General features: G+C 34.4%; 4 protein-coding genes across 7 annotated transcripts; all 4 read right to left on the bottom strand.

The window, feature by feature from the left end:
* Nucleotides 1–557: 557 nt before the first annotated feature.
* On the bottom strand, nt 558–4,459 carry LOC120070299 (glutamyl-tRNA (Gln) amidotransferase subunit C). 2 transcript variants are annotated; one of them, XR_016523873.1, is made up of 5 exons: nt 4,314–4,459; nt 4,073–4,149; nt 2,003–2,799; nt 879–1,103; nt 558–755 (listed from the first exon to the last, which is right to left on the bottom strand). XR_016523873.1 is itself a non-coding variant. In XM_039022216.2 (4 exons), exons 1-3 carry the CDS (start codon nt 4,370–4,372, stop codon nt 2,003–2,005), a joined length of 933 nt encoding a protein of 310 aa, XP_038878144.2. In that variant the 5' UTR covers nt 4,373–4,459; the 3' UTR covers nt 558–1,103. The 2 variants fall into 2 exon arrangements, 1 of the variants encoding a protein (XP_038878144.2); XM_039022216.2 differs by having other exon boundaries at nt 558–1,103.
* A 35,856-nt stretch (nt 4,460–40,315) lies between these two features.
* On the bottom strand, nt 40,316–41,941 carry LOC120067345 (heavy metal-associated isoprenylated plant protein 21-like). The gene is made up of 3 exons (XM_039018916.2): nt 41,784–41,941; nt 41,592–41,667; nt 40,316–40,740 (listed from the first exon to the last, which is right to left on the bottom strand). The coding sequence occupies exons 1-3, from the start codon at nt 41,853–41,855 to the stop codon at nt 40,454–40,456; spliced, it is 435 nt and encodes a 144-aa protein (XP_038874844.1). The 5' UTR covers nt 41,856–41,941; the 3' UTR covers nt 40,316–40,453.
* Nucleotides 41,942–49,567: 7,626 nt separating this feature from the next.
* On the bottom strand, nt 49,568–56,304 carry PDE194 (formyltransferase). Of its 3 annotated transcripts, XM_090305872.1 has the most exons (12): nt 56,101–56,248; nt 55,963–56,025; nt 54,930–55,254; nt 54,623–54,750; nt 53,943–54,045; nt 53,681–53,751; nt 53,481–53,585; nt 53,098–53,131; nt 52,180–52,280; nt 51,300–51,359; nt 51,041–51,244; nt 49,568–49,868 (listed from the first exon to the last, which is right to left on the bottom strand). In XM_090305872.1, the coding sequence occupies exons 3-12, from the start codon at nt 55,102–55,104 to the stop codon at nt 49,746–49,748; spliced, it is 1,104 nt and encodes a 367-aa protein (XP_090161998.1). In that variant the 5' UTR covers nt 55,105–55,254; nt 55,963–56,025; nt 56,101–56,248; the 3' UTR covers nt 49,568–49,745. The 3 variants fall into 3 exon arrangements, 2 of the variants coding, with proteins under 2 accessions (XP_090161998.1, XP_038904245.1); XR_016523871.1 differs by lacking the exon at nt 54,930–55,254 and having other exon boundaries at nt 51,041–51,228; nt 54,623–54,757; nt 56,101–56,304; XM_039048317.2 differs by lacking the exon at nt 54,930–55,254 and having other exon boundaries at nt 54,623–54,757; nt 56,101–56,303.
* Nucleotides 56,305–61,787: 5,483 nt separating this feature from the next.
* On the bottom strand, nt 61,788–64,162 carry LOC120082680 (E3 ubiquitin-protein ligase SINA-like 10). The gene is made up of 3 exons (XM_039037989.2): nt 63,878–64,162; nt 62,639–63,314; nt 61,788–62,198 (listed from the first exon to the last, which is right to left on the bottom strand). The coding sequence occupies exons 1-2, from the start codon at nt 64,034–64,036 to the stop codon at nt 62,664–62,666; spliced, it is 810 nt and encodes a 269-aa protein (XP_038893917.1). The 5' UTR covers nt 64,037–64,162; the 3' UTR covers nt 61,788–62,198; nt 62,639–62,663.
* Nucleotides 64,163–72,089: the final 7,927 nt, after the last annotated feature.

The following is a 72,089-nucleotide window of genomic DNA, read 5'->3' as shown; positions in this document are numbered from 1 at the left end:
ATGGAGTGATATCAACGATACTACTTCCACCACCTCTATTTTTCTTGTTTTATTACTTATTTTTAAACAAATTATGAAAAAAAATAGTTTCTAATTTTATTTTATTTTATTTTATTTTTGAGTAAGATGAAGATAAAGGCCAAAAACGAAATGGTTATTGAGACATGTGAATGGATACTTTCTGTTATAATATTTTCTATTTTATTTGAAGAGTGAAGAAAACCTTTTTCATTTGTTAATATTATTGCTTTTTTTTTTTTTTTTTTTTTTTTTTTTTTTTTTTTTTTAAATTTGCTTGTCCAAACATTGTTTAACAGACACATGTTCTTAAAGTACACATGAATTGTCAAGGTTGCCTGCAGAAAGTAAGAAAACTTCTCAAAAGGATCGAAGGTAAACAACAATGGCTTCCTTTTTTATTATTTCGTTGTATTTAAGAACTAATCTATAGTTTCTCTTTTCTAGATCGTATATTAAGAAGTATGGACACCTTAGTTTGAATAACATCTCAGAGTTTTTTAGATTGTATCTTCTGTTTTTAACTTAAAAAAAGTTGATAACTTCAAAAAAAATTAATTTCTTCTTATGTGGAATTTTCAGGTGTTTATAAGGTAAACATAAATTCTGAACAACAAAAGGTCACGGTCACAGGCAGTGTGGATTCAACCATTTTGATAAAGAAGCTTCTCAAATTAGGCAAGCATGCTGAACTTTGGTCTTCAACTTCCAAACAAGATGAAGCTGAAGAAGCAAACCTAAGAAAAAACATAGACAACCAAATGAAAGATGCAACAGAACCCTTCTATAGCCTCCAAAATCAGTATATGCTCCCAATATTTGATAGAGTATTCAATAATCGGTCGCTATTTGAACGTTACCTCGATCAAGAAAGTGGCATGTCAAGCAGTTTCCGATATCATCCAGTCACTACAGCTGCAGCACAGAAGGCAAGAGCTTACTGGGAGAATGAAAAGCTAGGAAACCAGATGATATCCGTGGCTCATAATGTAGGTATTCAAGGCGATCAGTTTGACGGTGTTCCAGATGGCGCATATGTTCAAGACTACCGATTTGGCATCTTTCCAGATTTCCCTTATGCTTGACTGATATACATCAGAACGAGAAGCCATTAAAGGCAATGATGAGCAGCTAACAACCAACAGACTAGTGAGACAAACAACATATGAAGAAGTGTGATGAATGAAAGGAGCTTGTTTAGGTCTATTTTCATATGCATATTGTCAGTATTTCATCCACTCAAGTATATTTAGGATTAGTAGAACTAATTTAACTGTTAGACAGATACTTTGCTTTCACTTCAACTTCATACCTTTATCAAATTTCTGCTTTCATCAGTAAGATGTTTGGTATTGAACTTTCATGAGCAGGGGCTCCCAAGAAATGGATTTGGTAGTAAATGTATGGTATATTTAGATACACTCTCAAGGTTCTAGGTTCAAGTACTAGGAAAAAGAAATTAGCAATTTAGAATCATTCTTGTCTATCAGAGCTGGCCTTGGGATGGGCAAAGCATATCCAATATCAGTGGGATGGATTATGAACATAATATAAGGAGTAGGCCCTATACTTGCATACTCCAATTTATAGAAGAAATATATGTGAGCATAGGAACTAAAAACGTGTGTGTATCAAATCAAATCCTCTGTTTTCTACTTTCATAGAGCAAAATAGAACCCAAAATTCAAAACCTATTTGCATTAAAATAGTGCAATCCTGCCACTATTTTCTAAAAGGGCTAGGATCATTCAAGAATTCTGGAGACTAGGCATGCATATCCTCCTATATATGAAATGAGAGAAATGGAGAAAGAGAGTTTACAGAAGCATAGAACATGAATCAATATATTTGTATGATACTCGTGGGATCTGCCCAGAAGAATTCTGATAAACTATATTGTAGCCATAAGATAGATATGAACACTAAGCCAAGAGTCTATAAGTAAATAAAATTCATAAATGGAGGCAAAAAGAAAAATTTATACTCATCGCTTCTGTGCTTTCCTTCGCCGAGACTGTGCTTTCTGCCACTTCTTTTGGGGAACCAGTTTGCTTTTTGGTTTCAACTTCAGTTCAGGCGAGTACTTAAAATTTGGATCTCTCATGCGTGCTTGTATATCCTTGAAAAACTGAATATTCAATTTCTTCTGCCCTTCCTGTCTGAGCTCTGCATATTCAGGTCCTGAGACTATGTTTTCAAAAGCTCCTATCAAGATATCTATATCAGTTATGACCTCCCACACATTGGTATAACGACCATCCGGCCCTTTCTTTAACTTCTTCAATGCATTCTCGACAGCAAGTTTCCTGGCTTGTTTTCCAGGGGATAACTCTTCTGGTTCCTGTTCAGATTTCAAGAGTTCCGAAATTGTTCGGTATTTAGATGTTTCCTCAAATTCGAATAGTCTATCTATGTATTTGTCACTATTTTCATTGGGGTAGGCCTCTGTAGGAATATCATCATCATCGTCACCTTCACTACCAGTCCACAAGGTCTTCTCTTCATCGCTCCCAGACCAAACACTCCATAATTCATCACTGTCATCAGCATCAATCAAGTCAGAGTGTTCTTTTGCCTGCTGCCTTACCTTTCTTATCTCATCTTCGAGATGATTTTTTTTCTCTTCTTTATTGTCTGCCTCAGCATCACTGTCAGTCCATAAAGTAGATTCTTCTTCATTCATCTGCTTTTCCCAGGCTTTCCTAAATTCCTTATCACCAGGCCGGACATTTCCAAAGAGGTCATAATGTTTGCGCTCCCCACGAGAATATGATCTTGATGCTGCAAAAAATATGAATATAGCAGGTGGTCATAAGCAGAAGCAGAAGTCCTTAACTGAAAATTACAAAGGTTTGAAGAGGGTAAAATCAAATACGTTCAAACAATTTAATGCTTAAGAAACAAGTATAATCCTTCTCTGACAAATATTCAATATCTCCTCTCCTTTTCTGCATTTTTGTTGTTTTGCACATCCAAGTCCAAACATGGTGATAATGACATGCCTTTAATCTGAAAGAGTTCTGAATGAGTTCGCCCTCTCAATTTCAGTACTTGACAAGTGTAGTACCAAAGCCAATTTCTAAATGGCATACGACTAAATTGGGGCCAAACTCTCACTTCCCATATCACATGGTTTCAGAGTAGCATATGCAATCAAACATAATATTTCCCATCCCAATATTCCATCGATTTGCGCAAATTATTGCTGGTTTTTAGCACAAGCAGCCACAAGATTTGCTATGACTTTTTAACTGTCGTGATTCATCTAACTATAACTGAGACTTTTGCTTCAGCTCAATATCTACTGACGGAAGCTAACTTTAATACCGGAGATAATTTTAGAGAGATGCTGTCATGTGTTTGGCTGGAGACAAAGAGTATTGATTAATGATGGAGAAGGTTTTGTTACACTAACTGGTTCAGGACAAGGGAGGAACTTTTTGACATGTAGGGTGGAGTTCAATAATTATCCTTTACCTATCATTCTTATTGATTAGAGTCCTAGTTTGAGTTTTTGTCTGAGCATCTCTCGTATTGGGCTTGTCTTTTCTCAATGAAAACTTGATTTCATCCCAGATATATTTTTCTCATCTCAAAAGGCAAAAGCATGGCCAACCAGCATACAGAAAAGAGACAAAGTATTATCGTCAATAAACAAGAAATCTAGTAAGCCATCCCATTTAACACAAAACCAACATTCACTGACAAGCAAAAGACATAAATTCCCAAACAAATAAAGAGCAACAGCAGATATCCATAACAACATGGATAGCCAGCCAAGACTTCAATGATGACCAAGCCAAAACTACTGAAAGCCAGAAATGAAAATTCTGCAAATGCCCAACGATAGCTTCTCTCAGGACTTTTAACAAACAGATGGTGCCCACAACAGATTAGTCTACGACCAAATGGTGCTACCACAACCAATCAACATAATTTCCAAACTTCATAATGAACACCATCACCGTTCACCAATCAACCCCATAACAAAGCCAACAAGTTCAGAAAAGTAATAAATTGCAAGGTGCAAATTTTGAGCCACCAAAACACTTGCCTTGGTAATTTGGACGAAACCCACAATCAACCCATGTTCTTGAACTTCTTGCAGCATCTTCTGGGACGGCTAGCAATCTGAAGAACGCAAAAAGGCAATTGGTTAGATTTTTATTATTTCTTTTTTCTGTAAGAAAGTGTTGGATTCGATATCGAAACAAAAACCCAATATGCAAGTAGAAGTGAGAAACATGAAAAATGAGTTAATCTGATCACAAAGTTTTGGAGAGAAGAGAGCTGGCCTTGAAGAAGATGAGTGAAGAATGTGGAGAAGGCGGGAACGGAGCCTACAAACAATCATTTTCTACATCGAATGTGGATTTTTCTCGACGGCTTTGTGAAACCATTATTATAAATTTACTCTTCTCTTCCTTTTCGTTTCCTTTGAATTTTTAACTTTTGAGATTTTTATTTGAATAAGAATTCACTTTTTTATTTGATTTTTTTTTACATTTGAAATTTGTTACGTCCGTAGTATTAAATTTCCGATATATCGATATTTCTATCAATATTTTCATATTTGTATGTACATGATATTGATATGAGGAGTGAATCAAAATTTACATTATGCTGTAGAAAAATCCACGAAACATAATAATTATCAACAAAATTTTACTAATGTAAATATAATATAAATAATAGATGTGTTAACTTGTTCACAAATGATAAAATGTTTATTTACTAATTTTTTTAATTATTTGTTTTTATATTTTTTTAGAAATATCTGTTCGCACGAGATTTCAAGAGAAATTTATGTCGTGGAACTTGAACTTTGTATTTGTATTAATTTTGTGGAAAGTGAGTACAATCTCTAATACATAGTATTTTGATGTTTTCGAAATAAATTATAATCTTTAAGCTGGTTGATCTTCTTGGACGATCGGCCTTTGGGCTTATTGATCTTCTTGGATGATCGACTTTCTTGAATGATCGATCTTTGGGTTTGTTGATCTTCTTGGATGATTAGTGTTTGCACAAGGCTTCCAAAGAAACTTGTTTTTGAACTTGAGTTGGTGTTGATGTTGATTTGATGTGATATGGTTTGATCTCTAGTACTTATCCTCTGATTCTCTCTCAGTTGGGTGGATGTGCTTGACTTGAAGAAGAAAAGCACCGTACGTTTTTTAAGTAGAAGTCTTGGAAGAGTGCTTGTATTTTCAAAGGACTTTAGTCTTCAGAATGTTGGTATCTCCAAAGGACTTCTGTCTTCAATCGTGGTCAGATTGCTTGCATCTTCAAAGGACTTCGGTCTTTAGAACTTTGATATGTCTTCTGATCTTCCTAACTTTAGTGTCTTCTGATCTTCAGAGCTTTGATATGTCTTTTGGCTTTGACATGTCTTTTGATCTTCAGAGCCTTAGAGCTTCAGATAGAGATTTTGCCTTCAATTCCTTCAACCTCCTCCCAAATGAAGAGATAATATCTCTATAGAAGTTTCTTATGGACCTTACATGGACTTGGGCCTAATTACTTTACTGTGCCAAAATTGGGTTTGGGCTAAGTTGGGCTTCAACCCATTTATTGTTGGACCAAAATACTAGAGTTGAGTTTAATCTTTAATTTGACCCAAAATTTCACTATGAGTTTGAATTGGGTTGGGCTCAAGTGACTTTAATTACTCGGCCCAATTCAACTTATAATTTTTCCAATAGGCTCGGGCTTTCATTGATAATGTGGCAACTCGTGATTCGCCGAAATTTCTCATTCAACAATATCCATTGAAATTGACATTTTATCAATATTTCTATCGAAATTTCTATAACATTAGGACTTTGATATTTTTGTTGACATCGACATTTTAAACCGTGGTTATGTTGTTGTTATTATTATTATTATATAAATACTATATTTAAATTTCAAAATTTATTGTTTACTAGTTGATGCAATTGATATATTTTAATTGAAGTTTCGATTAGGGTAATTTTTTTAAAGGGCAAAACTACTATAAATATTTTTCAAATATAGTAAAATGTTACTATCTATCAGTTATTGATAGTGGTAGATATTGATAGATGTCTATCCGTGTCTATCACAGTCTATCACTAATCCATAGTGACATTTTGTTATATTTGTAAATAAATTGGCTCATTTTCTTATATTTGAAAGAAACCCTTTAGATTATATATATATATAACAAAATTAAATTTAAAATTTTCACGTGGAATTAATAATTTAAAAACATTTTAATAGAATTTATTTAAATTAATTGATTATTTAAAAAAATGGGAGATAATTCTCTGTGAAGATTTTGATCGGTTCAAATTTCCATGGGGAATCCTTGCCCTGATCACATCAAAATTAAATGAAAATTTTTGTGGGGATGGAGATTGAAATGGGAGGGTAAGAATGGGTACGAAGAAGTTATCCCAACCATGCTCCACCTAGTGAACATCTCTACTCATGTGAGATATCACATTGGTTGAAAAATCCTAGATGCCATCGGCCTTAAGCAAGTGACTCTACATTCTTTGGACGATTAGTACTAATTGGAGTGTAGGAACTAGGAAATTCAATAGGAACGAGGTCTCAAAATTTTCGTTTATAGGACACTTCTTAAGAAACCTTTAGAACTTGAGATTGTGCTTTTATCTATCTAAGTTCTTATTAACCATAGACATATAGATTTAATGGCTTATACTCCTAAAGATACTTTATAGAAGGTCGAATAGTGTTGAATCCAATTCACCATGCTAAAGTTTGAGTAAAATTACAATTGCATGAAAGGTAATATTCTCCCATCAAAGGGTATGCACATTTTTAAGTCTAGCTTTATTTTATTATTATCATTTTTAGTTTGTTTATACACAACCAATCATCTCCCAATGATTTTTGCCAATTAAATTGCACTTCCATTCTTAAGACAAGTTTTATTCATACTTAGAGCTTTTTTAACATCGAGTCCTTTTGGTTTGATATCTGGAGTACCTCATGTATTATTCCTACTGACACTATGTGTTTGCATCGAGAACCAAAGATTGTTTACTATTGAGGGGTGTTTAAAAAACCCGACTACCTGAAAAAATAATCAATCCAACCCAAGTCGTGCGGTTTAGGTTGGGTTATTAACTCATTTAGATTGGGTTGGGTTTAAATAAATGAACAGATCATTAGCTTTCTTAGTGTTATATGTAGACGATATCCTACTCATTGGAAATTATATAGGTTTACTGACTGACGTTAAGAACTGGCTAGTGAACCAATTCCAAATGAAAGATTTGGGAAAGGCTTAGTTTGTTCTGGAAGTTCAGATCTTTAAAGATTAAAAGAATAAAATGCTAGCTTCGTCTCAAGCATCGTATATTGACAAAATGCTTGTCAAATATTCGATGCAGAACTCCAAGAGAGGTTTACAACCTTTCAGGCATGGAATGATATTGTCTAAGGAACAGTGTCCTAAGACACCTCAAGAGGTTGAAAAGATGAGATGGATCCCCTATGCGTCGGCTGTTGGAAGCCTAATATATGCGATGTTATGTACTAGACCTGACATTTGCTATGCGGTGGGGATAGTTAGTAGATATCAATCTAATCCATGATTTGATCATTGGACCTCCATTTTAAATATCCTCAAGTATCAACAGAGAACGAGGGATTACATGCTTATGAAGGAACTCATATGAGAGAACCTTGAGCTGAAGCGGATTGACAAAATTCCATAATTTATTGAATACAAAGTTTACAGTAAACAAACAACTAGATATGCATTTACAACTAAATTACCGCATGCTTTACAAGAAAAGGGTTTCAAGAAAACTTCACCTTTGAAGACCTTTTCTTTACGACTCTCCCTTTAACAAAATCCCGAACCACTTGAAGACCTTCTTCAAGATAACCTCGTACCAAAACCAGACACTACCATAATGAAACCTTAGTTTTCTTAGGGTGAGAACCCAGGAATGGTGGGCTTTGATTATTTTGGTTAAAAGGGAAAGTTTAATGTGGAGGAAGAAGATTGAGAACTTTTCACAATAACACAAAAATACACAAAACACTTCTGTAAAATCTCTTTTCTCAATCGTCTAGCAACATTCATAGAAGAAGAAAAAAAATAATTTTTCTTTTATTCTTCTTGCCATAAAGAATAACCACACCCATTAATGTGGGTGGAGAGAAAAGATGGGGAAGGGAGTTGTAACTCCCTTCCTTATTATCAAAATAGTAATAATAATATAAATATAAATATGATAACTACCTTATCATATTATAATATGATAAGTTATATCATATAATATATATATATATATATGTTATATCAAATATAACATATAACCTATAGTTTTAATATTGTATCACATACAATATAAACTATAGTTTCTTTTCTCTTTTAAATGACATTTAATATAAATCATATTTATATTAAATTTAACAACTATGAATCCAATTCATAGAAACTATATTTGAATCTCATTCAAATATTTATTTCCTCCCATTAAGCTATAATGTATCAAATACATTATGACAATTATATCAGTAATAATTAAAACAATTTAATTATATCATATATAACTAAATCCCTCTATTAATTTGAACAATTCAAATTAATCCAAAAACTGATTCTCAACTAAATCCTATTGAGCTACCAAGGGGACCTTATGGACCTATAACTTGAAGCTCCAACGGTACATGAATAATTAATTAAACTCTTTAATTACATTATTCACCATCCGTTAATACTGAGCACTTCACTAAAGACCCACATCTGCACTCTTGGCACTACAAATATATTTTTGTGCCCATTGGATGTAACCAATCAATAGTACAATGACCTTTCACAAATTGCTCGTAAGTACAGTTAGGCCAAATTACTGTTTTCCCTGTAGTTACACCTAACTCCTTAAGTACCATTGATTCCTCTAATGAACAATAGATCATAGTCCAACTATGATTAAACCCCTCTTGAGTAAGGAGAGGGTGTGGCACCACATTATTCAAGACCCGGAATCAACCCTTAAGGGAGCAATTTATCTATTTACCCTTGCTTCGGGGAAGAAGTGAATTCCATCTTTTGTAGCTATGTTCCCAGCTCCCCAATCAGACGTATCCCCAAAATATAGCCTTGTTGAGTCGGAGATCTAGCCACTCTCACCCATACAAATCAAAGGACCGCCCTTATAGGCAGGAGTTCACAGCTCACTCAGGATTCAGGTCATGTTACCTATGGTCATCCTATTGAAATGTAAGTCTATATTATGAATAACGTTATATAATGAGACTAAACATTTCGTGGTCTGGTCTTATACAAACTCCTTTGTATGGATAATATATGAATGATCAGATCAGATCATTTGTACCACTTTACAAAAATTGTAACACCTACAAAGCAAGCCATACTTGTAGTATCACCAGGATAAGGTACCTAACCTTATCCATCTACTACAAGCTATTTAGGTTATCACACTCGTATGTCTCCATATACATGTTTAAGTTACAAAGATAACCTTGGATGTTAGTTTATTGGTTTTGTGGTTAATGCAACTAAAATATCATATATTTTATAGACAATGAATAAAATATCAAATATTTTATTAAATACATAAATAGTTTGTTCAACAATGTTCACAAACTATAGAACCCTATGAGATTTAGGGCATCAAGCCCAACAATCTCCCACTTGACCTAAAGCTAGTGAGGTGCACAATATAATCAAAATACAAAGTACACAAATAATAAACTAGGGCATAACACACCCAGTACAATATCTCCCACTTGGCCTAGACCAGACATGACCTGTCCCATAGACCCATACTTTGCAGGTGACCCTCAAACACTGTAGCCGTGCGGACCTTTGTAAATATATCAGCAACGTTGTGCTCCGAAGCTATCTGTGTGACAATCACGTCCCCTCGATACACAATCTCTCGGATGAGATGATACTTCCGCTCTATATGTTTCCTGCGCTTATGACTCCTAAGCTCTCGAGAATTAGCCACAACACCACTATTATCACAATAAAGTGTGATGGGCTTTGACATGTGAGGAACAACTTCCAGATTAGTCAAGAATTTCCATAGCCAAATGGCTTCCTTAGCAGCTTCACAAGCCGTTACATACTCAGCCTTCATGATGAAGTCAGCAATGCACCCTTGCTTGGTGCTTCATTATACTACTGCCCCTCTGTTAAGAGTGAACACTGATCCTAATGTGGATTTCCTAAAATTCTTATCAGTTTGAAAATCAGAGTCTGTATATCTCGTAAGGATTAAATCCTTAGAACCATACACGAGCATGTAGTCCCTCATTCTCCATAGATACTTGAGGATGTTTTTAATGGTTGTCCAGTGATCTAATCCTGAATTAGATTGATATCTACTGACTATCCCCACCACATAGCAGATGTTAGGTCTAGTACATAACATTCAATACATCAAGCTGCCCACAGCAGATGCACAGAGGATCCGTCTCATCTCCTCAACCTCTTGAGGTGTCTTAAGACACTATTCCTTAGATAATGTAACTCCGTGCCTAAAAGGCAATAAATCCCTCTTGGAGTTCTGCATCGAATATTTGACAAGCATCTTATCACTATACGACGCCTGAGACAGTGCTTGCATTTTATTTTTTCGATTTCGAAAGATTTAAATACCCTGAAAAAATTGAGCCTCTCTCAAACATTTGGAATTAGGTCGCTAGCCAGTTCTTAATTGTAGTCAATAAACCTACATCATTCCCAATGAGTATGATATCATCTACATACAACACTAGAAAAACTACTCAATTACTGATGTTCTTCTTGTATACACAAGGCTCATCAATATTTTGATCAAAGCCATAAGATTTGATCGTAGTATCAAACCTTATATTCTAAGATTGAGAGCTTGTTTCAGTCCATAAATGGACAGATTAAACTTGCAAATATTTTGCTCTTGACCTTGGGTTATGAATCCCTTGGGTTGCACCATATAAATGGTCTCATCAAGATTGTCATTCAGAAAAGCAGTCTTGACATCCATTTGCCAAATCTCATAGTCATAATATGAGGCAATGGATAGGAGGATCCTGATAGACTTAGCATGGCAACAGGCGACTCTTCATAGTCAACTCCCTTAACCTGGGTATAACCCTTTGTCACCAATCTAGCCTTGAAGGTTTGCACCTTCCTAACAACACCCCATTTCCTCTTGTAAATCCATTTACAACCTATAGGTTTAACCCTATCAGGTTGATCTACAAGATCCTATACGGAATTGAAGTACATAGACTTCATTTCGAGATCGATGGATTTGATCAATTCATCTCTGTCAACATCCTCCATTGCCTTCTTGTAAGACAATGGATCCTCAACTTCGCCATCAGCTACTATAGCTAAAATTTTAGTTAAACCCATATTGTGAATAGGTGGGTTCACAACCCTCCTACTACGTCGAGGTTTCCTCAACATTTGAGGTGGATTTAACCTACTAGATGAACCTACTTCAACAACTCTTGTTGAGGTACTAGGTTATTCAACAACTCTTGTTGAAGATTCAATAGTTTCTTTGGAAATCTCATTCAACACAATCTTACTTCTGGGCTTATGATCCCTTATATGGTCTTCCTCAAGAAAAATAGCATTTGTCTATACGAATACTTTGTTTTCTTTAGTCACAAAGAAATAACCACCTCTCGTTCCTTGAGGTAGGCTACAAATAGGCATAACCTTGAACGTGGTTCCAATTTCTTAGGATTAGCCTTAAGCACATGTGTTGGGAAACCCTAGATTCTAAAATAACGTACACTAGCTTTATGACCATTCCATAAATCCAAATTGTTTTGGCAACGCTTTTGGAGGGAACACAGTTAGGATGTACGCTGCAATCTCTATTGCATAACCCCAAAACAAGTCAGGTAAGAAAGCATAACTCATCATAGACCGAACCATGTCCAACATGGTTTGATTTCTCCTTTCTGATATACCATTTTATTGAAGTATACCAGGTGCTAACAGTTGGGATACAATTTCATGATCTATCATATAGTTCTAAAATGTTAGATCCATAAACTCTCAACCTCGATCAGATCGAAATGTCTTAATCGTTCTATTTAATGAATTTTCAACTTCAGCCTTGAATTCTTTGAACTTTTCAAAAGATTCAGACTTATGTTACATTAAATAAACGTACACATATCTTTAATAATCATCAGTAAAAGTGATGAAATATTCATAACCTCCCCTAGCTTTTACATTCACCGTACCACAAAGGTCTAAACGTACTAGCTCTACAGGTTCTTTGGCTTTATAATATTTTCCAGTAAAAAGTCTCTTAGTCATCTTGCCTTCAAGGCATGACTCACACACCGATAAAGAATTTTTTTTTAATTCGCTTAGAAGTCCATTCTTCACCAACCTCTCAATCCTATTGAGATTGATGTGTCCTAGTCTTAGGTACCAAAGTTGGGTATTTTCCTTAGGAGAAATTCTAAATCTCTTATGTTGAGTTACAATAATTTTAAACATCTATATGTTATGGAGGGAATTTATTGCTAATGGTCTTTGCACATACAAATTATTTTCCAGTTTTGCAGAACATATATCAATACCATTTTTTATAATAAACACTTTATTAAAAGAAAAGTTAATATGATAAGATTGTTCTAACAAGCGCTTTATAGAAACTAAGTTCCTTTTTTTAAATCAGGAACTACAAATACATCTTTTAAAATAAATTTGTTATGTAAAGTCAATCGGAAACCTCCCATTGCCACAACTGAGATGACGTGCGTGGTTCCAACTCGTATCATCATCTCACCAGCATCTAGTTTCCACCAGGAATTAATTCCCTAAAATAAAAAACAAACATGGTTAGTGGCCCCAGAGTCAATAATCCAGGCAGAATCATCATTCTCCACTAAACCAGTTTCCAATACAAGCAAATTATATTTACCTTGTTTGGCCTTCTTCTTTTCTGCCAAATATCTAGGGCAGATCCTCTTTCAGTGCCCATCTTGGTTGCAATAGAAACATTTTCCTTTGTCAACCCTGACAGGTTGTCTATCCCTTGGTGCAATAACTACTGGGTTAGCAACCTTCCCCTTTCCACCCTTCTTCTTCTTCCAGTTTTTGGTGCCGAAGGAAGAAGGTACAGACTTAGTTCCAGAGGTCGAACCTTTGTGGAACTTTTTGGGAGATGAAGCAACATTTGTTTCACCCATGTTCTCCTTGTTTTTCAACAAGGATTGGAAGGTCTGTAGCTCATTGAGCAGGGTAGTCAAGTTGTAGCCAATCCTATTCAGAATAACATTTCTACAGAAGTGCAAGAAACTTTCAGGTAAAGATTCCAGTATAATTCTAACCTGGCTGGCCTCATCGATGCTTGACACGTTCATCTCCACCACGTTGAAGTGGATCATCATGTTGAAAACGTGTTCTCGAATAGATGTCTTCTCTTGCATACAGACATTGAAGATGTAGTTGAGAGCGTCAAGCCTGAACTGTTCAGACGATTGTCCAAACATTCCTCTCAGGGACTCCATGATCCCATGGGCTGTGAGCATGGGCTCATGCTTCTTGGCCAAGAATTCATTAAGGCTTGCCAAGATATACACTCAGGCTTTTTCGTTTGCCCTTGTCCAGCGCTCATATGCTTTCTTTACATTTCAAGGAGCATTGGGAGGTGGAATGTGAGGACACTTCTTCATCAAGACAAAACGAAGGTCATCGATGATTAAAATGGTATGATTGTGTTTTTCTGGCTAACGTAGTTTTCTTCTGTTAATTTATCAGTGGCTAGTAAATTAAGAGTCGCAGTAGCCATTTTAAATTTGCTGAAAAAGAACAAACTTATTTTAGTCTACTTGCATTAAACCACTTTTAGAAAACTAATCGATTTTTAGCAAAATAGTTTAGTGTACCGTAAGTGACATCTCTTTTGCAATGATGCTTCAATGAGATAGGACAAAAGTCATCATAGGGTGATCAAGTGCCACTCACTAAAATGAGACATTATTAACCATTAGACAGAAACAACTCCATGTCACTGTAACTATTAGTCACCATTGTTCGGTCTAGAAATTGTTAACATCCTTAACAATTCTGTGTAAGTATAACCTCTCATTTTAGGTTTTAGAGTCTCACCCAATGAGCCAACCGTAGGGAAAAGTCGATTGGAATATGAGTATCATTCTCATAATTAGTATTTGAATCATATTCAAATTCCTTTCAAAATACTTTATACTATAATATATCAAATACATTATATTAATTATATCATATAATTAATACCCTCAATTAATTTGAACACTTCAAATTAATAAAAAAATTAATTCTCAATTAAATCCCTGGTGAGCTACAGAGGGGACCTTATGGACTTGTAGATCGAAGCTCTAATGGTACTTGGATCATTAATTAAACTCTTTAATTAAATCACCCAAATTCCATTAACTTCGATCATTCTACTAAAGACCGAGAGTTGCGCTCTTCGCGCTACAGATATATTTCTATATCCATTGGATATAACACATCAACAGTGTGATGACCCTTAACAAATTGCTCATAAGTACAGTTGGGTCAAAATTACCATTTTGCCCCTATAGTTACATCTAACTCCTTAACTACCACTGATTTATCTAATGAACGATGAGTCATAGTTTAACTATGACAAATCCCCCTTGGGCCAGGAGAGGGTGTGGTCACATTGTTCAAGTCCCGGAATCAGCCCTTAAGAGAGCAATTTATCTACTTGCCCTGACATCAAGGAATGAGTAAATTTCGTCTTGTGTAGCCGTGTTCCCAGCTCCCCAATCAGACGAATCCCCAAAATGGCAGGCATATTGAGTTGACAATCTGGCCACTCTCACGCATGTAAATCAAAAGAACTACCTTCATGAGCAGGAGTTCACAACTCACTCAGGATTCAGGTCATGTCACCTATGGTCATCCTAGTGAAATGTAAGTCTCTATTCTTAACGGCGTTATATAATGAGACTAACCATTTTATGGTCCAGTCTTATACAAACTCTTTGTATAAGATACCCCCGCTCATATGGCTCCACATGAATGATCAGGATCAGGTCATTTGTAGCACTTTACAACACTTGTAACATCTACAAAGTGGGTCGTATCCGTAGTGTCACTAGGATAAGGTACCCAGTCTTATCTATCTACTTCAGACCGTTTAGGTTATTATTTAAATAAGATTCATTTGTATGTCTCTACATACTTTTTTAAACAACATAAAAATAACCTAGGATCCTTAGTTTATTGGATTGAGTATATGCCCATAAAACAACTATGATTTTCTTAACAACAATTTGTTTATACAATGTTTACAAACTACGAGAATACAAGAGACTTAGGACACCAATCCTAAAATCCTCTGTGTACTATCTCTCGGATATGTTGGTCCGGTTGTGCAGACAACTTCCCTGAACCCTTGGTTTCTATATTTACTGCGGCGGCTAACTGTGTGACTTGAGTTCCTAGATTGGCCATGCTCGCCCTGGTCTTTTGCTAATAAGCCTTTGTGTCATTTGATAACTGAAGGGAGTCTTTTTGCATCTCTTGAATTTTCTGTTGAAATTTAAGGGAATTATCGACCAAAGCTTTAACATTGTCCTCTAGAGACATACCTGAGGAAGACGACAATGGTTGATTAAAGTTGGCATGCCCTTGTCCTTGCCCTCGACCTCCCCATTTCAGATTAGAGTGGTCACGCCATCCTGGGTTATATACTGGTCCATGCTGGTTGTACTTCCTCTGGTAACCCCCAACTACATTCACTTGTGCTTGAGGACATGCCTCAGATGTGGGCCTTGGTACTCCGCAGGCTCCATAAGCCTTGACTTGAGCCACTCCTTCTTAGGCCAATTGCATCACAAGAGAAGTCAAGTTAGAAAGTTGGGCTTTTAATTCTTTAACTTCAAAATTACCAGCCGAATCAGATTCATTGGCCATGGTGCCAAAGTTCTGGTTGTTCTCCACCATGCGTGATATCAACTCCTAGGCCTTCCTAGGTGTTTTGTCAGCAAAAGCACCTCTGGCTTCCGAGTCGATCGAGTTCCTGTCATTTTTTAGCAAGCGACTATAGAAATATTGGATTAGTAATTAGTCAGAAATTTGGTGATGAGGGAAACTAGTACATAATCGTTTATAACCCTCCCAATACTCAGATAAAGATACACCTACAAACTATTTAATGCCATAGATATCTTTTCTTATGGAATGGGCTCTAGAAGCCGAATTTTTTTTTCAAATCATTCAAGTAGTGATTGACCTTGAAGCTAAGTAGGACAACCAATCTTTGGCGTCATCCTGTGGTGAAAAAGGAAACGCCCCAAGGTTTAGTTGCTCTTTAGTGACTCCATGAGGTCTTATACTTACGCAAACCATATGGAAGTCCTTGATGTGTTTATGAGGATTCTCCCCTGCATGCCCTTTGAAGGTTGGTAATAAACTGATTAGCCCTGGTTTGAGTTCAAATGGCACCGTAGTAAGTGGAAATGCGATGCACAGGGGCTGCTGGTCCATGCCAGGCTCTGCCAACTCCCTCAAGGTTTTCTCACAGACTGCCTCTCCCATGGTTGTGTTGTCAGTTATTCCTGGATGTTCTTTTTCTGGGATCTCTTTTCTACGTCTTCTTCGGTTCTCCTCTCCTCCTGGTTAATATCTGCAAGGAAAATAAAATCTGCACTCCCAGAGGAGTGGGTCATAAACCAAAGGAAACTTAAACACTTTTTTTTTATTATTAAAAGGAATTCAAAAAATTTTCTAGGCTAATTGCCAAGTCTCCACGGCAACGACACAAATTTTGTTTGGTCTCTTAGACTAGCGTGTCGTGTGCACCCCCGATCCGAGCAAAGATAATTTATTTTCACCAATCCAATACTTAAATTGCAAATGTAGCAAAGTGATAAGACCAGGATCGAATTCACAGGGAGACTGTCGAATTAACTTAGATTAATAAATGAATTCCAAGTAAATTAGGGGTTTTCGTAATTCTTGATTTTGTTTACAAAATAAATTAAAAAACCAAACAAAGAAGAATAAATAAGAGATAGTGCAGAAAAGAGGATTGAATCAAATTAATGGAAAATCTTGGGATTAGTTTGCATGTTTTTTGCTTTTTATCATTAGTTACTAGTTAATTTCTTCAATTTGGTGAACCCCTCAACCTATTAGAAATGATAATAGACCAATTAGCCAATTTTGATAACAATCTAAACCAGCCCTAAATCAGTTTTAAAGTTTTCCTTCTCAGCGACATACGAGTTAAAACTGAAAAGAATTAAGTAAAGGGTTCAATTATTGAGACACACTACAAGCCGAACAGCCACATCTTATAGCGCGAATTATTTGGGAAAACTATACTAGGACATACATGAATTTGGCCAGAAAAAGTCTAGACCCTAAACATGCGATCCTAATACGTGCAACTTAATCACTCAATTATGCACAGGCTAGAATGATTTTGCATGCAAGAAATTCAATAAATTAATTTGTCAGAAAAATTCATCAAATTTCTATTATTAATAAATCAAAACTACCAAAAGCGTTCACAACAATTGAATAAATTAAATAATAACTTCAAGAATTAAGGCATACAAACTATCCCAAGAAAATTACCTAGCCCCTAGAAGGCATATTACAGTGAATAGATGAATGAGTCGAGGATGACTCTAATGAAGATCGATCGGGGAATTGGCTTCAATGGCTCCTAAAACTGAATTAAACTCTCAGTATTCACTCAATTTGGAAGACGAAAATGTTTGGCGACTGTAACTTTCTTATTCTTTGCGTGTCTCTAATTGTTGAACATTAACGCTTTATTTATAGGTTTCTCGCGATGTCGCAACGCTACGAAATAGCGTTGCAACGCTTGCTTGCATCATGCGGTCATCAATTTTCCGTCAACTATCATAGCATTGCAACGCTTGAAGGGAGGGTTGCAATGCTGAGCACACAGCCTTACAGTGTCGAGGGTCGAGCATCGAGGTGTGTTGCAAAGCTGGCGATGATTTAACTCCGGAGCATCAAGACGCTTGGGGGAGCATTGCAACACTGCCTTGCATTTGATGCTACTGCCTTCCAACGTCGAGTGAGCATTGGACCAAGGCTTGATAAGAGTGTTGCGACGCTAAGTGTTCTGCCAGATACTCGATTCGTTGCTTGCTACTTGATACTCGCTGCTTACTTCCTCGATGCTCAATACTTTTTTTCTTGGTGGAATTTGACTCGATAGAACTCGATGGTTGTCTATACTCGATCATAATTTGGCTATCTCAATTCCTTTAAAGCCCGAATGCTTAAATCATCTCTTAATTGCTTCAAATTAACCTTGTTTGGCTCCAAATCATCAATTCCACCTTATAATTGCTTAGTACCTACAAAATAGGGAAATAAACATATAAAATCTAATAACGAGCCAGAATTAAGCTAGGAATAATAGCTTTTTTTTAGAGCTAACAATCAACAACAATTGCTGCCCCGTCACGTCCTTCTCAAGAGTTTAGTATGCCTCGACGTAGTGAGAGGGTTGTTCATCAACTTGAACACTACATAGGCTTAACAGAAACTCAAGACATCATACCTGATGATGAATTAGAGGATCCATTGACCTTCAAACAGGCAATGGAAGATGCTGATAGAAAATAATGGATAGAAGCCATGGATGTAAAAATGGAGTCAATGTACTTCAATTCTGTCTGAGAACTTGTAGATCAACCACATGGGATTAAATCTATAGGTTGTAAATGGTTCTACAAAAGAAAAAGAGACCAGACTGGCAAAATACAAACCTATAAAGCAAGACTCATGGCAAAAGGTTTTACCCAAAGAGAGAAGGTTGCTTATGAAGAAACATTCTCTCTTGTTGCCATGATAAAACCGATAAGAATACTTCTAATCCATTGTCACATATTATGACTATGAAATATGGCAAATGGATGTCAAGACGGCTTTCTTGAATGGTCATCTTGATGAAATTATTTTTATGTCTCAACCAGAAGGGTTTATTGAACAGGGTCAAGAACAAAAAGTTTGTAAGCTTAAAAGATCCATTTATGGGTTGAAATAAGCTTCTAGATCCTGGAATATATGATTTGACACTGCAATCAAAACTTATGGCTTTGAACAAAATGTTGACGAACCTTGTGTATACAAGAAAATAGTCAACAAAACTGTAGCTTTCTTGGTACTTTATGTTTATGATATCTTGCTCGTTGGGAATGAGACAAGTTTCCTTGCTGACGTAAAGAGATGGTTAGCATCACAGTTCCAAATGAAATATTTGGGAGATGCTCAATATGTTATAGGGATTCAAATTTTTTGAAATCGAAAGAACAGAATCCTAACACTGTCTCAAGTATCTTATATCGACAAAATGTTGTCAAGATATAATATGCAAAATTCCAAAAAGGGTATATTGTCTTTTAGACATGGAATTCATTTGTCGAAGGAACAGTGTCCTTAGACATCTCAAGAAGTTGAGGAGATGAAAAGAATTTCATATTCTTCTGTAGTTGGGAGTCTGATGTACGCTATGTTATGTATACATCCTGATGTATACTTTGCAGTTGGAATCATCAGCAGGTTCCAATCTAACCCAAGACACGGTCATTGGACTATTGTCAAAAACATCCTTAAGTATCTTAAGAGAACGAGGGACTATATGCTTGTGTATGGACTTAAGGATTTTATCCTTACTGGATACGCTGATTCTAATTTTCAGACTGACGTAGATTCTAGGAAATCTACTTCAGGATCAATTTTCACTCTTAATGAAGGAGCTATAGTATGGAGAAGCATTAAACAAAGTTGTATAGCTGATTCCACAATGGAAGCAGAATACGTAGCTACATGCGAAGCAACTAAAGAAGCAGTGTGGCTAAGCAAGTTCCTCACAGATTTGGAAGTGGTTCCAAATATGCACCAAGGAGTCACAAATATGGAAAACACATTGAAAGAAAGTACCATCTCATCAGAGAGATCGTACACCAAGGAGACGTGATAGTCACGCAGATAGCCTCAAAAGACAAGCTTGTTGATCCTTTTACGAAGGCCCTCTCAGCTAAATTATTCAAAAGCTACCTAGTTTGACTAGGTCTACGAGTAACATAACCTAGGGCAAGTGGAAAAATGTCAAAGGGTATTTTGGATGCCCTAGTTTATTATATTTTTCTCTTTTTCTCAACATTGTAAACATTATATATTTATATGTTTGTCTCACTAGAGTGTTAGTCCAAGTGGGAGATTGTTGGGAATGTCCTAAACTCACTGTTTGTAAATGTTGTTAACATATTCTATTTATCAATAAAAATTGTTGTTGAGTTTTTTATTCAATAATATTGTTCATATTGCATTCGTTTATGAAAATCCAATAAACAAATCCATATTTATAACATGAATACTTTAACTTTATGTGGCGACATAAAAGTAGATCAAGTTTTCATATGTAGCAAAAATGGTTTATAGGTATACGGTTGAGATTAGGTACCTCATCTTAGTGACACTATTGGATGCGGCCCATTTTTGTATGCCGATATAAATAGTATGATCCACAAATCATTCATGTAAAGACATGTGAGTGGGGGCATCCTATGCAATGAGTTTGCATAAGACCAGACCTCGAAATAATCATTTTTCTTTAAAACGACCGTTTATTGTAAAAACTGACTATTCCAAACTAAAATAACCTGGGGTAACTCGATCTTAATCTTTAGCTATGAACTTCTATTTATTCAGCATTATCCTTTGATCTAAATAGGTGAGAGTAGTCCAATAACAATGCTCAATAAGTCTCCCATTTTAGGGATAAGACCAGATAGATAATTGGGGACATAGCAAAGCAAGATGGAATTCACTCCTACCCAACTTAGGGTTAGCAGATAGGTTGTTCTCTTAAGTGTTGATGTCTAATCTTGAACAAATGGGGCCGCGCCCTCTCTTGGTAGAGAGGGTCATTATTTATAAGTTGTACTATAAATCAATTGTTCAATAGAAGATCAGTGAGAACTTAAGGATCAAGATGTATTTATAGGGGTGATAACAGGCAGAAATGCACGTTATCATAGTGCTAAGTTCTTAAATAATGTTGGCTTGCGTTGATAAAATATGTTAAATTGCATCCATTAAGCATCAATTTCATAATATTGCGGTCGCATGCGTTCATCGCATTAGAATAATTGATTTTTGTATTTTTGTGCATAATATGCGATAACGCAAGGTGGAAATTGCGATCATAGGAAATCATTGCTCGAGCGTAGCATTACCGCAAGGCTTTGCGGTGATCGTGTTTGCAAATATTCGCCCCAGAAGGATTGTCGCAACTTGGTCAGCACAACATGGTGGGCGCATCTGGGTGAAAGGCTAATTAATCGTGATAGGACAAAAAGCTGATGACAGTCGAATCTGAATTAAGTTGACAGCCGTTTAACGATCACAAGTACATTCAGCTTTTCGGTGACAAATATTCGTCGCATCAGTCAAGAGTTAAAGTTGTCCTATCTGTACAATAATGAGAAAGAAGCCTCCTTTCACCCTGGATGTTCTATAAATACCAAGGGCAGCCTTCAGAAAATGGGTTAATCAGTTAATCAGTTCGCACGTCCTTGTTCACATTTTTCTTTCGTTTTAAGGCAGAGCAAGAGAAGAGTGGTGATGTCGGAGATCGCTCAGGGCAACTTGAGAGAGAACCTTGAGGAAAAGAAGCAGAGAGCGGGCCGACTCTCGCGAGAGCGAGATTATCATTTGAGCACGAGTAGAAAAACAGTGTAAAAGCCTGGGCAGCAAGAGATTGCTACCAGGCCCTTTATTCTATACTTGCATTGTTATTGTGTATTTCATCTTTATATTTATACAATGGAAGTTCTATTTCTAAATCTGTTCACTCTCTTAGCACGCATGAGTAGCTAAACTAATCGAATGGGTTGAGAAGGACTAAGCTAATATGACCTAGGAAGTTCATTGCTTGCGATTGTCTTGTTCTATGCTGAGCAAAATACCCTTTAGAGTTACTCGAGAGAGAGTCTAAAAAAAGAACCTAATGTCTCGAGAGAGCTAGGTTAGAATTTGGACTCGAGAGAGTAAGATTAGAACTGCATAAACAAGAGATAGAGACATAGAGATAAGCTCTGTTTATCAACCTGCATCGCATGCATCCTAGAGATGGGAATGATATTATGTGGTCGCCTTATTTGTGTGTGTCATTTTGTCATCGCATAAATAAGAATAGAGACTTATGTGTAGGTCCTATAGACTTCGCGCATATATCACATACATTCTAGCCTTAGAAGCCGTGGCATTCGCACCGAGAGGTGGTTTACTGTTGTATGCATCTTGCATGCATGTTGCATGATCGCATAACATGTACGCATCCTAGGAAGTGTTAGCCGAAACTTTTCTCAACCCGTTCACCGCATACTCATCGCATTTTCCGTTTATCAACTCTTTTCAAACTCCACCGCATTTGTTTATTTTTCATTAACACAAACAAAAATCCCAACACTTTATTTATTTATCCGATTACCGCAAGTTATCATAAAAATTACCGACGGAACCTGTTTTCACAAGTCCTGAGTTCGACCCTAGACTTACCAGGAAACTCAGTGGAATTTACACTTGGATTTCGCTGAGGAAACTTGAGTGCACAATGCAATTTCACCATCGCATATCATCCATATTCCACTTCATAAAATTAAGCATCAAAGGGTAAAACGGTAATTTGACATAGCTATAAATATGAACGACCTGTGAAGGATTGACTTACTGATTATGGTTAAAATGGACAGAAATACATTTGCAGTGAGGAGAGTGCAACTATCGAGCTATAGTGGTATGTCTTGATAGTTAATGAATAGCAATTAATTCAGTTTAAAGAGTTTAACCAATTAATTGCAGATTGTGGAGCTTATAATCTGTAGGTCCATAAAGTCTCTCTACTAGCATGTAAATTGGATTAGTAAATTGAGTATTTTAGATGTAATTTGAAATTAGGGTTAAGAATTTGAAATGTTCAAATTCAATTAGGGTTTCAATTAATTGTATTAGATACAATTAAAATGTTTAATTTTATCAAAATTAAACAAAGTTGGAGAATTAATTAATGTTTAAACTATGATTTAAATATTAATTACATGAAATTGAATTCATTGTAGTGGAATTTGTGTTTTATTAATTTTATATTAAGACATTAAATTAACAAAATAATTAAAAGGTTTAATTAAATTATTATTTAAAATTAATTAATTGAATTAATTTTATAAAACTAATATATAAATAAATTAGTTTATTTGAAAAACAAAATTGATTTAAAAATCAATTTGTTGTTTTAAAAATAAATTGGATAGTGGAATTTTCCAAAAAGTTGGAAAATCCCACTTTGGTGTTAAGCACCTTACTCAATCTCCACTCAATTCTTCAATTGATTCATGAAGCAGATTCTGGCCACCATGCACACACATTGTCTGCATGTATTTGAACTTATAAATTGAAGTTCAAGGCTGGAGAAGAGGCATGCATGCTGAGATAAGTACCAAGCTGCCGCTCAAAAAGAAAACCTACAACCTTCTCTCAAATTCACTTAATTTCAGCTCAATTTAAGTGTTTTCACCACATAATCCATACTAGAGTTTAGTGGAAAACATCTTTATGGTGGTCTACTTAAAGTTTCAAACACAAATTCGTGGTATTCTGTTAAATTGGAGGAGGAATCATCAAAGGTAATGTATTACTCAAACCCTCTTGTAAAATAGTTTTGAAAAGCATGTTTTAAACTCAAATTAAGTGTAGTTAGAGTGCTTATTGATTCTGTTTTCTTCTGTTGCTTGTTAGTATACTATATCAATTGGTATCAAAACATGATATAAGCACTCAATTATTGTTAACTTGAGTTTGGTGGGTGAATTTCTAAGCATGTTTGAAGCTGTGACTGATATGGTTTAAATTCAACTTTGGCATTAGATTTCTCTTTAATTCCTATGTTAAATTTGTAATTGACTCTTATTTGATGAGCTTACTTGGTGTTTTGTGGGTTTCTTTTCAAAATCTTGAATAGCCATTTGGTTTTGGATTTTATTGACACCCATTTTGTTTGAGATTTAAATTCGAGTTTTGGGAGAAGTTTTAAAGCCAGAAACGTGTTGTCCAACATTACAATAATCGATTTTTGGAGGATTTTGATAAGTTTTGGGTGAACTTTAGCCCTTTGGGCCTTTTGGATTAAGAGTAATCGTGGAAATTTTAGTTAATCAATTTTGGATTTGATTTATGTTCAGATTGGATTGAACTTTGGAACTGACTTTGAACTGACTTTGAACGAAGCCACAATTTCTGTAAGTTGAATTAGAGACGTTTGAACCCCAAAGAATAAGTTAAATTTTGGATTCATTATTCTAGGCCGTGGTTTCTAAATTAAATGGTGATTTATGTTATACGATTGATTCAAGTTTTCCAAAGGTTTTAAAGAAGATTAATTTTGTGGACTAATATTTGTGACCAAATTTGAGGTAAGTAATTTTACTACTGGAACCACCTATGTGCCAAGCGATAAATTTAGGATTAATTTTGAGGATTCTAAGACCGTTTGCATCGAGATACGTGAGGATAAATAAGTTCTTGATTATGTTTTGAAGCATGTTAATGAGTGCTAGCATGAGTTAAGTTATTTTGTTTATATGATTTGCTAGATGAACATTGAGCATGATGATATGTATTGCATATTTGTGGGACTATGTTTTATGATACATGTTATGTTATAATAGTGGCAGTTACCCTACCCATAATTAGATATCCACCAAAGATGGTGATCTCCTTTGGGATTTCACCAAAGGTTTGTGTTTCCTTCGGGATTCACCAGAGGTTTGTAATTTCATCGAGATTCACCTGAGGTTTGTGTTTCCATCGGGATTCACAGAGGTTTGTGTTTCCTTCGATATTCACCAAAGGTCGTCACCTCCTTCGGGATTTCACCAGAGGTTTCGTGTTTCCTTTAGGATTCACCAAAGGTTTGTGTCTCGTTTAGGATTTACCAGAGGTTTTTGGGTACACGTAATCTAGGGTAAAATGGGTTCAACTATGCATTAGTTAGTCATCCCATGGAAAGTAGAGGTTTATACACGTTCCACTAGGGAGTGGCATCTAGAGGACTAGATGCTTAGCCTGACCCCGGTAGTGGGGTTACTTACTGAGTATTTTATACTCAGTCTTTCTCATGTTTATTTTTCAGGTAAGAGTAAGAGTACGCTGGTGAATGACAAGTAGAATCTGTGATCGAGCCACTGGGACTAATCATATACTTCCGCTCATGTTTTTAGGATTTTATGTTTTAATATTTCTAGTCTTAATGTTTGAACTTGAAATTCTGGTATTTATGCTTTTGAACTTCGGAATTCACCAGAGGTTTGTGGGTACACGTAATCTATGGTAAAGTGGGTTCAACTATGCACTAGTCAGCCATCCCATGAAAAGTAGAGGTTTATGCACGTCCTACTAGGTAGTGGCATCTAGAGGACTAGATGCTTAGTTTGACCCTGGTGGTAGGGTTACTTATTGAGTATTTTATACTCATTCTTTCTCATGTTTATTTTTCAGGTAAGAGTAAGAGTATGTTGGCGAATGACAAGCGGAATCCATGATCGAGCCATTGGAACTAATCATATGCTTCCACTCATGTTTTCAGGATTTTATGTTTTAAAATTTCTAGTCTTAATGTTTGAACTTGAAATTCTAGTATTTAGGTTTTTGAACTTTTCATGAGAAATTTCTAGTTTTATTTTATATATTTAAGGGTACCCTATTAAATAAATTTTAGTTATTTACTTTTAATAAAGTTATTTATTTCATAGTATTTAGTTGGTTTTTATCAAATCATGAAAATGTGTCGATTTGAAATGTATGCATGCACATGTGGTAACAGTCTAGTATATGTCTTAGGGAGTCGGGTCATTACATGTTAAGAATGATTAGCATAGCAAAAGAAAAGAAAATGGGAAAGGTTTTATTATCGTTTGAAATTAAATCTAAGAATTAATTGTTTGTGATTAATTTCAAGAATTAATCTCAATTAATTCTAAAATAGTTTTTAAATTAATTTCAAAACAGTTTTCCTTTTTATTTTAAAAACGAATCTTATCTTTCCTTTAAAAAGGCTCTTAATTATTGAAAAAAGATATGAGAAAATCATCCTCTCTCTTCTCTGTTTCTCTATGTGGTTAAGCATAATTAACAACGATTTCATTCTTTTCTCCACGAGTGCACGCTTGAGCTTGGAAGTTGTGTTAACCTTGGGAAGCAACCAGCATACACGATTTAGCACGGAGGTCGCGCTGAATTTTGTTTTCAAGGTAGCAAATTTTTTCCGACACAACAACGATCGACATTTAGTTCAAACACTAACATCCTTATTTTGTTAGGCTATCCATTACACTTGAGCTCCAAGTTCCTTTTTCATTTTTTTTTTAAATTCAAACAATGCAAGGGATTCAAACCATTTTACTTAAACAAATTTCTTAGTATTATCCTAGTCTCTAAGTTTAGATATAAATGATAAAGAATAATTAAAATTAACCTAGCCGTCTAGAATTAGAACCAAAATCCTTTTCATTTAGATATGGTCTCAGTTCATTCATATGTACACCAGTGACTTCTTCAGAATTTTCTTAAGAAGTAGGTGAATTAAAAAAACATGTGCAAAAAGGATCATTAGTATATGAAGGTAGTCTTTACTCTCGTCTTGAAAATCACTCGAGACAACAAAGTTGACATGACCAGGTCATAGGGATGCAAATAAATGTTGAAGCTTTCTAGTAGAAATGCAACAAAAAATCGAAAAAATTGAACCAATCCAAACCGATCCATTGGTTTCATTTGTTTTTTTAATATAAAATTGGACATAACCAAAATGTATTGGTTCATATTATTTTTTTATTGGAAAAACCAATCAAAATCGAACAAAACCAAGAATATGTATATATACCTGTTAGGTGAAAATTTATATTTAAAATGATCCATTGATTATTTTTAAAATGGTCCATTAATTAATTTTAAAATGGTCCGTTGATTAGATTTAAAACAGTCTGTTGATTAATTTTTAAAATGGTCTGTTGATTAATTTTTAAAACGGTTCGTTTTGATGCTGAAAGCCTATAAATCTCCTCTTCATTTTCCTCTTCTCTTCCATCTTAGCTTTCCGAGCAGTGAGTTTAGAAAGGGTGTACGTTCCGATCGGTTTCATTTGGTTATTTTATCTTGGGGACGACGTGACAATTTTTAGACCTGCTTGCACACTTGGGTAGAGCCGCAAAAAGTCTTAAAAAGAGTGAGCTCCATGACTCAGCCTATAACGAGTTTCTATTTTGCAGGTTTTGCTCTTCGTTTGACCGTCGTGCCTTGACGATTTACAGTTCATCGTTTTGAGGACCCTACCGTTTCCAACAATTTTAAGACGTTTCAACATCATCAATGGCCCTCAGTAGTAACAATGAGATATCTGATCTCAACCGTCCATTCTGGTTCGAAGGAGTGAACTTCAAGTGGTGGAATCAAAAGATGTTGTTCTTCCTCACCGTTAAGAAAGTTGCCGAAACTCGTACCAGCGCTAAGCCGATTGTCTCTTTAGAAGAACCAACTGAACAACAGATAAAAGAAGCCGCTGACTGGGAGGAGAATGACTATCTATGTAAGAATTTCATTTTAAATGGTTTGACTGATGATCTGTATGACTACTACAGTACAATGAAGATAGCAAAAGAGGTATGGGATGCCTTGCAAAAGAAGTATGACACCGATGAGGCCGGGTTAAAGAAATATGCGATTAGCCGTTATCTCAAGTTCCAGATGACGGATGACAAATTCGTGGAGGCCCAATCCCATGAACTTCAGAAGATAGCTCACGAGATAATTACTGAAGGTATGCCTCTAGACGAACAATTCCAAGTTGTTGTTATTATTGATAAACTGCCCCCCTTGTGGAAGGACTTTAAGAACATTTTGAGGCATAAGACCAAGGAGTTCTCCTTGGAGAGTCTTATAACCCGGCTAAAGATCAAGGAGAAAGCCTAGAAGTAGGACTAGAGGGAGAAGGTGAACGCAGTACCTAAGAAACCCACCTCTGCCATAGTAAAACCTGACCAAAAACCTAAGGGGACAAAGAGGAAAGGTCAGAACCGTAGCACCAACAACCAGAACTAACCGAAAAAAACAGAAGCCCCCCTTTAGGAGAAACGGTACAGTTCCTCTGCTTTAATTGTAATAAACCTGGACACATGGCTAGAAACGGTAGGAACAGGCGTCGTCTTGCTGGTCAGGCGAACTTGACAGAAGAACCTTTAGTCGCCATGATCACGAAAGTAAATGTGATCGGTGGTTGTGAAGGATAGTGGATAGACACTGGCGCGACGCGCCATGTTTGTCACGGCCTTAGTCTATTTAAAACTTATATTGAAACTAAGGATAAGAATATTCTGTTGGGGGATCACCAATCCACGAAAGTTACTAGAACCGGCGAGGTGGAACTGAAGTTTACCTCTGGGAAGACCCTCACGTTGAAGGACGTTCTACACACTCTGGAGATACGAAAGAATTTGGTTTTGAGCTATCTCCTAAACAAAGTCGGCATTACTCAAACTATAGAGGCAGACCTATATACCCTTACCAAAAATAATGTATTTGTAGGGAAAGGATATGCAACTGAGGGAATGTTCAAATTAAATCTAGACCTTAATAAAATGAAATATTTTGTGTATATGTTGTGTTCTATGAATATTTGGCATGCTAGATCTGTCATGTGAATAAGAATTTAATTAGTAACATGATTAGGCTGGAAATGATACCCAAATTATCCATGAAACTCCGCATAAATCTGTACTTAGGAATTCTGAGCCTCTAGATTTGATTCAGTCTGATGTCTGTGAATTTGATGGCATATTGACTAAGAAAATTAAAAGATATTTCATAACTTTTATTGACGGCTAATCTGATTTTACTTTTGTATATCTGCTGAAAAACAAAAGTGATGCCTTTGATGCCTTCAAACTTTTTATTTCTAAAATAGAGAATCAGTTTAATAGAAAAGTTAAAAGACTCCGTAGTGATAGGGGAACCGAGTACGACTCGGACAATTTTAATGAATTCTTTAACTTACATGGAATAATACACGAAAAGACCGCACCTTATTCTCCTTAAATGAAAGGAAAAATAGAACTTTAGCTGAGCTAGTAGTTGCTATTTTACTTAGTTCAAGAGTCGCGTCTTATTGGTGGGGTGAAATCATCCTTACCGTGTGTTATGTCCTAAATAGAATCCCGAAATCTAAAAATAAAACTTCACCTTACGAAATTCTCAAGAATAAGAAACCAAACTTGTCCTACTTTAGAACATGGGGTTGTCTAACCTTTGTAAGGATTCCTGACCCAAAAAGGGGAAAGTTGGCTAGTAGATCTTACGAGTGTATCTTTATAGGTTATGCCTTAAATAGTAAAGCCTACAGGTTCTATGATCTAGTGAACCAAGTGATCATTGAGTCAAATGATGCCGACTTCTTTGAAGATATGTTTCCTTTTAAATCAAGGAATAGTGGGGACTCTGGTTCAAGTGGTATAACCCTAGTTAGAAATCCTAACCCTAGAAAGGAAATTGACCCAGAACCTGGAAGAACCAAAGAAGCTAGAACCATCAAAGATTTCGCAAATGACTTCCTGACCTACAATGTAGAAGAAGACCCTAAAGATCTAAGAGCTGCCCTGTCCTCGGTAGATGCCAACCTATGGTAAGAAGTCATAAATGATGAGATGGACTCACTTGAGTCAAATAGGACTTGGCAATTAGTAGATCTACCCCCAGGATGTAAGGCAATAGGGTGCAAATGGATTTTAAGGAGGAAACTTAGACTTGATGGGACTGTCGATAAATTTAAAGCCAGGTTAGTAGTGAAGGGCTTTAGACAGAAAGTAAACATAGATTTCTTTGACACCTTCTCCCCTGTCACTAGAATTACCTCTATCTATATCATGTTCTCTTTTGCTGCCCTTTATAACCTTATAGTACATTAGATTGATGTAAAAACCGCTTTCCTAGACGGTGAACTTGAATAAGAGATTTACATGAAACAACCTGAGGGTTTTGTTATCCACAGTCAAGAAAATAAGGTGTGTAAATTAGACAAAACTCTCTATGGACTAAAACAAGCTCCTAAGCAATGGCATGAAAAATTTGACAACCTTATCCTATCTAAAGGTTTCAAGGTCAATGAAAGTGATAAATGCATCTACCATAAGTTTGATAATAACCTCTGCACTATTTTGTGTCTATATGTAGATGATTTATTGATCTTTGGGTCAAACTTGCACGTCATAAATGATGTGAAATCAATATTGAATGCGAACTTCAACATGAAAGACTTAGGAGAAGCTAGTGTAATCTTAGGCATAAAAGTAAATAGGTCTGAAAAGGGAATTTCTTTAGATCAATCTCACTATATAGAAAAGATTCTAAAGAAATACAATTACTTTGAGTGTAAACCAGCCTACACTCCTTATGACCCTAGTGTCAAGTTGTTCAAGAACACTGGTGACAGTGTTAATCAATCTGAGTATGCGAGCATCATAAGCAGTCTTAGATGTTGCTGACTACACTAGGCCTGACATAGCTTATGCTGTAGGACTACTTAGTAGGTTTACAAGTAGACCTAGTAAAGAGCATTGGAATGTTATAGAAAGGGTCATGAGATACTTAAAGAAAATCCAAAACCTAGAATTACATTATCAAAAGTTTTTCGCTGTCCTGGAAGGCTTCAACGATGCTAATTGGAATTCTCTTTCGAATGATTCAAAGGCTACAAGTGGCTATATCTTTAATATAGTTGGCGGAGCTGTCTCTTGGAAGTCCAAGAAACAGACTATTTTAGCCCAATCTACGATGGAGTCAGAAATGATAGTACTAGCGATAGCTAGTGAAGAAGTAGGCTGGCTTAGAAGTCTGCTATCAGAGATTCCCTTATGGGAAAAGTCGTTATCAGCCATATTGATCCATTGCGATAGTACTGCAACAATCGCAAAAGTTCAGAACCGTTACTATAACGGAAAGAGACGTTAAATATGTAAGCACAGTACCATTAGAGAGTTTCTCACTACTGATACAGTTAGAGTGGATCACATATGAACTGATAAAAATTTGGCAGATCCTTTGACGAAAAGATTGGCCAGAGAAAAGGTTTTCAGAACCTTAGAAAGGATAGGACTCATGCCTATCGAAAAATAAATCACAGTGAGGAAAACCCAACCTATAGACTAGAGATCCCAAGAAACAGGTTCAACGGGTAATAATTGATCACGAATGATATATAGTGAATAATGCTAAACCAACACAGAGTTCCATTCCTATGACTTAAAGTCTAAGCATGATATCCTGAAGCGTAAGAGAAAGGTTGAACTCAGTTCTTAATGAGATCTATACTTGATGACAAGTGGGGAACCCAGCTACAGGAGTATCCTTGATAGACTCATCTGTGTGAATGTGGAAGTGAAGGTCGTTTCCTATGGAGTTTATAGGCAAACTCTCTAGAGCATTCACTAAACTGGGATTCACTTGCTAGGACTTAAAAGCACAGGTTTTCAAACTACACCCTATTAACACTCTGTGTGAGATCCTGTTAGAGATAGAGTTCAAAACCAAGGGTTACTCTAGTATATTCTAAATCATCTACACTATGTAAAGGTTCAAGTCGTAAGACACCTTTGCTTATGCACAGTGTTGTATAGACTGAAACTGCTCGATGAAAATCTTTCCTCTCTTCTCGTTTTGTTTAAATTTCCAAGTAAGAGATTGTTGGGTACAAATTTATATTTAAAACGGTCAATTGATTATTTTTAAAATGGTCCATTGATTAATTTTAAAACGGTCTGTTAATTATATTTAAAACGGTCCGTTTATTAATTTTTAAAACGGTCAGTTGATTAATTTTTAAAACGATCAGTTGTTTAATTTTTAAAATGGTCCATTTCGATGCTGAAGGCCTATAAAAGGCGAGACCTTCAGCAGTTCATAAGACACATAATTCATTTTCTAAATTCCTTCTTCATTTTTCTCTCCTCCTCCATCTTAGCTTTCTGAGCAGTGAGTTTAGAAAGGGTGTACATTCCGATTGGTAACGGTGCATTTTCGATCGGTTTCATTTGGCTGTTTTATCCTAAGGACGACGTGGCAATTTTCAGACCTGCTTGCACACTTGCGCAGAGCTGCAAAACGTCTTAAACAAAGTGAGCTCCGCGACTCAGCCTATAATGAGTTTCTGTTTTGCAGGTTTTGCTCTTCGCTTGACTGCCGTGCCTTGACAATTTACCGTTAATTGTTCTGAGGGCCTTGCCGTTTCCAAAAATACCTTTAAAAATAAGTTTGCTATCTTTTATTATTTCAATTATTATGGTGCCTACATATTTATTTTTTAGGAAAAATACCAATTATTATCAAGAGAAAAGTCCCAAGAAAAAAACAAAAAATGTACAATTTTAATCTATAAAAAATAATAGACTTACTTTTAATTTAAAATTAATAAAAATGACTCACACAAAATAAAAGTGGAAATAAAAATAAAAAATTGGAGGAAAAAAGAAAATATCAAAAACTAAAAATCAAACCGACAATAAACCGAACTAAATAAAAATCAATTCATTAATTTTGTTATTTATTAGATATTGATTTGGATATTTTTTTAAAAAATACTTATTGATTCCATATTTGAAAGCTTGAACACCAAAGACAACCTAAAAATATGTAAGTTTATTATGATTAAAAAAAGCCTCAAAAAAATTATTTTCAAAAAGAAGGTTAAAAGTAACCCTAAATTATTTTTTCAAAGAAAATGCACCAAAATGTTTAAAAGAAGAAGAATTAAATTGATTCATTGCATGGAATTCAAATTGACATGACACTTTTCTAATAAATAATTATAAACAATAGATTCTAATGTAAAGTCACCAGATTTGGTTTCCTCTAACTTTCGGCTGAAGAGATAATTCTCCCAATTAATTGGATATCCATATTTAGAATTTTAAATTTTATGGTTTTTTTTTTTTTTTTTAGAGATTTAACAATCTTATTCTAACGAAATGAGTATTTATCAATTATTATCGAACTATATTCATTTTCGTCATTTTAAATTATAGATTAAAAAAATATTTTTACTTCTTCAAACCTTCATAAAAAATAATCATTTAATCTATAAATTATAATTGATAATCATTGTCCTCATTTCATATATGTTTTGAAATTTGTAAACGTCAGGAAAGTTTAAAGATTAATCTAAATTATACATTTTTAACGTGAAAGTGTTCCTTATTCATTTTATATGGTATGGTTATGTGTTTTCCCAAAAGAACTTTAAAGTATTCTTGGAAAAAAAAAAAACAGAGAGAGAACTTTAAAGGGTTTTTTTTAAATAATAATCCATAAGTTAATTACAAATCAGATTTTCATGATTAGAAGAAAGTCAAAATTTAATATGGTTTTAGAAATTAGAATTTAATCCCTATGATTTGATAAAACCTCATAAATAATTTTTTTATAATTTGATAAAATTCTTATAAATACTAATAGAGGTATAAGAAAAAATCAAAACCCCTCTTAAAACGTCCAAAATAGCTCGTCAATCGGGTTAAACTGGTTAGTTTGACAATTTTAGGTTGAATATATATAAAATCAAAAAATTTTGAATTATTAGATATATTAACGGATATTTTTATAATTGTTCTAGAACCTAAACGAAATTAAAAATTTAACCAAATGCATAACATGACAAAGACAAACGTCCCCTCAATTGAAAAAAATATATCTTTTTTTTTTTTGTGCAGATTTTCTTATTATATATTTACCTTTTTGGGACGGCCGGAAGAAGACCCACAAGTATTCATATAATTAAAACAAACCTTTTGAAAAGCATACTTTTCTTTTTTGTGTGTATTATCACTATGAATAAAAAATAAAAATCAACTTTGTGGGTTAGAATCCCAAGAACTTTCTTTTATCATGCAAAAATTGGAATGGAAAATTATCATTTCGTCAATAATTAAATATCCATCGATATGTCGATATATCTGTAATTTAGAAGGTTCGACATCAATATGTTAAAGATTAATTGATATTTTCAATATCTTCTATAAATATTTGCAAAATATAAAGATAAATGTCGTCTATTTTATTCAATATAAATAATAATATTCATAATTTAATTCGAGAAGAAAAATAACTTAATTATTAATCTAAATAATTTTCATAAATGGTTCTGACTTACAAATATCTTTTGAATCGATATTTGAAGGATACATTGGTTGATATATGTTGCATATATTAAATTTGGATCGGATAAAAAATATAGTGGTCGGATAAAGAAGAGAATAATAAGGTTTGTATAAAATTAGTGGAATTTGGAATTAGAGTTTTTGAAATATTGAAAGTGAATATCATTTCCTATGAACCAATCAAATAAGCTCAATTTCATCGAGTTAATGAAAAAATAAATTAGGTTAAACTATGGATTCCCTCTTTGAAATTGCAAAATTTGTGCTATTTTGTTTGCTAGAGTTATCAGTTATATTTTCTGTTTTTGTTTTTTTTTCCTCAATCAAAAAAGTTTTTATCGATTATATAATTTTTTAAGAAATAAACTTATTTGATAACTATAAATTTTAAGAAACGTCTTCTAATAGGGATCAATTTTGTGAAAGTAAAAAGAAAAAAAAATTCAAAAATTTGTTTTTTTTCTTATTTTCAATTTCATATATGTACCATATTTCTCTTTTCCTTCATCTTTCACGATGATCTATTCTCTTCTCTTTCATAAGTTAAATATTTATTACTAATATTATATTCATATCAGTGACATATTTTGTCTCTTCTTTTTTATGTTTCATTTATTTTTTTACGATATAATAGAAATGTTGATTAACTCTTTATGTCAACACGTTAAAAACAAAATCTATTCACTCAATACATAAAAATGTTGTACTATTTTTCTCAAAGAATTTGAAAACAATTTTAATAGATTACTTGAATTTGTTAAATTTGAAAATTAACAATAAAATAGAATACAAATTATCTATCAAACTAAACACTTAATATTCTACCAATTACTTTCATTTTGAAATGACAAAACCCTTCCAAGATGATTCTACTAGTTAATTATGTTGGTGGAGATCCCGCATTCTCATTACCTTTTGGTCGGACCGATTTAGTATGGACTCAAAGCTCAAACCCTCCCCTTTCAATTTTATACTCTTTACATATATATATATATATAACTATTAAAATTATTAACTGGTCTAGTAATAAATCTACATTTTAACTTTTTTAAAACCAAGTTTAATCTCCATTCATTATATTTATTTTTATTAAATTATATAAAGTCTCTATCAACAAAATTTTTACATCTGCCATTTCTTTTGGCCATGATTGATTGAGATGGAAACACTTTTTTAAAAAAATCAGAAGGAATTTGAATTTATCTAAAATGATCTGTCTTGCAATAATACAAAGTAATTTACATATAAAATATTTTGTATATAAATAATTTAGACCTTTCTCAAAATTTCATTTTATAAATTCATATTTGTTGTATATTATTGATTTAAAGAGAAATAATTTGGAGAATCCACTCAATTACCTAAATTGTGGCCTTTCCCTCGCAATCTTTCAACTAGTTTTCTTGAAATTGATGTTGGCTATACTCTATTCAACATAATCAAGATAGTTTACCAATTAATTTCTAGTTTTTTAAAAACTGTTTTATTTTTCCAAAATATACAAGAATGTTGACTTATTCTAAGTATTTTTTTTATAAATTATTATAAAGATGAAAACGAGCCTAACTCAACTGTCATATATTTATAATCAAGAGATTTATAGTTTGATTCTCCGACCTTTATTATTTATATATTAAAAAAAATCATTCAAATGGCTTGAAAAAATGTTCAATGACACTATAAATGTATCATTATTAATTTTAGAAAGTATTGCAGTTATGGGATTATTGACATTATAAATGTGTCATTATTAATGTTTTGTGACAGATTTTCAATGTGAAGGTAAAAGTTTAATTGACAAGCCGAAAAAGTCAACTTTTGGATCTTTTATCGATAATGATAAATTTTCATAGAAAATATTACCATGATAGGTAATAGATGTCAACAAATATTTATTGTCGACAGAATTGAAAAGTCATGAAACAATCAATAATGACAGATACTTTTTTTATGGTAGATTCAAAGACTAAAAGGAGTTATTAAATGTGTATGTTAATGACATTTTTTTAGAGTTATGAAAATTTATTTTTGTTGTAGTACTCTAATTTATTTAAGAATCTTTTTAGCTATTTTAGAATTCAATCGAAGTAGTACTACTTACTTATATGGAAAATTATTTTAAATGAAAAAACTGCTAAAAATATTTACAACTAATAGTAAAATATCACAGACTATTTGTGAAAAACTGCGATAGATAACGATAGACTACTATCTATGTCTATCAATAGACTACTATATGTGTCTATCATGACACAGATAGACACAAATAATAGTCCATCGCTGTCTCTCGCGGTCTATCACAGATAGACGGTGCTATTTTGTTATTATTTGTAAATATTTTGGTTCATTTTTCTATATTTGGAAACAGTACTACTTATATCTATGTGATAAAAAAAAATTAAAAAAATTAAAAAAAAAAAAATCAATCTCTTCCTTAGATTGATTCATCATTTAAATTTATCCATAAGAATATTATTGCATGATTCTTATCGAATATGGAATATTTTTTTATCCAAGTTGTTGAATTGGAATAAAATATGAAGTTCTTAAATATATACACACACACACAATGATTGTTTAACTTATGTGTATTATAATCAATGTGTGATCAATTAAATGGAAATTTGTCATGAGTAGCTTTCACACAATTAAATTTTTTAATTGGTATTTTCTTACCTTGTCCTGAAATTAAAAATATTTGAGAAATTACCTTTAAAATAAAAAGCATAATTTACAAATATGTATTCTTAAAAAAAAAAAAAAAAAAAAATTAGTACAATTTCAAAAATTTAATAGAATGTTCTACTCACAACTAAAATGAACTTAAGTCAACGATATATAACATGATTTTCTTTTTCAGAAATCAGATGTTCGACATATAAAACGAGCACTTTAAATTAGTAAGAATTTTTTTTTTAGCATAATTGGAGGTAGGGAGATTCGAACCACGGACCTTGAAATTTCTAATATACTGAACTATGCTCGGTTTGATAAATAAATAATTACTTAATTGATCTTTTTAGACTCAATATATACTAAATTAAATACAAGGGGAGTAGATATAGGTTATTCCACTAAGTATTTAAAGCCAGAAGTTGAGGGATTATGGTTGAAAAATGAGGAACAGTCATTTGTCATGTAGTGCATTATTAGGGCAGCAAAAGAGTTTGTTTTTATTTTAGTTTTGTCAATTTCATTAGATCATAATGTAAGATTAATGAATCTTAATTTGGTGATTATTACATTTTTGGACCTTGAATCATGGGAGGAAATTATTTTCAAACATTGAAAACTCAATATAAAATTCAGCCTAATTATTGTAATTTTTTAATGTCCTTATGGTTTGGTTCTAACTAATATTTTAAATAAAAAAGAATTGAAAAGGAAGAATCTAAAGGACCTTTTTTCTTTTAAGTATTTCAGAAAATTAAAAATAATTTCTAAGAACATTAATTACATAATTAAACAAACAAGCCAAAGTGAGTATAAATCTCAACATATATAAAATATATACTTTCAATAAAAAAAATTAAGATTTGAATCTATCGACTAAAAGACGTGTTAAGTTGATATGGACGTGCTGACAAATTTGAGTATTTTGAGAAAACCTTCTGTCCCATAGACATAAATAATTTGCCTTTAAAACAAATTAAATGTTCTTTTTTTTTAAAAAAAAAAAAAGAAAATAAAATCATAAGCTTGTGAATAGAATTTAAGGTTCAAGTATGATGAATAATATTAGTTTTACAGGTCACTTGATCGCTAGATCAAAGAAAAAAAAAAAGTTAATTAAGGTCCTAACCATTTAGGCTTCATTTGGTAATCATTTCGTTTTTTTATTATTACTTATTTTTTAAATAAATTTATAGACACTACTTCCACCTCCAATTTTCTTTCTTTGTATCTACTTTTTACCAATGGTTTAAAAAACAAAGCCAAAATTTAAAAACTAAAAAAATAGCTTTTAAAAACTTATTTTTGTTTTAAAATTTGGTTAAAATTTAATCATTGTACTTAAAAAGATACAAATCATTGTAAGAAATGAGGAGGAAATAAGCTTAATTTAAAAAAAAAACAAAAACAAAAACAAAAAACGAAATGGTTACCAAATGGGGTTTTAGTTTTTTTGTTTTTAAAAATTAAATCTATTTTCTCTCCGTTTATGTTTATTTGGCTCATTAAACTTTTAAAAGTGTATAATAGGTCGCTAAACTTTTATTGTGTCTAATAAATTGTTAAAAAATTTGATATATTTAAAAATCAATTGCTCTATAAGATATATATATAAATATATTTGAATTTTAGGTCTAATCTTAAACATACAATTTTATGTCTGGTGAACTATAAAAATATAAAGAAAAAAATAAAAGTTCAAAATTTAAATTCATAGTTATGAAATTTAAGAGATGAAATAGACACAAATTGTAAGAATTAAAATTCCAAAAAAATAAAAAATAAAACCTATCATGGAAACAGTTTTCCTTCAAGAAACTCTAATCTTATCTTTATTATTATTTTCTTTTTTTTTTTCTTTTAATACAATAAGTATATAAGATTTGAACACTCCAAGAAAAAAAAAAATAATAACATAGTAACCATAGATCACTTTGCCATTATTTTCCTTATTTTGATGTTAAGGATCTCTCCCTATGGAACCCAAAACTAGCTAGTTTAGATTTTATGAAAGTTCCTTGAAAAATGTATGGTCCTTTTCCTTGGATTTCAAGAAAACTCTCTCGTTATTTGGGTCCCATTTGATAATTATTTTATTTTTAATTTTTAATTTTTAAAAATTAAGTTTATTCTCTTCCCATTTCTTACATTGATTTATATCTTTACTAATACAATGGTTTAATTCTTAACCAAACTCCAAAAACAAAAACAAATTTTTAAAAGCTATCTTTTTTAGTTTCCAAATTTTGTCTTGGTTTTTTAAACCATTGGTAAAAAGTAGATAACTGACATTTGGATGTAGAAGTAATATTTATAGACTTGATTTTTTAAAAAAATCAAATGATTATTAAACGTGGCCTTTGCTTTCCAAGTTTGATCTTTAAACTATTTTTTAAGGATAAAAATACATTCCTTATTAATTTTAATTTTAATTTTTTCCCCTTTTCTTATCTTTCAATAATGCATTCTCAAAAAAGAAATGAAGTCGTTGTTTCTTCCTAATAAAACCTACTATTCGTAAAATAATGCATTAATTAACTTTTACAAATTCATTTAATCGTAATTTTTAAATAGAATCTAGAATAATTTTGTAGGTAGCCTCTTAAAATTATTTAATACTTGCTTGTGGCCTACTTTTTTCAAAAGTCCAAGCGCTTCCTCTTTCTCTCCACTTAGTTGTGGAGAATAAATCAAATAAAAATTATTTCAAATGGTAAAACTGTTAAAAATATTTATAAGATGTAGCAAATTTTTCGAATTATCAATGATAAATGTTGATAGACTTTTATCAGTGTCTATCAGATAGACACTGATAGAAGTCTATCAATATCTATCATTGATAGTTCTAAAATTTTGTTCTAACATCGAGACTTCTCTTTCTTGGATTAATGTAGATTTGTTTTAAACATATTGTTGTGTATTTTAATTATCGGCCATAATCTATTAGAATGTGAGTTAGTTCGATATGATACAATATAAATGTTTGAATATACCTATGTTAATCATTATTTATTGAGAGTATAATTGAGTAACAGTGATGGGCATATATTATTTATTTCTCTTAAAGTCGGGGTTCAAATCTTTATACCCCATTAGTTGTACTTTTTTTAAAGAAAAAACTCAAATATTGTAACCAACATATTTTGATATGACTTCTATATACATTAAATAAGGTCTCTCTTGATCGAGAAAAATTCAATTTCAAATGTGCAATATTCCTTCACATTTACAAATAATAAACTACCAACAACCTTTTCATTAACCACATTATTTCATTTCTTACGCATAATTACAAGAAAGACAATTTTACACGAGAGGGGTAAAAAAAGAGTTTCCTCACCAACAATAGCAACGACAACAATATACAACTCAATTGTCAAAATCCCATTAGATTGATTTTTTTCAATATTGATCCCTTCATAAAGTTGAAATCTCTAATCTCCACTCGAACATACATGTTCAACAAAAAGGATAGTGTGAGATCGAGATCGAACACGGAGAGAAAAGATAGCTACATGATGGAACAAGCATGGACATTGTCATCACTAAAAATAGAGACATAGTTTTCTTCATGGGGAGTTGGAAAAGCTTGTACAACATTCCTAACAAAGCCAGAAGGAGCTTTCTTATCATAAGCACCTAAAGCATAAGGATGATGAACAAGATGTTGTGGAATGTATGGCCAAAATTCAGCTCTTTTGCCAGTGCTTTTTACCCTTTTTAGCACTTTGTTTGCATCAACATAACCACTAACCCTCACTCTATGTTGCTTTCTCATCACTTCCACTGACTTCACTCCTGCCAAATTTTTCATTTCACATCAATAATCTTATGGGTCATTTTTCAATTTTGTCTTTAAACTTCTTAAGGTTCACGAGTGTTATCGGGAATACCAAAAGTTGACAGGTAAAATCATGATATCACATTTGAAAACAAATATGTGTTATTTGTGTGCTAATTATGTATAATAGTATTATACATTCGTCATCAAAATTGAAAACTTATCCATTTCTTATGTCGTTTTGACACACATTTTAACGTACTTAATCTAGAAGGATGTTTGACTTGTCAAAAATGGACTTATTAAGGTTTCATTTGTTAATCAATTTGGTTTTCTTGCTTTGATTTTTGAAATTGGAACTTATAAACATTATTTCAGCCTATAAGTTTTTATGTTTTGTTATCTACTTTCTACTCATATTTTCAAAAAATCAAGTTAAGTATTGAAATTAAAAAAAGAAAAAAAGTGTGCAATTTTCTTTTCTTTTTTCTTTTTTAGAATTTAACTGGAAAATTCAACTATGTAGGTGAAAATTGTAATAGAGAAAAATTGGAAGGAAACAAACAAAATTTCCAAAAACAAACTAAAAATGAAATCACTATCACACAGAGTCTAAGATTTTCTTTTTTGAAAAAAGAAATATAACATCACAAAAACATAGTACAAAGCTTAAAACTTAAAATCTCTCAGAGAATTACATAAATTTCTTAATTCAAATGAAAGCTCATTCGAAATGTTATTTTGCTAACAAATGATTAAAAAAAAAAAGATACCTTTTAAAATTATAGACGATACCACATGTTCGTAACGAGTAGTAACAACAAGAACTTAACTAAAACGACGAACAAGAGAGAAAGAAAGGATTGACCTTTCATGGAAGTGACAGCATTTCTAACTCTTCTTTCACATCCATCACAATCCATCTTCACTTTGATCTCAACTGTCTAAAAAAACACAATCTAAATTTACCAAAAAAAAAAAAAAAAAACCAAAACATAGGGGACAATTTTTCAAAAAAAAAAAATAATAATAAATAAAGAGAATATATATTTTTTGGTACCTGCATTGGTTTGTGTTTGCTTCTTGTTGGTGTGACAATACAAAAGTTGGAAAGATAATCAAGAGCTCCCATTTCTCTCCTTTCTCTTATTCCCACAAACCAAAACCAAAGAGATATAAAAGAGATGAAATTCACTAGATTTTTGGCTCATATATAAGAGAGGTACCATATAATTTTTTAAATAAAGTTTAATTTTTTAGAACATTTTAAATAAGTTTAATTAATTTAAAGAGGTGGGCCATTTTAATTTTAGTTTTTAAGATTAAAGATAAGTACAAAAGCATTATCATTTGTTGTATGTGTAGAAAATATAGACCTCTTGAGGGAAAGAAAGGTCTTTGAAATGATGAAAGAGGCAATATTAATATTGGTTATGGGTGTTACACTTTTCTTTATGTTGTTGCCTATTTTTTAATTTGTTTTTATGTTATTATAATTTTTTTAAAAAAACATATAATTATATCTTTTTTTAATTGGAAATTTTTTGCTTTACAGTTGTTTGTAATAATTGTGTAAACCTACACTAATGTTGAAAAGGGGAGTGTTCTTTCATTTCATTGCATTTTTTTGGTCATGAGTAATAATAGTATTAATGCAATCTAAATTAGATGACTTTTTTGTGGAATATATATATATATATATATATATAAAAGTTGCTGGTGGAGAGTCTAAAACAATATTGTTGAGAAGAGATTCTCGATCTTAAGAGGAGCCTATGACTTCAATCGATTGAGGAGTTCTCTATCTTAGGGAATATACCTAAGATTTGTCAATGAAAGGAGTTCATTGAGAAGCAAGGGAGATAATAAAGTTTGACAGGAGTTTCGCACACTGTTGGAAATCGAAGTGTTCAACACTAATACTAATATACTTAGGGGAGCCTAAGTTTGTCTGAGAGGAAGTCTCACATCTAAGAGGAGTTTAGGTGATCTGTAAGTTAGAATTTACGTAAGTCGTTGTAGTAGTTGTTGTATTACAAATAAGTACTACGTTATAATTGTTTGGCTCTTTAATATTAGTGAATTATCTTTCATGGGCATACTAACCCCTAAACACAAGTGGATTTTCACCAAACTGAGCTACCAATTTCCTTATATCTTTACTTGATTTCTTGTTCTTGGTATTTTATTGTTATGGTGTTTATTTTTATTTTTTGTATAACATCTGTGTTCTGATATATATACACACACATTATGTCAATTCTAAGTAATACCAAAGAAAACATATTTTTTTGTCCTTTCTTTATCAAATTCAACGTAAACTTGAGTAAATCATACAAATAAATGGTCATTGACATATGTTCTGTCTTTAGAGGTCAGAGGTTCAATCTCCCACCTCGTAATTATACTAAAAAATTACCATTTATATCAGATTACAATGAAACCAACGAAAATAGAGAACGAGAGGAGTGAATGAAGAGAAAGAAAGTACATAGGGAGGGCAAGGAAATGCGGGGGTGAATGCATGAAATAGACTCCTCTTTTAATCACAAAAGTTTGGAAGTTTAATTTTCATAATTAAAATTCAAATCTATATATAGTGCAATTTTCCTTACTTATGAAAGTTTGAAGGTTAATTTAAGTTTGTGGGCAAAATTGTTATGGCCACATTATAAAGATGCTACATGAAATTGTTTTCAATTTTCAGTAACCCCTTTTTTGTAAAGCTAGGTTCAAAGTTATGGCTTCTTTTATACCTAAAAATTCTGATATATCTTATCTAATTTCTGGTATGGATGCTTTGGATTCAACATTCTTCTCTCAAAATTTGAGGAGCCTGACCAAATAACAACCAACATGTCAAAGTTAAGATTCTAATACCACTATTAAAAGTTGATACCCACTTAATTCCACAACAAATAATGATAAAAATGGGAAGAAAGAAATGTTTACCTTTTAAACTTAGGACAAATCAACTTTTATCCTAAACTTTCAATGAAGTCAAACACAGATAATCGTTGTAAGCTTAATCTTAAACTTTTAAAATGTTACAATTCGAGCCTTTTAATAAGTTTTTTTTTTTTTTTGGTTAAAAATATCGTTAGAAAAAATATATATTCCCATACACGTTAATTGAGTGTTCATACATGTTAATAGAGTGTAAAACATATATGGGGTAAAAAATTAACAAGATTTTAGATAATAACGGCATTAGAACTAAATTTTGTAAGATTTGTGAATGTTGATAAAATTATTCAATGATTGATTTGAGCCTTGATCAAACTTGTTGACAAAATTGACAAGACAGTTGTCTAAGTTTCTACATTGCTTTTTGTTCTATATTTTATTAATATATTTTCTAACATGAATAGTTAATAGTTATAGATAGAATAATAATCATGGCTTAGAATATGGAAAGTTTGTGTTAGGTTCCTATTCCAGCAACCAAATAAACCTAACAAGTCCCAAGAATAGAGCAGTGCTCTAGTCAATTTGAGTTTATAGAGCAGTGCTCTAGTCAATTTTATTTATAAACTCAAAGGAAAATTACAATTGTAATAGAAGGAAAACCATATGAAAACCAAGTAAATAACTACAAAATTCCAGCAGCTCAGTAGAGGTTGGATCCCTTCACAAGACACGCTTACCTTCACTCAAAAGCTTCTCCCTCACCCTCCACGCCTGTCTCTATTTATGCTTTCTATTCCACCTCCCTTCTAACTAAATGGACCCCACAATTTAACAACCAATAGATTCTTTATTCTCTTGGTCCCCTTTTCTTCTCCTTGTGTCTTCTTATCCCTACGTTTATACATATATGATTGGAGGCCTCACAATTCCCCCCATTTTTTCAGGCACCTTGTCCTCAAGGTGAAAGTTCGGAAATTATTCCTTCATTCCCACAACTCCTTCCCATGTCGCTTCACTCTCCGGATAATGTTTCCACTTCACCAACCATTCTTCCTGAAATAATGTTGTATTCCAACGAACTCCTAGGATTTTTTCAGGCATCATCTGTAATTCAAATTCATCTGATAATTCCGATGGTTGATCCTGTATTTAGGCAACCTTGCCTACACATTTCTTCAACTTCGAGACGTAGAAGACATCGTGTATCCGGCCGTCCTTAGGTAGTTCTAATTTGTATGCGACTGATCCAATGCGATCTGTGATTTTATAAGGCCCATAGAAGCAAAGAGCTAACTTTTCACACCATCTTTGAGCCAAGGTGCGTTGTCTGTATAGTCTAAGTTTTAAGAAGACAAGATCCCCAACTTCAAATTGTACTTCCCTTCAATATCTGCATATCGTTTCATTTTTTCTTGAGCCAAGTTTAGGTACTCCTTAAGGGCCACCAATGCCCTATCTCTTTCCAGCAGTTGTTGTTCTAATGTGTCAGTCGTAGTCTTCCTGTCTCCGTAAGCTATCAAAGGAGGGGTGGGCCTTCCATAGACCACAATATAAGAAGTGGTATAAATTGAGGCGTGGAAGGTCGTGCTATACCAATATTCGACCCACGGAATGGAGTTGAACCACTATTTTGGTTGCTCATTGCAAAAGCACCAGAGATACGTTTCCACACAACAGTTGACCCTCCCGGTTTGGCCATCTGTTTGAGGGTGGAAGGTCGTGCTTCGCTTCAAAGCCACTCCATGGATTGCACATAACTCCATCCAAAAACTGCTCACAAAAAACTTATCCCTATCCGACACTATAGAGTAAGGAAAACCATGATGACGCACTATTTCCCAAATGAATACTTCAGATACCTTCTTGGCTGTGAATGGATAGCTTAACGGAATGAAGTGAGCATACTTACTCAATCGATCTACCACCACTATTAAAGAGTCCTTCCTGTGAGATTTTGGCAATCCCTCTATGAAGTCCATTGTGACGTCTTCCCATACACGGTTTGGAATGGGCAAGGGTTGTAACAATCCTACTGGGGTCACTGATTCGTGTTTGTTTCTTTGACATACTAGGCACTCGGCCATGTGTTTCTTAACGTTGTTTTTCATTCCTTGCCAATATAATTCCCCTGCCATTCTTTTGTATATGCGCAAATACTCGTAGTGTCCCCCCAAAATAGAATCATGGAAAGTTGATAATAGGGCCTTGATATACTGTGATGTCTGTGAAATGACCAGCCTTTCTTTATATAGTAACATCCCTTGTTTGAGGGAATATTTATCATTACTCATGGGATCTTCCATAAGTCATTTGATGATTCGTTGTAGTGTCTCATCAGCATCTACCTCTTGCTTTATGACCTCCACATCGATTAGCGCAGGGGCTACTATAGTAGTTAATTCCACTTCTGGAGGCCTTCTAGATAGAGCATCAGTTGCCTTATTGTTAAGTCCAGGCTGGTAAAGGATCTCAAAAATCATATCCCAGCAGCTTGATCAACCATCGTTAGTATTGAAGCTGGATTTTTCTTTGTTCTAATAGGAACTTCAGAGCTTTTTGGTCAGATATTACTGTAAATTTGCGTCTAAGTATGTAGGGTCTCCACTTTTGCACGGATAGGACTATAGCCAGCAACTCCTTTTCGTATATAAACTTCCCTTGTGCTCTTGCTGATGAAGCTTGACTAAAGTAAGCTACTGGTCTGTGTTCTTGCATCAGGACAGCTCCTAATCCCACACCAGATGCATCAATTTCTATCACGAATGGCAGTTCAAAATTCGGAAGAGCAAGGACGGGCAGTGTAGTCATGGCTTGCTTCAGTGAGTTAAATGCCAAGGTAGCGGTTTCAGTCCATCTAAAGGCGTCCTACAATAGTTGGGTTAATGGTTTCGCCAAACTTCCATATTCCTTAACAAATCTTCTATAGTAGCTCGTCAGCCCTAAGAATCCTCTTAGTTCTGAAATGTTCTTGGGTATTGGCCACTTCAACATTGTTTGTACCTTCTCTTGATCAGCTTCAACTGCCTCCGTCAACTCCCTTCGTCGAGACCCAATGACCTAAATATTGAATTCTCTGTTGCCCGAATGTACACTTTTTTTTTTTTTGTTGGCATAGAGGTTATCTCATAAGACATTTAAAACCATGCCGAAGATGTTTAGTACGTGTATCTTCATCGAGACTATATCGAAGAAAACCAATACGCACCTTCTCAAGAATGGCTTGAAAATCTGGTTCATCAGTGATTGGAAAGTAGCTAAGGGCGTTAGTCAGTCCAAAGGGCATTACAGGAATTTGCAATGGCCTTCATGTGTCCTGAAGGCTGTCTTTTCCACGTCCGTCACGTGCATTCAAATCTGGTGATAACCAGATTTGAGATCCAATTTGGAGAAGATCACTGATCCGTGTAGTTCGTCTATCAACTTCTCGGTCACCGAAATAGGAAATTTTTCTGCCACCATGGATTGATTCAACTTTCTATAATCTACAAAAAAAACCTCCATCCTCCATCTTGTTTTTTAACCAACACTGGGCTGGAGTAGGGGATATGACTGGGCCTAATGATCTCGGTCGTGAGCATTCCCTTACTAATTTCTCAATCTCGTCTTTCTGAGCATGACTATATTTGTAGGGTCGCACGTTAACTGGAGGTTCCCCTTCTTTAGTCAATATTCTATGATCCACTGCCCTTTTTGGGGGAAGGACAGTAAGGGTCTCAAAAAGCTCCTAGAACTCCTCAAGTATGGACCGAATGCTCAAGGGAATGTCCTTTTCTTCCTTTGGCCTTTTCCTTTTTATCAATTCTTCATTGGACTCTGATTCCAAATGTTGAAATTCGACAAGGAACCCCATATCTTCTTCTTCCCATTCGTGAGTGATTGCCTTAAGGGATACCTCTGATGTGGTGAGCCTGGGGTCTCCCTTCAGTAGTACCTTTTTCTGCGCTAATGTAAAGGTCATGGTGAGGCTTGGCCAGTGTACTTCCATGTGGCCCATGTTGCATAACCACGTCATGCCCAAGATTACGTCGATCCTACCCAACTCCAAGGGTAAAAAATCTTCTGTCACAGTCAGCTCCGACAGCACCATGATCACTACTCTACAAATGCCTTTCCGCTTGATAGCATCCTCGTTTCCCACTACTACCCCATAGTTAGGGGTGTCGATAACTGCCAAACTTAATTCTTTCACTAGTTTCTTGTGAATGAAGTTGTGGGTAGCTCCACAATCAATCATCACTACCACTTCCTTTCCCACTATCAGCCATTTCATCTTCATCGTTCCTTTGTCAGATAATCCGAGAATGGATCGTAATGAGATTTCCACCCCTTCTGTTACGGCCAATGCGTTGATCTTTGGTTCAATTGGTTCCTCTTCCGATAGCTCCTCTTCTAACACTTCCTCTTCTTGTAGGATCAATAGATTGAGCTCATGTTGCTCCTTGGATTGGCAACGATGTCGCAATGAATACTTCTCGTCACAGCAGAAGCATAACCCCTTTTCCATCCTCTCTTTCTCTTCTAGAACAGTTAGGCACTGATAAGGCCTATCCTTCTTCTGCACTCCCTCTTTGTCTGGTATAAGTACATTCTTTATGCCGATTTCATTAGTTGTTTTTGTTGCAGGTTGGGACCCGAGGGCAGTGAGCTATTTCGTTGTGCTCTTGTGGGCCGCCATTGAGGATGGGCCTATTACTTCCTTTGCCATCTGAAGGGCCAGATTTCTAACATTCACTGCTCTGGCTTCTCTCATACATGCTTCCAGGCCCACTGGTTGTCTACTCACGACCTCTACCCTTGTTTCCTGTGACAAGCTGTTTAGAAACGTCTCCTCTAGCACCTCCTCCAAAGTGATCGGAATCGGGGCCGCATAGGTCTCAAACCTTTTCCTATAGTCCTCGAAGGATCCATCCTGCTTAATACGAAGTAATCGAGAGAGAAGGGTACCTTCTTGGGTCAGCCGGAAACGATCGTACATTCGTTGCTTCAAATCTTCCCACGTCTGGATGGGTTGTCGATTATGAGCCTATCGAAACCAATCCACCGCATCTAGTGAAAATGCAATGACCGACGCCTTAATCTTCTCTTCATCTGTCAGTTCGTGAATCTCAAAGTAATGCTCCGCCCGATACACCCAAGAATCAAGGTGGTCTCTATTGAAGGTTGGCATCTCGAGTCGCTTGTACTTGCTTTGATCGACGGTCCCTCCGTGTGGTTTGTTGCGCGAACTCTCTCCTTCCTTCCCCAGTTTGTCATTCTTTGATTTCTGCGTTCCTACCGTGACTTTTGAGTTCTCCTTGTCTCGAACTTCCACAAGATATTGCAGCATGGTCATCAGCCATTCTACATTTTTCCTTAATTCATCCATCCCTTCTCGTAACTCCATGATTCCCCTGGTGTTGCTGTCAATCTTCTCCTCCATTTCTCGCTTCTTCTCTGCCTTTGTTTTTCCCAGGTTGGATGCAACTCTGATACCAATTTGTTAGGTTCCTATTCCTACAACCAAATAAACCTAACAAGTCCCAAGAATAGAGCAATGCTCTAGCCAATTTTATTTATAAACTCAAGGGAAAATTACAACTGTAATCGAAGGAAAACCATATGAAAACCAAGTAAAGAACTACAAAATTCCAGTAGCTTAGTAGAGACTGGATCCCCTCACAAGACACGTTTGCTTACCTTCACTCAAAAGCTTGACCCTCACCCTCTACGCTTGCCCCTATTTATGCTTACCATCCCACCTCCCTTCTAACCGAATGGACCCCACAATTTAACAATCAATAGATTCTTTATTCTCTGGTCGCGCCCCCCCCCCCCCCCCCCCCCCCCCTTTTTGTGTTTTCTTAGCCCTACATTTATACGTATTTATGATTGGAAGCCTCACAGTTTGGTATTTTGCATTATACAAGAGAGAGAAATAACTCAAAAAAGTCGAGGTGCGTGACAACAAAATCACTTTCAAATCAATCAACATTCAGGGATCCATGTTAACAAATGAGAAAACAAATTAGTTGTATAAAAGATGCAGAAATTTGCATCACCTAGATTACATCTAAATATCATGACACGTACCAAAGACGAAAAAGTTTCTTCACCCAGATTTTACATCTAAATATCATGACGACAAGTGCGAAAAATGTTTACTTGCATCAAATTTCTTCAACTTTTTCCCTCGCATGCCATTCCAAAAGGCGCTTGCACTTACAACCTTCTTTCCAGGTAATTGAACTTCCAATACCTGGTGAAAGAACCAAAGCACCATAATAAAAATGTTTGTAACCTAACCATGATTGTGCAAAATAATAGCAATTCAACTTTTATTCTAGGTATAGATGTGATGGTGTATGTTTTAAAGAACAAGTGAAAAGATATAACATTGTTAACAAAATTAAAAAGGGAAGTGATCTTTGGTTGAAAGAAAATGTAAGACATTTGCTAAGTGGAACTCTTTTTGAAGAAAGAGCAAAGAAATTGTGGAGAAATGCCATAAAGGCAACCTTATGCAATTTTTTGGTTGGAAATTAAACAAATAATGAGATTTTGAGGTTGCTACTAAGGAGTGGGGTGGATGTGTTCTTGATAATGTGTTTAAGTTTTGATTATTCTTGGAGGATTTCTTTATATTTAAAAAAAATCTACTTCATTCATTTACAGTAATTTCTTCAAATTGGTAAGCTCTTTGGTAATTAAGGGACTGTGGGTAGGTTGTGAACCTTGTATTTTGTGCGGTTTGTAAGGCTTGATGTGAGTATTTGTGAATTTCATATGAAACATTGTAACTTTGTAACATCTTGATGAAAAGTTCTATCCTAGGTGACATATGAAAAACGCAAATGATCTAAAATAAAATTCAGACCTAATAAGCTAAGAAGCACAGATATGAACAATATATAAGGTTCAATCCATAAGAGAATCACGATCTTTTTCTTAATTTTTTGGTTAAATATTGTCCAGAGCCATGTCCAAGTCACATCCAAGCGGTGTCAAGTCGTGTCCAACCATGTCCAAGTGTCTAGCCAAGTCCAAAATTAGAAAATAAATATATTTGTTTTTCAGACATGTTTTTTAGCATGTCACTGTCCAAAGCGTGTCTGATGTGTGTTTGTGTTTCATAACCAAATAGAAAACATTTTTTTTATATGTGGACAACCAGCTTACACACACCTCAACTATAATCACAAAACAAACATCTAACCCTACTAAATTCTATTACCAAATAAACTAGTAGGATATTAAATTTTATGTAAAATGGCTACCATGACTTGAAGCCTTGAACCTATTCTCTCTAAACCCTTTATTATTTGCATGACTCTTAGACTACTAGGTCAACTAATGGTGGTTAATGACATACATTATTATATGCAACATCTATATCAGCATAATATAAATAGGCAACAATATGGAACCAACCTCTAGTGCCGTGTGCCCTCCACATGGAAACACCAAAGCATCCTTGACAAAGCGGATCTCGTCTGCTTGAGTCGCCTGACTACTACAATTGATGTGGAACCTTGTAGTAATGATCTTAAATTCTAGGATATCGTCATGACCGTTTTTCTCATCAACAACAACAACCTTAGCTCGTGTTCCAGGCCATCCTGCAAATGCACGAACCTAGAGGGGATGCATGTTTTAACTGCAATAGTGTTGAACAAAAAGGCAGAATTACCTTGTTGTGTAGGACATATGCCTCTTGATCAAATGACAGCCATGCCTCATCTGGAGCTATCTGCATTACAGGAGCCAGATTCCAGAGAACTGAAATAGTTTAACTGAAGATATATATACTTTTTCTTAATAGCCAAGGTGTTGGCAACACTCCTATCATTATTGTCTTTTTTTAAGGGCTGTTATCAAATACAGAAAAATGAACCAAAATATTTATAAAATATAGCAAAATTTCAGAATCTAGACACCCATAGAAGTCTAGGTCTAGATTCTGAAATTTTGCTATATTTTATAAATATTTTCAGCAGTTTTGCTATTTGAAATAATTTTTCTTTTTTTAATTATCATTATAATTATTAAAAAACCAGCCTCTCATGGAGAAAAATTGAAAGAATACAACAAAAAAAAAAAAAAAAAAAAAAAAAAAAAAAAAAAAACAGCCTACAAAATGTAGGTTGCGTATGCCCACTAATCCTCAAAAGGCTTTAGTTGCCTTGAGACCAACCTTAGGAGAGACAGATCTTAAATTCTGAAGTTCTCAACCTGAAAACTTAAATCCACGAGTTTGAAGGCTATCTCCAACTCATTATCAGACGGTTTTCTTGGTATATGAGATTGTTCATACAATGATTTTTAAAATAAAACTAAGAAATCGATACTGATAGCTCATGGATTTCAAGTTTTCAATTCACTTTATTGTACAACGAAATAATTTAAACTAATTATAAGAAAATGAGTATGGAATTTTTATTACTAAAATATTGAATGACCAGATGAGTTGTTATTGTCTTTTCTTTTTACCTGTCTAAGCATATCAACCAAAGTTCACTCTCTTGTTATTTGGATATAAATTTATCATAGGAGACCTCAACCAAGGGTACCTTTGGAGCTTTGGTAGCTCTAGATTCGTCTTGAGGCTGTGCCTTCTTTTCAGCAGATCCATCAAGTATAGAAGGAAGTTCCCGAATCAAGAGTTTAGAGCCTGCATATGAGAGTGGAAAGTAAGCAGATTAGAAGCTTCCTCTGTCTCACTGTTTCTAGTTTTACACTTTTGTTCTCTGTAGTGCTACTTAAACTTTGTCAAGGACGTACAATTTAAACTATCTATGTAATATTAAAGGTTTGAAAATGGAACTAACTTTTTATTATATTTTCTCGACTCAGATTAATTTATTTCATGCTAGAAGTTGATGGTATTTCAGTTGTACTTTTAACAGTATTATGCACTTGAAATTATTGTGCAATTTCACTTTCAATGGTTAAAATTTAAAACAAGCCACGCTATCATCATTGAAGCCTAAGGTAAAGTTGCATAATCATTTTATGTTCAAGTATTATAAAAATCCGCATAATTTATAAACTTTTGGAAGTCAGAATCAACTGTAATTACTAAAAATAGATAGGTTTAGTTAGTGGGGTCAGACGTTTCAAGCTTCCTTTTACCATTTGTTCCAAAAAATCACCATCACTTATAGCTCCTTTTTGTAAATTTTCAGTGCTCGTTTATTCCCCTTATCTATGGTCCTTTTCTTGTACCTCATTTTCAATAAAACCTAGCTCATTTTATATTGAAACAAAAGCGCACATGTATATTTAACTTAACAACTTCAAAAGTTAAAGAGTTTATGGTATTGTGGTTTAAATTATATTATCAAATGAAGAAGAATTTGAATTCAACACCACTCTTCACATGAAAGATGAAACTAAGAAGTCCAATACGCTAAAGAATAAGAGAAAAGACAGACTTAGAGACAGCATCAAGATCAAGGGAAGTTCATGACAGACACTGAATGCCCCACCTTCTAAAAATAGCAATGCAAGTAAATCAGGTGCCTGCTAGCAAATTGAATTGGACGTTAGTGAAGAAATGATGAAGTGAGCTCTCCACCTTCAAGAATTTAAAGGTAAAATAACCAAAATGCAAGTTCTCAGATGACACATAACTGTGCAGAACAAGACATGAAACAAGTAGCTGAACTCATAAAAATCTCTGGATCAGGAAAATAAATGGAAAACAATTTGCAGTTCAAAATGTTGACTCCATCTCAATTGTATTCTAATTAGAAATTATAAGTGAATCGTGAGATGGATTTTCAGATTCCAACCACTGATGCTTTAAAGGAATCAATAATCAAGACATGCATGACATGTTGCTTAACCTGTAAACTAATAATAAGCGCACCTTGATATGCTCATCAACTTCAAATTTTTCAGAAGCAATGACGGGTCCAGCATCCAATGCACGAACTGTGAATGCCAGTGATACACCAGTCTCCTTAACACCATCCTAAAAGCAGGAAAAAAAATCTTACAACTACTTGAAGGTATTGGAAAAATTGAACTCAATGTACTTAATATCAATAGCTTATAAGCATAAGCAACCTGCAATGCCCTCTGGACAGGGGCAGCACCACGATATAATGGCAATAGACTAGGGTGAATATTGACCGTCCCTGAGGGATCATAATTACAAAATAAATTAATTAAACAACTCCAAGAGGAAGAACAAAAACAAATTCAACTCCCAAACTTGACCAGGTTTTCTTTCCACCTCATGAAAGATTCTTCTGCTCCCTTCTAGTTCTAGCTATGTTTCCAATTAGTGTTTTTTATTTTGGATATCAATAAGAAATAAATGGCTTACCCAATGCTGGAATATTGAGAAATTTGGTCGGTAAGATATTCCCATATGCTGCCGTAATGCATAGTTCAGGTTGCAAAGCCTTCAAGGTGCTCAAAAACATGTCCTGCAGAAAAAGAAGAAGAAAAAAAACATTCTAATTTCTACATGACTTCAAGAATTTTCCATCAAAGAGAGTATTACAGAAGTTTCAAAGTCTCACATATCGTATTATTTTGACTAAGATTGAAAACTTACAACCGTGATCATACAAAAAAGTAAGAATATATCAAAAATGTCTAATGAAAAATAAGGAATAGGCTGCACTTGTGAGCATTACTGTGTGCATGCACAAATAGAACATTAAGACAAGTTCAATAAAAAAAGTTGCAAGTAAATCTCTGTACCACAAATGAAAGAATAAAACCTAGCAACAACCAGCGCCAAATTAATTACTCCACCACAACTTTTAGACGTCATAAATATAACACATTTATCATGCACTTACAAAATAAACATATAAGATTATTCTTCATAGAAAGAAATAAACTCGATGCCCAATGTTGTATAAGTACACCTCATACACTCTCACACCATGCTAAGAACTTTCCACATTTTTTAAAGTCAGTTGTTTCTATCACCATGGCAAGCAGAATCAAGTTCTTAAGCCTTTATCTAGTCCTTAAAAAAAAAAAGTAACATACCTCTCCAGCTTTTTCAGGTGTAAGAATAAGGTCAGAAGAGAAGCCTTTATCTAAGGCATACTGTGCAACTGGAGAAGGCATCATCTTTCTCCCCCTATCCCTTCTAGAAGGTGGCTGAGTGACAATAGCTGCAACCTAAATAGTCTAACATTAGTCATCTCATAAACATATCGCTGTAATATGAGATCATACCACAATCTATTCATTGTAACAAGAAACCGTTGTTATTAAGGTACGATTATTTTTTAAGAAGTGTTAATAAGGTAATGATAAGATTGAAATTTTGGAATTAGATCACAAAATTCACCTTCTAGGTGAGTAGAAGAGGAGGGGCGCCTTATATAGAAACACAGTGGAAGGTCATCCTTCCTATGAGTGACTTTTACACTGAAAATGCTAAAATTTTCCTTCAAAGAAGAACAGTATTTTCCTTCAAAGAAGAACAGTAACACTCTTAAATTCTGCCTCCTCCATGCCTTCATGTTCAGTCATAAACTTTCAACGGTAGATAGAACAGTGATTAATGTCAGAACAGAAGGTAATTTGACAGATGTCGATTGTACAGCAGATAACCTTCACATAACCAATTGGGATCTTAATGGAAATCCACCCGCATTGATTCTAAAAACAGACTGCAAAGGTCACCCACCAATCCAGGTATTGGGTTATAGTTCTTAATTGGGTTTGTCCCATGTTTCAAATAATGTGTAAAGAAATCAACAATAGATGAACAGAAAACATAAAATAATAGAAAATCAACACACAGATTTACGTGGTTCACTAACAGTGTATTAACTACATCCATGAGTAGAGGGAGAAAGCAGTTTTATTAGAGAGAAAATTTCAAATTGAAGGGCCTGAGGCACCAGTAGGTTAGAGAGTTCATATGGTGCACTCCTTTAGCCCCTAGGTTCAAGATTGTAAATAGTCAAAATAACATAAATACGAATACAACTTAGGTTTTGAGGTCATACTTGGTCGTTCAAAGCGCCAAATATCAAATTCAAGGCATTCCAACATAATAATGAGAGGTTTTATAGTTAGAAATGGTTCAAATATTAGAAGGAAAAAAAAGGTTATTTGTGATTTTGACATATTTCTAAATGAAACCAGTTACAATAATTTCCTAAACAACTTCCTCCTCCCCCCATTTTTCTTCTCTAAAATCACATTAACAATTATACTTAACACAAACATAGTAAAAATTTGGGGAGAATTCCAAAATGCCCAAATTTCAGCAGAAGAAATTCCTAAAGCATCCGGATAAAACTAAACTCACATCAAACATACACAAGACTGAACTAACTAAACAGCCAAGAGCAGAATTGTGTTAATCATACCTCAAAGGCTGAATCTGCGGCGGAAGATGCATTAAGAAGAGCATCAAGAACTGCGGTTGAGACCTAAGCAAAAGGCACTTCTTCTATTACGCAAAGGAATGAGAATAATACCAAGAACTGTAAAGAAAAATGGAGAACCTGAGGAGAACCCAAGAAAACGAGGGGCTTCTTCTTGGAGAAAACTGAAGAAGGAGAAGAAGATGGAGGGTGGAAACAGCAAAAGCGACGAAACACGAGGGAGGAAGCCATTGATGTTGTTCCTTCAATGGTGGATTGAGGCTCCTCCGGCGTCTTGGCTTTTTTACGGTCTATATCCACTGCTGAACTAGCCATGAGAAGGAAATTTAAAAGAAAATTGTGTTTTTTTTTTCTTTTGTTTTTTTTAGAGTAATAAAAGAAGATTAATTTGATGCATTATACAAATAGGGATGGAGATGATTGATCGAAAAATTGAGCCAATCGATCGAACAAATAGAAGTAAGCATGATAGACCGAAAAATTGAACCGACTGACCGAATCGAAATCGGTGGATCGAAGAAAGAGAGGGGGTTGGTCGGTGTCTGTTTGGGAAAATTCCAAATCAAAAAATTTTTAAAAACATTTAAAGAATAAAATCGACTAGACCGACTGATCGAATTTTACTCCTCGATGGTCGAGGTTAGTTTGAACATTTATTAAATCGACCATAGTCGATTCAGTAGTGATTTGGTCGGAAACCGACTCCGACCTATCTATACTCACCTCTAGATATAATGGTATTTTTTCTGGAGTACATACTCACATCATTTTATAATATATAAACAATTATAATATATTATTTTATTTTATAGTTTTTATGTAATTCTTAGGTTTCGTTCTCGGATAATTTGTTTTGCATTAATGTAAGCCGAAGATATTCGAAAAGTGAAATCTTAAAACGCCTTGTTGGATAGAGTTTTAGGTGTTTTCTAAAATATATATTTTTTAGATCTCTTGAGTGCATCACATTTTTACCTCCTTACCCATATATATTTACATATATTATTATTTATTCGTATTTTATAATTAAAATAAATATTTTCAACACCGGTTATATAGTAGTTATTTTTTTTTCCAAAAAGTGTATTTAAAGTTATATTAATATTTATTTTATAAAAAATTTAAATGAATATATATTATTTTGTGAGGGAAAATGATATAAACTGTATTAATTTGAGCTCAAATTAATAAAAAAAATTATATTAGATTGATTGTTAATTTACAAATTTGATTTCTACGGTTGAAATTTAGAATTTAGTTAACGTGGTTTCAAAAGTTAGAATTTAATCTATATGATTTGATAAAATCTCATAGATAATCCATTTGATAACTCTTATAAATAGTCCCTATTTATATTTTTTTTTCAAATAATAAAGACTAAATTCTCATTAGAAATCATAATGAATAAATTTTGACTTAAAACCATAGAGACCAAAATTACAATTTAAGTTAGATTCATTATAAATTAATAAGTATCAGTAAGAATATTCTTAGACCATTATGTAAATTTTAGACATTTAGAATAGAAATCTTACGAAACAAACACAATATCTACAAAAATATTGCTACAAGCAAATATGGTTACTTAAAATGTCGGACATTTATAATTCTAGATACAATGGCTGATTTAAAACTTTATGTCAAGGGAGCACAAGTTTATATAATACTAGAACTTAGCCAATAATAGTCAAGCTAGATTTATATTAGTCCTTAAACTTTAAAAAGTATTTAATAGAATCCTAAATTTTTTATTTTATGTCTAATATATTTCTAAAGTTTTCAATTTTGTATCTTATAAAGTCTCTTACATATTTAAAAATTTTAAAAATTAAATGTTATGATATAATAAAATTTAAATTTGTGTTCTTGTCTTATTGGATATATTTATTTTTTCTCAAAATCAATAAATCCTATGAGTTACAAAATTGAAATTTTAAGTTTCAATTAGACCCGGGACTAAAATTTATGTATAATTAAATAATGAGAAAATATCAATTTATACTCATAAACTTTGGAGAATTTGTACGGATGATCCAATATTTAGACCCAAAATGCCAAATGACCTCTTTTTTCAAAATAATGTCAAATGATCCTCTGCTGACATCATCACCATACTAGATTACGAAATTGCCCTCCCACTTTTCTTCCATACACGTTAACTCGAATTTCTTCAATTGTAACGACTTTCTTGTGTCGCTCATTCCATCTTTGATAATTCGAATGATCTCACTGCATCTAAAATTCATCAAACGTTCCTTGCAAAATCGTCCATCTGTTGCCGACAAATTGATCCTTCGGTGAGTGGTTGCATGTTGTGTCTATTTAGGTTTTGGGTTGGAATCAGATGGCCATCTCGAGGTTTAGTAATCAATCATATCTTTATGGTTCTTGTTTGTTTTTTGTGTTCGATGTGTTTTGCGGCATTGAGAATGAAGACGAGTTATGGTTAGAGCCAAATAAGGTTAGGGATGTTGAGGAAACCTGTTAACTGATAGATTGATGTTTATTTCGAGCAGGAGTAATTTAAGATGTCAAAAGGTTTCAAAATACGTGAAATCGATCGATTTTTCGGACAAGTAACGAGTATGGCCCACATTGTGAAAGATGGATGTGATGCATAAAGATGGACGTATTTTGTGTAATTGGAGTGTGATGCACAAATATGGATGTACTTAAGTTTTTTTTAAAAAAAAAAAAAAATTAAAAACTCAAATATGGAAATCCTAGTTTGTTTTAATTTGGTCACAAAAAATCAATTTTAGCACCAAACTTTGCATTGTACATCCATGGTCAAATTATGCAAAATACCTCTAAACTTTTGAGTAGATTTCAACTATGTCTCTAAAATTTAAAAAGTTCTATTTTTATCAATGAAGTTTGAAATTCATTTTTTTTAAAAAAATCCTTAAACTTTGTATTTGTCTCAAGAAACAACTTTCACATTCAAATAAATAAGGAACATTTACACGACAACTAAACATGATAATGTATAAAAATTAAAGGGTATATATGATATCATTTACAACTATATAAAATAATGTGGTAAATGTTGGATTGTATCATCACGCAGCGGAAGTTACGGGGATCGATAAACACTCTAATTGATTAATTATGGCTGAAACGAAAGCATGCTATAACAAAATTTAATGAGTTTCAAGACATACCTTTGAAATCTCAATTTCCAGCTGCAAATCTCTCTAAATCTTTGTACAAACCATCACAAAATCTTCCTTACTATTCTCTTGGTGCTTTAGATTGAGTTGTGGGACTCAAAATAAGCTGGAATCAAGGGAACTTGGAGAATACTCACAGCAACAACCCAATGGAAGAACACCTCCTTCACACGAATTTTCAGCTAAAATTCTATCGGTTGTCTTGCCTCAAATTCACTCCAATCTCTTCAATATATTGCAGACCATCATGCAATGAAGATAGCTGCATGAGATGTAGCTCATGCTTGGAGTAAATGAAGCTTTGAAGATGGTGGGTTATTAATGAGTTACTTGAAAATGGAGTTGGAAAATCCCAATTTCTTATTTGTGTAATTTTCTATTTCTAAAAACCAAAATTTGATTTTAAAATCACATTTGATTTCTAAAATCAAAATTTATTAATTTTATAAATTAATTTTTTAATAAAATTAATAAATAATTATTTAAATATTTAAATAATTCTAATTAATTTAATATCCAATATTAAATTAATTTTACACATTTCCATCTTCATATATTTAAATCATATTTAAATATAAATTCTCCAATTCCGTTAAATTCTAATTTGAACGTTTCAAATTAACTTATCATGCTATTCTAGAGCTAATCCATTTCCGAACTAGTAGAGAGACCTCGTGGACCTACAGATCATGGGCTCCAACGATCCGAGATTAAACGGATAAACTCATTAGACCGAACTAACCCTCATTCGTTAACTAATGTGTCACTCCACTAAAGCCCATAGTTGAACTCCCCTCACGGTAGATATATTATGTCCACTCGATATAACCATGATTAGTAAGTTAACCCTTCACAGGTTGTTCGTAATGACGGCTGGGTTAAACCTCTGTTTTATCCCCGAAATTACCTCTTGTTCTTTAAGTCCTACTGATCCCTAATGAACAATTGTTTTTTGATCCAATCAACAAAACCGAGTCCCTCTTGGGCCAATAAGAGGGCGGGACCCCTTATTCAAGACCCAGAATCAGTACTTAAGGGAACAACCTCTCTACTATCCCTAAAAGCGGGTAGGAGTGAATTCCGTCTTGCACCCTATGTCCCCAACTATCTATCCGGTCTTACCCTTGAAATGGCAGGTTATTGAGCGACACTGTTGAGCCAATCCTCACCTATGCAAATCTAAGGATAATTCCAAATAAACAGGAGTTCATAGTTAGCTCAGGATTAAGGTTAAGTTACATAGGTCATCGTTTTGAAATAGTCAGTCTTAAACAGTAAACAACGTTATAAAGTAAGGGTGACTGATTTCGTGGTCCGATCTTGTACAAACCCTTTTACATAAGGACACCCCCACTCGTCATATCCTAATATGAACGAATTAGGATCACTTCGTTTGTAGCACTTTACAGCTCTTTGTAACAACTACAGAGCAGACCACATCCAATAGTGTTTCTAGAATAAGGTACCTAACTTTATTCATATATTATAGATCATTTTGACTATTTACTCGAACCTGATCTATTTTTATGTCTCCACATAAAGTTCAAATACTCATCCAATAGTCAAGGGACTTTTAAGTTTATTGGATTTCTATTAAGCAAAACGTCTATTCAATAAAGTTCAAATACTCATCCAATAGTCTATTCAATAAAGTTCAAATACTCATCCAATAGTCACTTATGTCTTTTAGTTTTTGCTTATTAGTTATGACATCGATTTCCATCTTATTCCAACCATAAATTCTACAAACATATTTTTTGAACAAATTTCAAAGATTATGAGAAAAATGATAATTTAAGGATGTAATTGAGACTTATAATTGAGAACTTATAGAAATATAAGTCATTGTGATTTAAGAGTTAGAATAATGAGTATTCTTTTACCGGAGCAAAACTGAGATCCATACTATATCGAACATTTAATCTATGGCCATGCAACTACAAACGATGCGATAAACTAGCAACACACGTATACAATAACTAATGAAATTGTAATAGTTTTAACCAATTCTAAAATAGCTAATGAAAATTGTAACAATCATCGATAGAGTAGAAGTTAAGATAATATATGTCTCCATTTCAATTTCAATTTTTAAAGCTCCATTCGATAACTATTTGATTTTTAGTTATTGAAAACTAAGCTTATATCTTTTTAATTTTCTATAATTATTTTCATCTTTCTTAAGTAAAAAAATTGAATTCTTAATAAAATTCTAAATTGAAAAAAACTACATTTTTAGTTTTAAAAACCATGCTTGATTTCTTAAAAATAAGAAAGCAAAGAAACTTAGGTGCAACGAGTGTATTATAAGCTTTTGTTAGCTTTCAAATAATTAATGAGTACATTCTCTTCGAATGTTTCATGATCATACTTATTCGATTTTTTTTCCTTTTTTTTATAGATGAGTGTTCAAGCAAGCTTGCATGCATCTCAAATAATCTCACGGGATAACTCGTCTGGTCATATAACATTTGAATGCCAAAGAAACTCGTAAGATATTAAATCCTAGATAGGTGAATTCTCTTTAAGTCCTTTATTATACCCACGACCGTTATTGACCAATAGACCAACCCACGATAATTCCATTCAAAATATTCATAATCTAGATTCTCTATTTACAAAAATCAATCCATGTAAAGAAATGGATTTCCCATTCCAAAAAATGAAGAGTATGTGGTTTCATATACAGAAATAGAAGAAAGTGATATAATTTACAAAACTAAAGAATGTGAAACCTGAGAATAAGATTAAGTTATACTAGGATGATGAGAATATGAAGCACAACCCCACATACCTATGCCTGCAAAAGCCCCCTCCCGTTCTTAAAGATACATTTTGGTAGGAATGACCTAAAAATTTCTGAAAAATTAAATTTGACCGACTTTTTCAAAACAAAAATGTCCAACCTTTTGCTGACACTACCAAGTCTTTTATCATACTATTTTTTACTTTTCTTACTCTTGCTCACTTCGTCGCTTCCTCTCATTCTTGGTCACTTTTTCACTCTTGCCTCTACACTTAGTTTGTTTGGTGTCGGAGAAAACTCTGCACACAGTAGAAGAAAGAAGAAACAACTTTGTTCATTGTCATCGTTGCTACATTGGATGTGGAATCAAGTGATCTTAGAGGAAGGAGATGATGGAGGGAGTTTTAGAGAGAGAAATAGAACGAAGAGGGTAAGAAAATGAAATATTTAAAACAAAGTTTGAAAAGGATTATAAAACGAGGTCAAATAACATTTTGACCCAATTTTCTAGGCCAATCAATCAAATTACTCATATATCTTCCCTAAATTAAAAAAATGCAATATTTTCCTTTTCTAGATATCTAAGACAAAAGATGATAATATGTACAAAAGTAGACACCCAAGTCATTTCCAAAAAAAGCATAAAAGATGCAAAGTTCAAGCAACCAAGATCACAACCAGCCAACAATGCTTAACTCAGTTTATAAATAATCAGCTTTTCTTGCAAACGTAGGTTCACCTGTGTTGATCCCCAGTGTTTGTCTTTAGCATGCAGGCCAAATGCGAATCTCCAAGATCGTCTGGGTTGAAGATCCAAAGTACTCGTTCGGAATCAAAAGCCATCCTTTGGAAGGAGGAACTTTACTCCAACCTTGGATCTCCTTTGCTATTGATTGGAAACAAAGAACACTCCCCTGTGTTTTCGCTTTAATTTCGTAACAGAACTTTCTCTCAGATGACAAAGGTCCAATCCGATTCACAGTTACTGCATTTCCGAAAATTTCAAATGAGTAAGAGAGGACGAACAAAATGCTATCGTTCTCTGCTTGAAGGATACGATGACTATCGCCATTGTTCAAGCACATAGTGAACCTCGCATTGTATGAGAAGCTTTTGGATGTGTTTTTGTGTTTTTTGCTGAAGTGTAAGCTCAACTTCTCAGCTGAACCAACAAATGTGCAATCGTCCAAAGGGCAGAAGCAGGGTTCGTGTGTGCACGAGGTCTCGTGGTCTATCTCATTCAAACTCATCGTCATTTTGCATCCGTATATCGCATTTCGGCACGGTATCTTGATTGATTCCAAAACTTTCTCAATTGCCCTGCAACGAATGTTGCCAATCGCCAAGTTGCAGCTAGGGCATTTGTTCTGAATTTTGGTGCAGCAGCTAGAGCAAGAAATATGCCCATTCTCACACTAATCCATCCAACACCAAAGTACATGTTTATATGAAATAAATAGACTCATAAATAACAAAATAAGAGATTATAAACACAAATGTAAACTTCATTTTCTTCTATATCCATACCCTTTTTAGTTCATGTTTCTAAATAGTGAAGAAAATCCAATAATCCATACAATTGAAAAGGTGAAGATAAAACCAAATAAACTGTGGCTTGATTCAGACATTAACTCAAGATAAAGATAAGCAATTAGAACTCATAATATCTAGAATTTTCTCCCAATTTCCAAGAGTATTCGATCATGCAGTCCTATAACTCCAGGATTATCTGCAATTTTTCCATAATAATCCATTACTTCCAATGGCAATCCACAGTCTACACAATAAACTTAAGAAAAGAGAGAATAAAAACCTAATAAAAAAGGGGATTTCAAAGTCGTCAAATGCAACAAACACACACAAGCAAAACTACAGTATTCAAAGTTACAAAACCCAAAACGGCCGAGAAGAACAAAGCATCAGAGACATCCAGATGAACAATAAACAGAATTTAAAGCAGAAAAAAGGTTAATCGGACCTGGAAAACAGGAATTGACAAACGTTCACAACAAATATAGCAATCGAGAATCTGAGGATCAGTGAATATGACGTTCATCGCCTCGTTCTTGCGTCTGTTACTACTAATAAGTGAACGTCGCCTATCACTTTCGCTGTCTGATCCTCGAGAATCCGCCATTTTTTCTTCTCCTTCAACTTTGAAAAATAGCAGAATCAGTTCTCTTCTCGTCTTTCACTCCGTGAAAAGAAGACTTTATTTTTCTTCATTATCAAAGTCCTTCGTTTGAGACGAAATTTAAGGGGTTGCTTCGTCATTCGAATTTTTAAATAAGGGTTATTTTAACCCTCGTTTTAACACTACTTATTATCAAAATAAAATATTTTTACACGAAAAATCCTCTTTATACCTTAGATTTCATAAATGTCTTAAAAATTTAAATTATTTTTATGAATGTATACTAGATCTCCATTGGAGAGTTTTTAGGATATGGTTGGGCTCTATTCTTAGGGTGTTAATACAATACCCCTGTACAATTCCTTGTAGAAATACACTTGTAAATAGATCTTCTACATGGTATTAGAGCCTTGCTAGCTGGTTTCTTCTTCCTCTTGTTCTTTGTCATCACTGTCGTCCTGTCATCGGTCGACCACTCAAAACCGCTATTCGGCGTGAAGAAGAACCACCCAGATCCCCTGAAACTTGATCCTTGATCCCCACTGTCCAGAACTTGATCCCCTGATCCCCGGTCCAAAACTTGATCCTCGATCGAACTTGATCCCCGATTTTCGGTCCAGAACTAAACCCGATCCAAAACTCGATCCCCGATTTTCGGTCCAAAACTCGACCCCCAATCCCTGGTCCAAAACTCAATCCTCGATCGAACTCGATCCCTAATCTCCAGTTCAGAACTCGATCCTTGATCCTCGATTCCCGATCCAGAACGCGACCCTCGATCCCTCCCGCCAAGCCGCCAAGCCTCCCTCGTTGTCCCTGGTTTTCTTCCCCTTCCATATCGCCAAGCCACATGGAAAAAGATCATGTATTTCGTCCCATTAGTACTATTCTTGATGGGACAAATTGCATTACTTGGGCCTATCAAATGAAGAGTTTCCTAATCGAGCGTAAATTATGGCAAATTGTCACTGGTGATATTCCCCAACCAGTCAAGATATCCACTGAGGACGATACTAAATTTGTTGAACGATTAGAGGATTGGGACAACAAAAACCATCAAATCATCACTTGGCTCGAAAATATATCTATACCAGTCATTCACGTTCAATTTGATATGTTTGATGATGCCAAGAGTTTGTGGGATTTCCTGTCTACTCAGTTTCAGTCCATTGGCTTAGCTCACTACTATCAACTGCACAACACTCTGATTAATCTTACTCCTACTATCAACTGCACAACACTCTGATTAATCTTACTCAGGAGACGGGACAATTTGTTAATGACTATTTGGCTACACTTCCATCAGTCTGGACACAATTGAATCAAGCTAAAATTAGTATAATCACCTTTGCTCCACCGTAGTCCCTTTCTGTCTCTAAATGTAGCAAGTCAGGAAATTCTGTTTGAAGAAAAACGTCTTGGCATCACTTTTTCCCGACAATCGGTGGTTGTACTCACCAATACTCATATGCCTGGTACTTCTGGGGCTTCCTTTTGTACAATAAGTTTACTAGGCATAAGTTTGTTGACTGTCCAAAAATCGAGTGCAGATACTGTCACAAAAGAGGTCATATTCTAGACAACTGTCCTACAAGACCACCACGACCACCGGGACATACCTTCATGTCTCGATCTTTTACACCTAATCCTGGCTCTGCTTTTGCTATTGCTGATGCCTCTTCTGTTACCTCTACACCTTCCCCGTCTACTTTTCAAATGAGTGACTTACAAGACTTTCTTAAAAAGGTGATTTCATCCAATTCCTCCGCACTTGCGGTCTCCCCAGGTAATAGATAGCTTCTTGATTCCGCCTGTTGCAATCATATGACATCTGATTTTTCTCTTCTGTTTGCACCCACTCCTGCTAAATCTCTTCTTCCCATTTATGCTGCTGATGGTAATTGCATGACCATATCCCATGTTGGCCCTGTTGACACTTCCCTATATACTTATTATGTTCCAAATCTATCCTTTAATCTTGTCTCCGTCAGGCAATTGTGTGACCATGGTTTAACTATGTCTTTTTCTTCTACTAGGTATCAGGTTCAGGATCTGTGGACCGAACAGATGATTGGTACGGGTCGCAAAGTGAGAAGATTGTTTGAGCTCACATCTCTTCGGCTTTCTGTTTGTTCTTTTTCTGCCCCTGTCACCGACTTTACTATCTATCAGTGACATCTCCATCTCGCTTATGCTTCTTCCGAAAAACTCCGTCATTTAATTTCTAGTCACAATTTGACTAATGACTCCAAGTTTGTATCTTTTGACTATTTGAATTGTAAACTTGCAAAACAACCCGCATTTTCTTTTTCCGCTCCTATTTCAACTGTCAATGGGTATCGCTACTTCTTTTATTCATAGATGATTACTCTAGGTTTACCTGGATATATTTCCTTAAATATCGCTCTTCCTTGTCTCAAATATATATTGATTTTGCCAATATGGTTCACAATCAGTTTTCTTGCCCAATCAAGGTTCTGTGTACAGATAACTCCTTGGAATATAAGAACTCTAGACTCATTTCCTTTCTCACCCAACAAGGCACTCTTGTTTAACGCTCTTGTCCTCATATCTCTCAATAGAATGGGCGAGCAGAGCAAAAACATCGTCACATCCTAGACTCCGTCCGGGCCAACTTCTGTCTGCCTCCTGTCCTGCAAAGTTTTTGGGTGAAGCCGTCCTTACCTTTGTCTACACAATCAATCATCTTCCTTCATCTGTTCTTCAAAATGCTTCTCCATTTGAACGCTTATATGGTACTTCTTCTGATTACTCTAACCTCAAGGTCTTTGGTTGTGCATGTTTTGTACTTCTTTACCCTCATGAACATACAAAATTAGAACACGTGCACATCTCTGTTGTTTTCTTAGCTATGGAACTGAACACAAAGGTTTCCATTGTTGGGACCTTCTTTCTAATAGATTGCGTATCTCCTGCCATATCATTTTTTGGGAGCACACTATATTCTCTATGTTGGGATTGGTATCCTAATTCTCCCGGAGTCTTGTAGTTTGTAAACTTTGTACACATTGTTATGAATAAAATAAGAGTTATTTTATTTTGCATTTACTCATATCCAATAAACAAAGATCTATGGTTATTGTATGTAAACTTAAGCATGTATATGAGATATACAAGTGGATCATGAATTAAGTAATAACCTAAAAAGGTCTATAGTATAAGGATATAGGAGGGATACCTTATCCTGGTGATACTACAGACATGACCCGCTTTGTAAAGATTTACAAGTGTTGTGAACTACTACAGATGGTCTGATCCTGATCATTCATGTTAAGACATCCGAGCGTGGGTTTCCTATACAAAGAGTTTGTATAAGACTGGACCACGAGATGACTCGTCTTTTTATATAACGCCATTGATATTTGAGACTTACATCTCACCTAAATGACCATAGGTGACATGACCTTAATCCTGAGTGTTTTGGAAACTCTTGCCTTTGAGGGCGGTCCTTTGATTAGTATGGGTGAGAGTGGCTAGATTGCTAACTCAACAAGCCTACCTTTTTGAGGATTTGTCTGATCTAGGAGCTGAGAACTCAGTTACACAAGACGAAATTCACTCATTCCTTAAAATAGGGGTAAGTAGATAGATTGCTCCCTTAAGGACTGTTTCCAGGTCTTGAACATAGTGGTCACATCCTTTCTTTGGAATAGAGAACCCAGTCATAGTAGGACTATGACTTATTGTTCATTAGAGGAATTAATGGCAATTAAGGAGTTAGATGTAACTACAAGGGCAAAACAGTAAATTGGCACAACTGTACTTATGAGTGATCCGTGAAGGGTTATCACACTGTTGATTGGTTGATATGGACACAAAAATATATCTGTAGTAAGGAGAGTGCAGCTGTCGGTCTTTAGTGGAGTGCTCAACAGTTAATGGATGGTGGATCTCGTGACTAAAGAGTTTAGTTAGTTATTCACGTACCGTTAAAGCTTCAAGCTACAGGTCCATAAGGTCCCCTTGGTAGCTCAATGGATTCAAGTTGAGAATCAGTTCTTGGTGTTAGTTTGAAGTGTTCAAATTGACAAGAGAAAATTTAATTATATATGATATAATTAGTGTGATGTATGAGATACATCAAGTGGAGGATTAATGTAAATATGATTTACATTAAGTACCATAAAAAATAAAAAGAATTATGTTTTGTATGTTTCATGAGATGAAATATTAAAAATATAGGTTATAAATATAATATGATAAGTTGGTTAGCATATATATTTATGATATATTAATTATTTGATAATTATCTCTTTTTTTCTAATAACCAATTGAGTGGGAGGTTATTGGTGGTTTTATGGAAACCGTAAGATAAAAGGAAAAATGTTTTCCTAATTTTAGAGAGTTACTCAATTCGAAATTAACTCACGGTGAAAGCTATCAAGTGAAAGTGTTTCACTAAGCGATAGCTATAGAGAGACTAAACGATCGTGGAGTTTGACTATATGATAGTTCATTAGTTGATCATAGCTAAATGATCGCGTGGCATTGTCTATACGATAGACTGTCATCTTCTACATGATCGAGCATATCGTCTATACGATAGACAGCTTCTTATCTCCCACTTACTCGATCGTCTACACGATTATTGTCCTCTAGTCTCTTCCTCTAACCAAGATCATATAGAGCCCACAACTCCTGGATTCTCACACCGAGAATACCAAGGTAACCATTGTAGTGGTGTCCTTACTTAACTCGATTGGTTTCGAGGATTCGTGGAGGCCATTCGTTGGTTGCGTGATCGTTGTGTTCATTGTCTTGGTGCTGTGTACTAGCCGTTGCATTTGTGTTTTTGTTCTTGGACACTTAGAGTTTGATTGAAGGAGTTTGAAAAATGTTTCTTCAAAAGTACGCATACTCTATCCTTTGACAATCTCTTAAAGCATGTTGTAATTTCTTATTGTGCATGACCTGTTAGTTTCCGTTCTTGTACTGTAATTGTTTATGTTAAATTTCGAATGGAATTTGGAACAATCCTTCTACTGCTCATGGAAATTCTCATGTTTGATTTCCTTCGTTCTAGTCTCTCAACACTTCATGATTCTCTCTTGAGTCCTCTTCCTTATGTTTCTAACGGTTTGTTTGATCTTTTCCCTTCTTTTGCATCTTCTGATGATTCTGAGCTTGAACAGTCTGTGTTTGTCTCTATTGACCTTGATCAGCCTATCTCACCTGTGGAATCTGGACCTGTTCATGACCCTGCCTCTTCTGTTCGACGTTCCACTAGCGTAAGGGCACCTCCTACTCACCTTCAAGATTTTAACTGTTTTTCTACTATTAGTTCCTTGGTTGAACCTACCTCCTTTCGTGAGGCAAATACTAATCCTTTGTGGCAGCAAGCTATGAGAGAAGAACTTCAGGCTCTCGATAAAATGCACACATGGGACTATAGGAACTCTAATTACAAAGGACTTTTGAGCGGAAGCGGATCGTCCAAATCCCATTGTAAATGAACTCATGCATTTACAGTCATACATAATAGATTATACAACAAACTTAAATTACAGCGTGCTTTCAAATAAAAAACTAAGGATCAAGAGACTATACTTTTGAAGAACTGTTCTTCAAGTAAATTCCTCGATCAAACTCGTTCACGAACGTAGCGAACAACTCGATCTTCCTCGAACAAGTAGCAACTCGATCCTCGAACATACCAAACACTACCACTAAATTACCTTTGTATTCTCGATGTGAGAATCTAGATCAAACTCGCTCACGAATGCAGCAAAAAACTCGATCTTTCTCAAACAAGTAGTAACTCGATCCTCGAACAAACCAAACACTACCACTAAATTATCTTGGTATTCTCGATGTGAGAATCTAGGAGTGGTGGGCTCTAGCTTATTTTGGTTTGAGGGAAGGTTTAGAGTTTAGGAGGAAGACGATTGAGTAAAGGAAGACACGGTCGTGTAGAAGATGAAGTCCATCGCATAGACAATGTCTTGAAAATCAGAGTCAGTGTATCCTATAAAGATCAAATCCTTAGAACCATACAAGCATGTAGTCTCTCGTTCTTTGAAGATACTTGAGGGTGTTCTTGACGACTGTCCAGTGACCATGTCCTGGATTAGACTGATATTTACTGACTATCCCCACGACGTAGCAGATGTCAGGTCTAGTACATAACATCACATACATCAAATTGCCTACAGCAGATGCATAGGGGACCCGTCTCATTTCCTCAACCTCTTGAGGTATCTTAGTGGAGGTACTCTTAAAGAGTACTTCTGAACAAAAGCAAGATCGTTCCAAACTCATTGTACAGAATTACCGCATTCACAATAAAAAAGACTAGATATGCATTTACAACAAATTACAGGCATGCTTTGGTTCTTTAATCAACAAAGAGAACGAAATACATACCAGTTGAAGAACCCTTCTTCACAGAAATCTCGCTCTCGTCCAGCGGACTGCACCTCTCGCTCTCGCTGAGATCATCCAAGCAATTGTCACCAAATCGCTGCATCGTCTACCCACGAACAGCCTCCTCACGAACTCGACAGTAAGAAAGACATCATCACTTGGAACCCTCGATATTCTCAGAGTGAGAATCTAAGAGGTGTGGACTCTGTTGGATTTGGTAGAGAGAAGGAGGACAAGACGATCGTTTACCACGACCAAGCAAGTGGAAGATATTGGATGTCTATCGTATGGACGATGCTTGATCGTTTAGGTAAAGGTACATGATCGTGTAGTAAAAGGACGAGATCGTATAGCCGATCGTTTAGTAAACACTCGGGCGTGCGATCGTTTAGAAAAAAGCTAGGCGATCGTTTAGTAAAACCTATGCGATCGTTTAGTAAACTGTGTGCATGTATACGATAGTTTAGAAATGTTGAGCTGTCGTATATGCTCTCGGTTTGTTATGTGATAGGTAGTATACACAACTTGTGAGCGAATGTCTGAAACTTTGTAAAATGAAAACAATTTTCATTTTATCCTTCAGTTACAAAAATTGAATGCAACCTCCCACTAACTTATACGGTTACAGAGAAAAGCCGACACAATTATCCCATAAACCATAATATTTTTCTCCTCTACTAGATATAATCATATTTATATCATTTTCCTCCAAATAATGTATCTCATACATCAAGTCAACTATATCATATATAATTGACCAATTCAATCATATCATATATAATCGAACTACCTCTTGTCAATTTGAACACTTCAGACTGGACCAAAAATTGATTCTCAACTTGAATCCATTGAGCTACCAAGGGGACCTTATGGACCTATGGCTCGAAGCTCCAATGGTATGTGAATAGCTGACTAAACTCTTTAGTCACGAGATCCACCATCCGTTAACTGTCAGGAATTACACTAAAGACCGACAGTTGCACTATTCTCACCACAAATATATTTCTATGTCTATCGGATATAACCACTCAATAGTACGATAACTCTTCACAGATGCTCATAAGTATAGCTGAGTCAATTTACCATTTTTCCCTTGTAGTTACATCTAGCTCCTTAAGTACCACTGATCCCTCTAATGAACAATACAACATAGTCCTACTATGTGTGGACACCTCTAGGATAATGAGAAGATGTGTGGTGCCACATCTTTCAAGCCCCGAAATCAACCTTTAAGGGAGCAATCTATCTACTTACCCCTGCTTTGGGGAAGGAGTGAATTCCATCTTGTGTAGCTGAATTCCTAACTCCCAAATCAGACGAATCTCTAATGAGTCGGCGATTTGGCCACTCGTACCCCTGCAAATCAAAGGATCGCCCTCAAAGGCAGAAGCTCCCAACTCACTCAGGATTGAGGTCATGTTATCTATGGTTATCCTAGTGAAGTGAAGTCTCTGTCATGAACGACGTTATATAACGAGACTATAACACTTCGTGGTCTGGTCTTATACAAACTCCTTTGTATAGGACACCTTCGCTCACATGTCTCCACACTTATAGCTATTCTACAAAGCGGGCCATATCCGTAGCGTTACCAGGATAAGGTTTCCCTTCTATATCCATATACTACAGATCATTTTGGTTATCACTTAAGGCATGATCCACCTGTATGTCT

Source organism: Benincasa hispida, chromosome 1 (genome assembly GCF_027475165.1).
Source record: "Benincasa hispida cultivar pf3 chromosome 1, pf3_genome.v1.1, whole genome shotgun sequence".
Classification (NCBI taxonomy): domain Eukaryota; kingdom Viridiplantae; phylum Streptophyta; class Magnoliopsida; order Cucurbitales; family Cucurbitaceae; genus Benincasa; species Benincasa hispida.
This window is presented reverse-complemented; position numbering and strand designations above follow the sequence as displayed.

What these genes read in the sequence shown, in the direction of transcription:
- LOC120082680 (XM_039037989.2), bottom strand. Translation starts at nt 64,036, where the DNA reads ATGGCGGATTCTCGAGGATCAGACAGCGAAAGTGATAGGCGACGTTCA. An exon ending in TGTCAATTCCTGTTTTCCAG is followed by an intron (nt 63,315 to 63,877) that starts GTCCGATTAACC and finishes TGGATGGATTAG; the next exon opens with TGTGAGAATGGGCATATTTC.
- LOC120070299 (XM_039022216.2), bottom strand. Translation starts at nt 4,372, where the DNA reads ATGATTGTTTGTAGGCTCCGTTCCCGCCTTCTCCACATTCTTCACTCA. An exon ending in CTTCACTCATCTTCTTCAAG is followed by an intron (nt 4,150 to 4,313) that starts GCCAGCTCTCTT and finishes TGCGTTCTTCAG; the next exon opens with ATTGCTAGCCGTCCCAGAAG. An exon ending in GTTTCGTCCAAATTACCAAG is followed by an intron (nt 2,800 to 4,072) that starts GCAAGTGTTTTG and finishes TATTTTTTGCAG; the next exon opens with CATCAAGATCATATTCTCGT.
- LOC120067345 (XM_039018916.2), bottom strand. Translation starts at nt 41,855, where the DNA reads ATGGGAGCTCTTGATTATCTTTCCAACTTTTGTATTGTCACACCAACA. An exon ending in GCAAACACAAACCAATGCAG is followed by an intron (nt 41,668 to 41,783) that starts GTACCAAAAAAT and finishes GTGTTTTTTTAG; the next exon opens with ACAGTTGAGATCAAAGTGAA. An exon ending in TGCTGTCACTTCCATGAAAG is followed by an intron (nt 40,741 to 41,591) that starts GTCAATCCTTTC and finishes AAAATTTGGCAG; the next exon opens with GAGTGAAGTCAGTGGAAGTG.
- PDE194 (XM_039048317.2), bottom strand. Translation starts at nt 56,295, where the DNA reads ATGGCTAGTTCAGCAGTGGATATAGACCGTAAAAAAGCCAAGACGCCG. An exon ending in TTTTCTTGGGTTCTCCTCAG is followed by an intron (nt 56,026 to 56,100) that starts GTTCTCCATTTT and finishes CCTTTTGCTTAG; the next exon opens with GTCTCAACCGCAGTTCTTGA. An exon ending in CATATGTCCTACACAACAAG is followed by an intron (nt 51,245 to 51,299) that starts GTAATTCTGCCT and finishes CATCCCCTCTAG; the next exon opens with GTTCGTGCATTTGCAGGATG.